Here is a 72,089-nt window from a genome sequence, read left to right on the forward strand (position 1 = left end):
TCACATATGTAATGGACTGTCTGGATTTGAAATGGAATATTTTGACCATTCTGGACATGTTTCAAAATGAAAAAAACTTCTAATTTATAGCTGCTTCCATATCCAGATTTTTGTAGAAACAGACAATCCTGAGATAAGAAAAATAAGACCCAAATACTCATTAATGTTAGAAAACTATTGGATTCATTCAACATACTAAAGAAATCACATTATAGCATAGCGTGACGTGTGAATCAATTGTTTGGGTTGTAAAAATGGATTATTTAGTTTGCTATACCATAACCATACTTAAACAAAATGTATCTTGAAGCATGAAAAAGTAGAGGTCATTTGTAGCCTTCAGCATCCAGTTTATGGCTCTAAGAATAGGAGGGATCAACATTTTAGTCCCTTTTGACCCACTTTTCAAGTTTGGGGAGAATGAAGGGACAAAATATATAAGTTAATTATTGCAGAATCTCAGAACCAACCTAAAATGGATCTTATCTGCCTATTTTTAGAGTAGGGTCTTCCATATACCATATAAACCTGATCTGAAACCAATATAAATTGTGCATTTCCTACTTCATGTGATATGTGAATCAGCCTAAAGCTTGATTCAGACTTGTCCACAACTGCATGTAGGCACCAACACATACCTACGATGCAAAGGGGTTGATGGGTTAGGTGAAGGTTGCAAATGGTTACAGACCAACATGCACACCTCACCAAATTTCAACTACATGTTATGCAGAGATGCATGTCCTGCATGTTGATTAGTGATATGACTTTGTCTTGATGCTTTGTTGTCTGATAACTCCCTAGCCAGAACATTAACATTAGCAGAAATATTAAGGCAACAGGTATGCAACCATCTCCAAATAACAGCTACAATATATACCCTGAGATACAATGACATGGAAATCTAATGCAGTCATATTTTAGGGATTTGCTATCTAGTCAATCACAACATAATTGTAAAGTCTTTTGATGTAATTGAAGAATGGAACTTCTATTGAGCACCACTACAAATACTTCTTTATTATAATGTAGTATAAAAAGAAATCTAAATAGGTCACACTTTTCTTCCCTAGGTAGTGTTGAATCAGATACAATGCCATGACTAGTAATGTCAAACGTACTTAAGAGGTCAAAGAAAATGACAGTGTTAAATCAACTACAATGCCATGACTAGTAATGTCAAAAGTTCTTAAGAGACCACAGAGAATCAACAAAAACTATTTTTGACCAGAGAATGCATCAACTGAGACTGAGAACAAAATGAAAGTGTAATACCACTTTCCCCACCCATGCCAGTACTATTACAATAACAAGGCAGCAAGGCAACATTGAAATACATTTAAAAACTTTTTGACAGAATTTCTGGAGCTGTCCAGCCAATACTTTTTAAAAGACAGAGAAAAAGTCAATAGTTTTTAACTTTTTAAAGGAGAAGATACACCACAGTCACTCTTAAACCTATTAACATCTTATTCTCCCTCAAGAAAGCCTTACCTGCTGTCTGAACTCAAACCTTTCTCTCATACAACTGATCATTAAAAGCCATAGTAACTTACGTGCATAATCAGCTGACCCTTTCCAAGAATCTTTACATAACGAAGCTGCAATAACAGGAAAAAATATGAATTGATCCAACTTTGAAATTTCAATGAAATTACCAGAAGTAGTTTTAAGTTCTGAGTAGACATATGCAACATTGACTAATCTTTAAATATCTTGCAAATTTATCACAACCGCCTTCATGGAACTCTAGCACCTGAGAGACAAAGGGGAGGCATGGAAATATATGCTCTAGTCCCAAAGGTGCTTTTTCAAGAGGCAACTGGACTTTCTGGCTTTTCTTTGAAGACGTTTTGCTTTTCATCCAAGAAGCATCTTGAGCTGAAGAAACTTTCTTGGATGAGAAGCAAAATATCTTCAAAGAAAATCCAGAAAATCCAGTTGCTTCTTGAAAAAGCACCTTTAGGACAACCATGACCTGGGTGACTGACACATGTATGCTCTATTATTTTATCTCACTCATTCCAAATTTATGCCATTTGTACCTATAGCTATTGCTTTTACCATATTTATCAAAATTATAAAGTGACTAGTCCCCCATACCACTAGATAAAGAGGCAAATAGTTTCATAGTTTCCCAGTAACATAGAAAACTACTTAAACAGAAAGCAAAGGCCACCTAACCAATTTCCACTGAAGCTGTAGATATTTTTTACAAAATAAATACATTTTGATCTGATTCACCAAGGCACTTAAGTGAAAGTGCATAAGAGTACTGCTATTTCTAAATATATTTTATTTATGGCTTGTCTATTAATAAAGTCTTGTGTATTAAACAAAAACATTCTGGGTGGTCAAATTTTCCTGCTGACAGAACTGTTTCTGCAAATGAATCCAAGAATTGTAACTTTCTATCTCCCTGAAGTCTCCAAAATATCCTCAAACACTGAAAGACTCTAGAGACAATCTAGAAGTAGAGATGCAAAAATTTACTTCTTTTATACAAGGCCCCAACTAGTGTACCTTTGGATTCCAGCAGTGCTAGTCCCAAAGTTTTTATTTTTAAAAAATGTATTTTTATGGTTGATGGCAGTCAGTCAGACGTTTAGGCTGGATCTGTCATTTTTATCCACACATTGAGTGCTTTCCAAGGACTATTATTACTATTATTACTATTATTACTATTATTACTATTATTATTACATACTTTATTCATTAAACATGAAACTCAGTCAACTGAACATTTAAAAATGCATTACAAATACCAGTGACTGGTGCTAATGGCTGATATGGTTTGCTGTCAGCGTCCTAGGTATCAACCAAGTACCTTCTTAAAATATAAGATGTTCCGAGTAGCACAGTTTTTTGCAGTTCCACTGGTGTTATTGCAGGAAGCTGCAATTTGTTGATGTATCTTATAAAATTTTTGGACATGATTCCAAGTGCCCCGATGACAATGAGTATCACTGTTACATGCTTCATCCATTGCCGTGTAGTTTTGATCTAGATCACGGTATTTCATTATTTTTTCTAGTTATTTTTCTTCGATGCTGGCATCTTCTGGAATAGCGTTATCAATAAACTATACACTTTGGCCCTCTACAACCGTGATATCTGGCGTGTTGTGCTCCAAATGACGATCTGTTTGTATTTGAAAGTCTTCACCTTCTCATTCTTGATAACTTTTTCCACTTTATGTTCCCGTGACTTTCTGGATACAGGTAAATCATATTTTTAACATAATGACCAGTGGATTAATTTAGCAACTTGGTCATGTCTAGCTTTGTAATCAGTTTGTACGATTTTGCTGCATTCAAATATTAAATGTGAAACAGTTCCAACTTTGTTATTGCAAAGTCGGCAGTTTGGGTTGTCAGTGGATTTTTGTATCTTTGCTTTCATGGCAATAGTTTGTAGTGCTTGTTCTTGAGCAGCCAGTATTAAACCTTCCGTTTCTTTCTTGATAGTTCTCATCTATAGCCATGTCCATGTCAAGTTGTCATCACTTTTTCTTTCAATATTTTTCAAGTGCTGTCCATGCAAAGCTTTGGTTTTCCATCTATTTAATCTGTCATCCAGCTGTTGTTGTTTTTTTATATTCTGCCTTTGATTCTGTTGTTTTTATGCTGTTCTCTGTTTTCACAGCCTGCAGCAATTTTTCTGTACTTTGGTTCACGTAACCATTCAAACTTCGTTTTTCTTCTTCTTCTTCTATAGTTTGATGGATTTGCAATAGCCCCCTGCCCCCTATTTTTCTTGGTAGGTACAATCTGTCGATGTCACTTCGTGGATGTAAAGCTTGGTACATATTCAAAAGTTTGCGTGTTTTCCAGTTCAGCCAAAGTACAGTTGATGATTCCAGCTGATAGTGTATCACTGGAACTGCCTACGTATTAATGGTTTTAATTATGTTTCCGGCATTCAGCTTTGATTTTAATATTTGGCGGACCCTCCTGATGTATTTATTTTGCGTTGACTATTTGACTTTTCCATTCAAGATATCTGCTTCCAGTATGCCTAGGTACTTGTAACCATCATCCTTTGCTAATGCTTTCATCATCATCATCATCATCATCATCATCATCATCATCATCATCATCATCATTATTATTATTATACAATTGTATCACAGCAGCCAGTTGTTTCGCCGGATTTGGCATTGGTTACTAGTCGGGCCCCACCCAGGGGCCTAGGACGTTGTAACATATTTTCGTAATATGCGTGCAGATCCAAGCAGTGCGGCTTTTTGCATTTGACTGATGGTGATTTTGTCAATTTTTAACTGTTTTAAATGTAATTCCAGTGCTTTTGGAATAGCACCCAGTGTGCCAATTACCACTGGAATTACCACTGCTGGTTTGTGCCATAGTCGTTGAATTTCAATTTTTAAGTCCTGGTATTTTGCGATTTTTTCATGTTCCTTCTCAGCGACCCTGCTATCACCTGGTATTGCGATGTCTATGATTGTGATCTTATTTTTCTCAACCAGTGTGATGTCTGGTGTATTATGCGCCAGTATTTTGTCTGTTTGTATGCGAAAATCCCACAAGATCTTGACCATCTGATTTTCGGTGACTTTTTCAGGCTGATGTTCCCACCAGTTTGTTGCTGTTTTAATATTATAATTTTTGCACAAATTCCAATGGATCATTTGTGCTACTGAATTGTGCCGCAATTTATAATCAGTCTGCGCAATTTTTTTACAGCAGCTGAGTATGTGATCAACAGTTTCATCAGCTTCTTTGCAAAGTCTGCATTTGGCATCATCAGAGGATTTTTCAATTTTGGCCTTAATGGCATTTGTGCGGATAGCTTGTTCTTGCGCAGCCAGGATTAGTGACTCTGTTTCTTTCTTTAATGTACCTGTTGTTAACCATAACCAAGTTTGTTCACTGTCCACTTTATCTTTTATTTTTTCCAGAAATTGGCCATGCAGTGCTTTGTTCTGCCAACTCTCCATTCTTGATTTTATCACATCTTTTCTGTATTCTTGTTTCGTCTGTTGGGCCTTCAGTAGATTTTTGTTCTTTACTTCGATTAATAGATGTTCTTGACTTTAAATAATCAGCCAGTGCATGTTTTTCTTCTTCAACTGTTTGCTTCACTTGTAATAATCCTCTGCCACCTGATTTTTGGGGCAGGTATAGTCTATCAGTATCACCACGTGGATGTAAACTGTAGTGCATTGTCATTAGTTTCCTGGTTTTTCGGTCCAAAAGGTCCAAATCAGCTTGTGTCCAGTTAACTATACCAGCTGTGTATCTTATAACTGGTATTGCCCAGGTATTTATGGCCTTGATTGTATTTCCACCATTCAATTTAGATTTCAAAATTTTCCTAACTCTGTTGGTGTACTCTCGCCTGACAATAGTTTTTACTTCTCCATGCTTGATGTTATCCAACTGCAGAATGCCTAAGTATTTGTAGGCTTCATTTTCATTGCATTTAATTAGTTGGCCATTGGGCATTTCAATTCCGTCACATGCAGTGATTTTGCCTCTTTTTATGGATACAGTGGTGCATTTTTCCATGCCAAACTGCATTGAAATATCGGTGCTGAATACTCGGACTATGTTTGTCAATGATTGGATTTCTATTTCTGACTTTCCATAGAGTTTCAAATCATCCATATATAGTAAATGTGATTTTTTTTCAGCTTCTTTGGCTGTTTGGTAGCCTAATTTCATTTTTTTTAAGATTACTGATAGTGGGATCATTGCGATGATGAAGAGAAGAGGTGAAAGTGAATCACCCTGGAAAATTCCTCACTTGATATTAACTATTCCGTAGATCTCATTCCCAACTCAGTTCTCCATTGTTTCATCGCCTTTTCAGTAAAGGATGTAATATTTTTGCTAATGCCAGTTGTTTCTAAGCATTTTATGATCCAACTATGTGGCAGTGAGTCAAATGCCTTTTTGTAATCAATCCAGACCATATTCAAGTTCGTTTTTCTGTTCTTACAATTTTCTAATATCATCTTATCAATTAGGAGCTGATCTTTTGTGTCCCTGCTCCTTCTTTTGTTGCCTTTTTGCTCTACTGGCAAGATGTTGTTTGTTTCCAAATAATCCATCATGTTATCTGCAATAATGCCTGTGAGTAATTTGAAGGTTGTTGGCAAGCATGTTATTGGTCTGTAGTTTTCAGGTGTTGTTCCTTTAGTTGCATCTTTCTGAATCAAGTATGTTTTTCCAGTTGTCAACCATTCATCAATTTGGCCCTTTTGTAAAATTTCATTCAGTTGCCTGGCCAATATTGCATGTAAACTGGTCAGATATTTGAGCCAGAAACCATGTAATTGGTCCTTTCCAGGTGATGTCCAATTCTTTACCTTTTTTACTCGATTTTTGACCATCTCAGTTGTTATTTCTAATACTTGCATTTGTTTGTTGCCAATGCTTTTCTCAAAGTCATGTATCCACTTTGCTTCCTTATTGTAGTCCTTTGCATTTTCCCACACTTCTTTCCAGAATTCAACTGTGGCCTGCTTTTCTGGTTTTTCACTTTTGGTGTCACCATTCACATTAAGACTTTGATAAAAAATTATTATTATAATTATAATTATTATTATTATTATGATGTTCACAACAATGTGAAGTCACAATTGCCAGTTCTTTAGCTGTTGGCCTTCATACACATTGAGTTTTTCCCAACAATCTAGGATATGGTAATGTTTGGCATAGTATATGTGCAAATCTACACATTATGGCCTTTTGCAACTGACAGATGGAAATGCTGTCAATGCACAAATTTTCTAAGTTCCCTTCACAATTTTGGTATGGCACCCACTGTGCCAAAAACCACTGAGAGCACTACAGCCAGTTTATAATCTTTTAACTTCTATTTTCAGATCTTGAGACTTTGTAATCTTCGGTTCTTCGTCTTCTATTCTACTATCCCCTAGTATTGCCAAATCAATTATCCACACTTCCTTCTTTTCTATCTGAAGTTTTGTAATCCAAACTTTACTTTTCTTTTTCAATCCGAATTGTCCAGTTTAGTTTGTGTCTAGTTAACAATTTCAGCAGTATACCATATCACAGCTATCAGTATGGCTCAAATATAGATGGCTTTGATAGTATTTCCACCATTCTATTGTGTCTTTAACCATTTTCTCACTATTGGATGTATTCCTCACTATGCTTTGCATAATTCCCGACCTCCGGTCCTTCCAGCACACCCTAAAAAGTTGGCTTTTCCAGCAAGCCGGCCTGGCCTGAATAAAATAAATTATTAACTTTAATTGTTAATTTTAATTTAATTTCTAAATCTTACTGTAAATGTCTATTGGGTTTTTTGGATATTCTATCTAATCTTTCTTTTAACTTTTGTAATATGTGTTTTTATGTTGTATGCCACCCTGAGTCCTTTGGGAGAAGGGCGGCATATAAGTCCAATAAACCTAAACCTAATCACATCAAGTCTAGAACTTGTAATTTCCTGATTTATAGCCAGTACTTTTGCTACTACCACACTGCCTCTTGTATTGCCATTGTATAGCCAAACCTATAGCTATTGATTCATTTACTGTAACTCAATGACTGGTGTAGAATAAATAAATGAGGCCCAATAGTCAAGCCGAACTTTTCAATAAACTTTTAAAATACTTTGTGCACAGTCCATTAGATTCTGAATGGTTTAATATAAAACTCCTTAGCAACTGTTGAGAAAATAAAATTAAGAAAACTGAAAGTTCATTCACAATAGCATAAAATAATGGGAGGAACAGAAGATATAATCAGAAGCTATTCTATCAGTTATTAGCATGTAATATAATATTTATATAGTAAAATAATACTTTAGAACAAAGTAGCATAGTTTCCATTTCCTTGTGTAATGATAACTAAGGAAACCAAAGGGCTCTGAAGTCAGTGGGATCATATGTTTTAAGTTCAATATACCTAGAAAAATCATGTAGTATATTCTATCAATTGTTTAAGTTATCTTTTATATGAAATCTAAGTTACATTAATAAATAAAAGTCAGCAGAATACATGTTATATACAATGTTAATAAAAGATGATTCAGGAGAATGACATACATTATTCATTATTCCCATTTCATATTTGTTGCAAACAAAAACAAAACTAGTGGAATATCTATGCATACATTCTCCCATTGCATTCTACTAATTTTTCATTAAGTTGTCCATTCTTCTAGATGCTGTTAATGGTAAGTGCATACCAATATGAAAAGGATGTCCACAAATTAAATTCAAATCTGTGTTCTTCCAAGATCTCCCCCAAGAAATTTTCAGAGCACTCAGTAGTTTCTACATAGTGCTACATCCTAATATCAACCAGAACCATTTCTGCTAGCTTCCAAGATCAACCAAGTACTACTAGATGCTGCCACCTGCTGAGAACAAACCATAAGGCAATGCCCATTCCACACAAAGAAAGTGTGTCTTGTAATTATAAAAATGCTGCCCCTACTGTATAAGAAAGGAAGCATGAGTATCACCTATTTTGATAATAACAAAGCAGGCAACGATATTTCACATCTGAAAAACCTTGCCAAGAAAATAGCAAAGACTTGTCCAGGCAGTTTCTAAGAATTGATCATGGCTGAATAGAAGAAAAATAAAACATTTGTATATTGATACCTTATTGATTAAATAAAAATGAGTCACATAAAATCCACTAAACACATCATTTACAACAAAAAACAAGGAAATATGCTGACAAACCCAATGTATATACTATTATATATTCTTTATTTTTTAGAACAGTTGACTTATTGGAACTTCTGAAATATTTAAGATTAACATATTTCAAATTATTAGCATCTTTTTTCTTTTTCTGAAAAAATACATGCGTATGAATGGGAACAAGAGTAGCTTTTATATCTGGTTAATGGATAATGTGCTTATTTAAATTTCTTGTTCCTATTAGACATGAATACACCAGTGTTAACCTATTTCAGTTTCATAGAAATATTGCACTATCACCGAAAAGATACACACATACTGATAATAAAAGTAACAATTTATTCAAGAAACTCTTTCTAGTCACTGTTATTGCATACTGAGTTCTCACAAACCACATAGACAAAATATCTCAATCCTGCTGCAAGTTCATTAAAGCAATAACAATTAAGACTAAACAGCTTCATGAAAATGAAAACAATAAAGCTATAAGCTGTACACGATTTATACTACTGTGTTCAAAAACTTGTGTTATGATATTGCCATATAAATTACTATATACTAAGATACAATATTTTAGCAAATTGACAGTGTCCAAGATCAGATTATCATATTGTTTTTATTGTGAAAGGTATTACCTTTGATTTTGATTTAAGCTTTTACTTTTCTATTTACTTTTAGAATGGAATTGAAAAACAACCCAGCCAAAATGACAATCATGTTTTAAAAATATTTTCTTTTTCTCTATAGCATGCAACATTGTCTTCCGAGTAAAATTTCAAAAGTTAGAATATGCTTTACCAGAAGTATTGTAATTCAAATAAACAATTCAAGATCTAATATTCAAAGATCATTGAGTCAAAACAAAAGTATATGTATACCATCTCAGATTCTATAAACCCAAGCATAAATCCAAGATTCTATAAACCCAAGCATAAATATATATTCAAATATATATTATGTGATATGTGAATATATATAAAATATTTTATTTTATTACATTGTTATCAGGTTTTTTCATGTTTTTAAAAAAAGGAATTTTAATGTAAAAAGCAATCTTAACATTATTTAAAAGCACTCAAAACCAATGTTAAATCTTCACACCTAGTGTCTATAAAATTATGTCAAATATCATAAAGTACAATCTGGAAGAGCTGTAGTAAGTTGAAAGCAGTTAAGACTGTTATGACACAATTATTTCAGCCACAAGTAAGATTCCAGGGGAGAAGGTTTGGATCTTACAATTTCTGTATAACATACAGGGCTGGATAACTCATTCACTGCCATGTGACTACCCCATCCAAAGATACGTTTCAGGCTTTAAAGAGAAATTAGCTTAATTCAAAAAGAGTTATGATATTTCATAGCCTATTGAAACACAATCATTTATGCTTAAAGATAAATAGCCAGTTGTGTCCCTCCTTACCTCTATGTTTGAGTCAAGAGCTCTATAACCCTGAACCTGTTCCACACACTGCTTTACATAGCTTTATACAAAACAAGGATATATAAAGTCCTCCATATCTTTATTGCATTCTGTGGTATTCTGGCCCATATCCAGCGCATCACACACTCAAACACTCAACAAATGTCCCTTCATATTTCCACTAATGCGTTAAGTGGAAAACACACACAAGTACGCTGCTCCAATTACCCTGAAACAAATATTCCAACCTCGTTTCGTATCATTTAAAGTACATTCATCGGATTTATGTTTTTCCACGCCATTCCGAAGTCCGCCTCGATCAAAGGGGACCGGGAAAGAAAAGGCTCCTTATGCTTTTCAAACCACCCACCTACCCACCCCATCCATCCGATGTGGGAAAGAGGCGAGAGTTTAAGTTCGCACCGAGCCATCTGAGCATGCGATCAGAAACGAATCCCGGATTAACCGGCTCGATCAGCCACGAAATAAGACTACATACCCAGCTTTAAATAAAGATTGCCGCGTATTGGCGGAAGACTCAAGCAGAGAAGGAGCGAGCAACCCCCCACAACCCCCCAAAGACGCATTTCAGGTACATCTGAGGAGGAGACCCTTCACCGCAGCCTCGCCTTTTTTTTCTCATCTTGGGGGCGGGAGGGGGGCAGCGGAGAAAAATCGCCAACCGGAAGCGCCCGCGTGCCCCAATCTGAGGCCGCAGGACTGAGGGGGGAGGGGGGTGCAGCTACTAACACTGACCTCCCCCTTCCCTCGCCTTCCCGTTCTCTTTAACCCAGCACGGGAGATGGCTGGCTGGCCGGCCAGCAGCAGGCAAGGTGGGAGGCGTGACCCCTCTCCGCGTGGAATGACCGAGTGGGAATATCTCACCTCGGCGAGCGGGGAAGCAGCGGGCAAGTGGAAGAAAAAGGGGGCGGCGGCGGGAGGGAGAAGAGGGAGCACTGCAGAGAATACAGGACCGCAGCAGGCAGAAACTCACCGCGTCTTCTTGCTGAGGGAATCCCGGCTCCTGGACCGCGTCTCGGCGTTAACCACCAGCACCGACGTTCTCCCACCCCCACCCCGTTTTTTTTACATCTTCCCACAGCCGCCTCCCCCCACCCCCCACACGTCGGTTCCTTTCCCTTTCTGAGTCGGGGGGGGGAGCTCGCGCCCACCGGGTCCTTTGGGCTTGGAAGTTCGATCGCGCGCGCCGCGATGGAGCCCCCACCCTTGGCCGACGATTGTCTGCGAAAGTCCTGGGGGTGGGGGTAGGGTGCGCTGAGACGGAGGTGAAGGAGAAGTGGAGGGGGGCGAAAGAAGAGAAGGAGAAAGCGCGGAGCTTCCTCGGCACAAAGCTTCACAATAGACACGGCGCGAGAGAACGGCGCGCGCGCCTGTGTGTCTGTGTATGTGTGTGTGTGCCTGTGTGTCGGCGCGAGTGTGCTGAAGGCGGGGCCTTCTTGGCCGGCTCCCGCACTCTCTCCCGGAACAGAGGGGTGGCGCGACCACTGAAGGGGAGAGGCCGGCGAAGGTGTTGTTTGCGCAGCCACCTGAACCGTCAAGCCCCTCACCGCGCGGCTCTTCGGCCTCGGGAGGAAAGGAGGCGGACGTTTGGAGTTTTTTTTCTGATGCCAGTCGCGCGCGCACCCCCGCACCCTCGGTCGGGTGGTACAGGCTAGCTTTATTCTCTTGAAGGGGTTGAGAGCGAGGGGCGGCGGCGGCAGGGTTTTATTGCGGCTTTCCCTAAACCGGCTTCTCGCAGCCAATTAGAAGAAAGAAGAGGAGGAGTTGCCGTTAGATCCAAAGGCAGTCGGACCGAGAAGAAGGAGAACGGCGGTCCGGGAGAGCTACCTTAAAATACAGGTCGGCGCAGGCTAAGCGTTCGTGAGGCTTACCTATTTCTTGGGAGCCTTGCTCCATTTTCCCGATGGAGCAAATGTTTGGTTAGAAAAGGAAAGCATTGAAACGCTGTAGTTTGAATGCTGCATTCATTCTGCCATTATACAATTGTGCTAGGAATATACAATACAGTGTCCAATTGCCGGACAAACCGCGCTGAACTCGGTAGGATTTGCATCTCAGTAATTGGCAAGATTGTACTGTGAAACTTCACAGGACTCCACTAATTGCGGAAGGAAGTCTGCAGGATTACCCTAGCCTCAATTCACTTTCTAATATAGTCGGACAACGTGGGTTGCTGAGCATTCAGCCACCACTTTTAATAATTTAGTAGTATTGAATTTCTAGCAAGGCTACAAATAATATCAACACTTGCCTATACTTATTGAAATAAATGGTATCGGACCGAAAACCAACTGCATTTATAAGTACTCTGATACTTATATGTCCCACTGATTTTTAAAAAATTATGATTTGTGAAGCATGTATAAAATAACAGATATAAGTATAAACATGATTATGAATACATGAAATGGATATGAATAAATGGGGACATTAGGACAGGGACGGTAGGCACTTTGGTGCGCTTATGCACGCCCCTTACAGACCTCTAATGAATTATCCTGTAATTAATAATTATATATTTCATTATAATAACCAACTGAGCCTTACAATGCCTAAGATTTATGCTCGGAAATTTTACATGTCAGTTTATTTTCAACGAAAATATGAAGCTTTTGGAACTCATTCGTGCTTTCTGAATGATCACAAGAATGAACCAATGAATTCCTGCAGTCATTGGGTGCTATTCTTTCTACCACATTTCAAACTGCACCCTAATGCAGTTACGTTAGGCCTGTTGCCAAAACGGAACCGACATTATCAGTAGGTAACTTGCAATTAACATTGCAAGAATTATTTGGTGTTTAGACACATGGGAATTGAAGGCGGGAGGACATTGACGCCTATTTACATTGCTGCATTTCAGAACTGAAAACACTTGATAAAAAGACGCACTTTGTTTGCAAGTGAGGAATATCGATACGTTCTTGCCCTCTTATTTTGGAATAAAAGAGAAGGGGTCCATTATTATTTTGGGATAAAAAGAAGATCGAGATTTGGTTAGTTCTAAGGACGTCACAAATCTTATTTTTTTTCTTCATCCAATGTATTAGCAACTATGGTGCTTAGTCTCTCTTATTACGTGTATCTGGAGTAATCCCGAGAAGATTGATGCAAAATAATGTGCATTTAAATTACCGTTCCCCATCGATAACTATTTTAGAAGCAAGTCTCAAATTGCGCTACACTCCTCCCTCCGCAGCAATCGAAGGTATGCTGGGATTTGTGTACTAGTTGAAAGTCCTAATGCCCTGAACCTTAAACAGCGTAACGCTTCACGACTCCCGTCACAATTGTAGTTGGACAGAAGGCTAAATATATATTTATATATATTGCGTCCCTAGATATGTTCAGTTCAGCCCAAACTGAGGAGAGTCCGGAGAAAAAGAGAATTGTTTTACGCAGCTGCCAGGACCCTTCAGGCTTTTCCCGCGCCCCGCCTCCTTGCCCGAGGAGGGCTACTTCCGTTCGGGTAAGATGTCGGCCGCCATCGCTGCCCTCGCGTCATACGGGGGCTCGGATTCCGATTCCGACTCGGGCTCGGATGCTGAAGGAACGCCCGGCCTTTCCGCTCAGGTCGCCGGGGCTGACGCTGTGCTTCACTTGGCGGCCCCGCCGCCCTCTGCGCAACAGGTGCTGCTGCCGGTAGTGGACTCGGCCCCAGCCGTGTCGGTCAAGGTAAGAGCTGGCCGGCGACGGCCGAAATCCCCACCTAAAAGGTCGGAGCCGTTCGGCTACGAGCCCCGCCGACTCCAGTAGGAAAGGCCAACCTTTTCCAGACTTTGATGGGAGACTTGGCATTCCCAGCGACTACCGATTTTTTTGTTGTTGTTGTGAGCCGGGGGGGGGGGACGCCGTGGGTGTTTTCGTGTGCAAGCTTCCTCCAGAAAGCGTGAGTGTGTTATAGAGAGTCCGTAGGGAAAGCTTATCATCACTTTTTTGAGACTTTGTTGGTCGTGGGAAAGGGGTGGTGCCAGCCATGCACGCTCAGAAATATGTCGATGTTTAAAAACATTACACAGGTAGTAGTCCTCAACTTACAACAGTCCACTTGGTGACAGTTCGGAGTTAAAACAGCACTGAAAAAAAGTGACTTGTGATCATTTTTCACTCTTACGACTGTTGCAGCATCCCCACCATCATGTGATTTACATTTGGATGCTTGATGACTGACTCACATTTATGACGGTTGCAGCGTTCCAGGATCATGTGATCACCTTCTGCAACCTTCTGACAAGTAAAACCAATAGGGAAACCAGATTCACTTAACAATTGTATTACTAATTTAACAACTACAGGGATTCACTTAACAAATGTGGCAAGAAAAGTCATAAAATGGGGCAAAACTCACTTAACAAATTTCTCATTTAGCAACATAAAATTTTGGGTTCAATTGTCTTTGTAATTTAAGAACTACCTGCAATTTTAGCTTCAGCAATCACTGGGAAGGGAGAGAGGGTAAATTTAACTTTACAGACCAGCTCTGATCTTCACAATCTGTTTCTTTCATGTCTTTGTGTCTAGGGCATAGCATTGCAAATGAAATCAAAGAGTTCTTTTGAGTTATGGAACAAGATCTGTTTCTTCTTCTGTATTCTCCAAAGTGGCATCTTCTCTCCTATCATGTGATGTTATTTTGTTGATAACTAGGACTGAGGGCTATTGGAAAAACTTACCTGTATAGAGTCACAATAACTTTCTTTGTAAAGACCTGTTGTGAAGACATTGACAAAAGACCGTGCATGCTAAGTATTAAACAGATCAGTAATTCTTTGTGTCAATTGTATTACTGGCATGAAGCTTTCCACACAATCTATATACCAGTAAAACGCTTGTGTCTGTTTGATTTTTTTTGTAACATTCAATTGGGCAAAATGAAGCATAATAGAGTAACAGTTTTTGAACCAAATACATCAAATAGGGCTAACTTAAGAATGCATCCAAATTCCACAACCCATGGCTCCTGTGAGATTGGAATTTGAAAAGTTGTGGCCGCTTCATTGCTCCCCTGTTATTGTACTCAGCTTTAGTCCCCTGATCATCATTTCTAACCCTCCCAGACAGTTTCCTATAAGGTAAATCTATGGGGAAATTGGAAAGAAGTTAGAAGTCACTCCCACTGCTTCTTTGCCTAACCTTGGCGATTCTGTTTCTCAGCTTAGGTAAGGAAATATCTCTGAAATGATCCAACATGTCACAGGTTGCCTGCTGTTCATGAATTTAAGATTATCATCTTCTATCCTCATATTTATCCATGCATTTTCTGTTTACCTGCTTTGCTTTGGAAGATGGGTAGAACTATTTTTATGCCACAGGTGTAGGTTAATTGAAATATCAATACCCCTGACTCATGGTTTTTACTTAAATAATTTATTGGGCGTTTTTTCTTAGTTCAGCCATCTGCATGTTTAAATGTTTAATTTACAGTCTTAATATGTAAATATCAGTGAATATCCTATTTGCAATTGAATTTCCAGGTCTTTATCAGAATATTCATAGACCAATTTCAGAATTTTCTTTTTTCATAAATTTGGAAGTATGACTACGACTCATCTTACTTAGATAGATTTAGTTCTTGGGGAAGTTGAAATATACCAGTTAGTATCTGATGCTAATACGTATTAGTTGGCATCTCCTGGCATTAGTTTGCATCATTAATAACGCTGTATTATATGCTAAACAGCGAAGGTGAATTTCTGAAATCTACTGTAGGAAATCGTTATTTATGTAGTAATGTTGCTTGAAACCCCATTTGTAAAGGTTATAAATAGCCATGAATGGTTCTTGCTGTCCAGCATTGATTCTGTTTAGGGTGTCCTATAAATAAGTAAAAAACAAACATGGCTTCACTAATAGATTTTTTTTTAACATTTCTAGTAGTTCAGATGTACTGTTAGAAATTAACATATGGCTTGCATTAGTACTGTAACTTGCTCTTTTTTTAATTTAGTGTGTGTCTTGAGTCATCTTAAGATAAACTAAAGGTTGATGTATGTATGAATCCAGTGGTGTTTATTAATTATGATGTATAGTTTAGTCTGTTATGTAAGGTAGCCAACTGTAGCTAATTCAGTAGTTCATTCAAATAAAGTAAAATATTGTTTAATATGGAAGCTTATTGGAAGATAGTACAGCAACCAGTACAGTTGTTCCTGTAAAACAAATGCATATTTCACATTTTTATTAGCTGCAACTTTTGAGTTGCCTTCTAGGTTAGTTCCATATATGGATTTTAGTAATTGAAATTATGTTCTGCTGATTTTCCATTTAACATAGTTAGGTTGTATAGCTGCTCACTGACTCTGAAAAAAAGTCTTTATAATTGAATGGATTCAACTAAATGTCATCATATTCTAGAAACTAATGCTCTACAATGTTAGTGTAATTATTAGAAAAATGGAAGCTGAAAATAAGTTGATGTCAGTCAGCAATCTAAAACATAGCTCAAAATCATCCGTGAAATACTTTCAGAAAAGAAAGAGAAATGACTTTGAAATGGACTTCATAATCTTCAGATTTTAATATTATAAAACTGGAGAGACATGTCAAAGATACATCCATGCATGGAGTCCTAACAATATTTTTTGAGCTAGAAGAGTTCTACAAAAAAGAACAATCTAAAATCAAGAATAGAAAGATTCTTAGCTAGCTATGGGAAATGTCTGCAAGTTATTTCTGCAAAAGGAAAGGTTACAGAGTACTAACTGAAAAGATATTCAAACTTCTGAATATGTCATATTCGCTACTTTTTAAATTTGAATCTGTAAATAACTGCACAAAAATAATATACATTCTAATTTTCAAAAGAAAATCTTGCTTTACCATATATCATGTAAAGGTGTCAGCTTTTATTCCTAATTGTGTAAACGTTTATATATAATATACATATTCTGTATATATCATCCTTAACATGCTATATTAGTGAGACATGCTCATTATGTTCATTTGCTAATCCCAGATTAGTTGATGTTTTATGGAAAGAAGCTTACTGAATTGCTGATAACTTCTGTCCTTTATAATCCTTTTATTAAAGAATCAAAAGAGGACACTCATTTGAACTCCCAACTTTTTCCTTTAATGCATATAGAGTAAATTAAGGAATATAATTTTCATTATCATCAATCATCCCCTGCATAAATTGTTTTTACATATAAATGCTTTTCTACTGTTGTTGTTTTAAACACCAGACAAGGTTTTTATTGGAAAAAAAGTATTTGTCAGGACTTTAATGTCATTTTTTTTAACCAGACATAATTTTGAATGCTTCCTGTTTCAAATTTAATTTTAAAGAAATAATGCACTCTATAATCCTTAAAAAGTAATGTTTTTCTCTATAGTAACAGAATTCTGCACAAAAATACCTACATCCTAAATATCCAGAGCACTTGTCTTAATGGACAGTGCTGAGTTTTATAAGAAGATGCAACTAGTGCAGTGTAATTATTATAGAATATTGGACAAATTTCAACTCTGGTTTATTCTGAGTGGGACACGTCTGGTTAAAACTTGGTTGTCTTGGGTTTCTTTCTCTGGTTTATTCCAAGAGTAGGAAAAATGGGTCTTTAATCCGTAAGCCACATTCAACAAATGAAGGACGCAGCCATTATGATTTAGCATGACTTACTAACCAATTGCAAGTTTGTTTACTACAGCTTGATGATAGATCTATACAATGTATCATTAAAGCTTTTTTCTGCAGCATTCTAATATAAGGATAATAAAACAGACATATCTGAACATTATGACTATTTGGAGCAGAATTAATTATCTCTTTGCACATTTGGCACTGTAACCAGAATTAAAACATTGCATCTGATTATAATTTCCTATTATGTTCATGGTGACAGTAACATCAATTACTGATTAAATTCTTCAGAAACAACATAGTTAAATTGCAAGCTGTATTCTAGGGGGTGCTTTAAAATTATTCAAGAGCTTTTATGTGGACATCAGTTCAAAACTTTGTATATCTTTCTTTCTAAGCCCTTTTTAAAAATGTTTCAAATTTCAGAACCTGTTTGTCATGCAATATGCAGAAAACTTGTTGCTTCATAGTACTGCACGTGGAAGTAGTCGTGTATTTCCATGGATTATGAGGAAGAAGGTGCTGATGGGGATAAAAATGGAAATGCAGCTTAAAGACTGTGTCTAAGGGCGTCTTTAGCTTCTGCTTTTATTTCACAGGCACATGACAAGCTGCTAGTTTTTCCAAGGTAGTTCAGGATAAAATTAAAGGAGTTGGCTGCTTACAAAAGTCAAAATCCTATTTGAGTGAGTTAAGCTCAATTTAATCTCACATCCTAGCTATATTATGTTCCCCAAACCAGGGAGTGCCAACCAGTGTTATGCAAGTGGATTGCACTAATACAATAGGACTTCACTTTGCTTTCTTATCTTTAGCTTTCTGCAATATTACAGTGATCTGGAGATGTGCAGAGGTGGAGGATAGATATTCTATTGTTATTGACCATCCCACCAGCAATAAGTACTTGCTCCAATAGCTGCTTTAGGCTGACAATTTGTAAAGACATTTAATAAAGAAGAGGGTAGGTTTTCTATCTAATTGCAGAAGGTAGCATTTATTTTCAATGGCAGCCCCTTGGCCATAATGCATTTTTGGTTCAGAGGGTGTAGGAAGTTATCACTCAAGGAAAGAAGCTAAAGAATTTCCATTCATTAATGGAAACATTTATGATGCACTTTGGCATCCAATGGTTTAAAACCACAAGATTGTGTAATGTTGATCCTCAAGAAATACATGCAGTAGCTAAATAAGCTGTCTCAGGTGGTTGTGGAATTTATTTTCTCTGATGTGTTTTTAGGGAAAATATTTTCATTAAACATTGATGTAAACAGATTGTTTTGTCTATAATGTTAATAATTTGAGCCAAATTACAGAATTATTCAGGTACAAGAAACAGGCATGTAGATAAATTATTTTTATTGTATAATTATCTTGAAAGTAAATACTCAGTTTGGGGGTGGCGAGAGAAGGGTAAAAGTAGGCTGCTCAGATAGATCATTTTGGCCACCCTGCACTCTACTATCCCCAACTGACTGACAGCTGACCTTTCTGTCTTCTTCCTTTTGTTGCTGACAACACACATCCAGCTGAGGTAACTGCTGACCTTTTCCAAGGCCTCCCTATGCTAAATGAAGGCCTTGCAAGGGTCTCACACAGCATCATGGATGCCTAACAAAAGTCTAGACGTAATCAGGTAGGACCTCATCACAGCAGAGAAAGAAGACAACAAAGATCGGCAGGGGGAGGTAACAGCAGCCAAAAGGACAAAGATGGGGGGAGATAAGAGAATGGGAGAAGGTGAAGTGAAGGTGAGCATAGCAGGACTAAGGAAACATGAGATGCTCCTCAAAAAACAGCATAATCCTTGCTTAATAACTGCAATGTGGTCTACCAAAACTGCTGTCTCTAAATTGTGTGGTCATGTGATGTTTCATCTAGTGGTGAAAATTCTAGTCCTAGTTAGGGTTGTTAAGTGAGGATCACCTGTACCTCCACTTTTATTCTTTTGATATTCTTTCTTCACAATAGAGCCCCATACTACCCTACTGCTTTTTTGCTAGCATTTCCACCTCTTAAATGTTTTTCTATCCATTTTCCCATCTTTTCACAAATTTTTCATTGTGTGTCTCTTCCAATCATCCACTCAATTTTCTTGTCCACTATGAAGCCAAGTAGGGGAGATAGAATGTTTATGAAAAATAATTATCTAAGTAGATATTCCCCTTCTGGGAAAGGTATATAACTTATAGCTTTCTTTTGTTAATTGAATATCGAATTGAATCTGAGAGATGATTTTTATCCTTACTCTGCTTCCTAAATTCGTTTATGTTGAATGGAATGAATTGTTTCATAATATTATATTCTGTTTCTAGTTTTATTGATGTACAAATGGACTTCATTGTAGAATAACCTGGTGAGCTGAATAACCTTTATAAAATTATTTATGAACTAATGAGTTCATAAAGCCATTCCATTCTGATATATTAAATTATCACTGGTTCAGTTATTTTCAAAATAGTACATCTAGATGCAGAAAACACTTAGTAAACAGTCTGAGATTTTGCTGCTTGTCCAAAGTAAAGAAAGATGTAGAATTCGACATTTATTTACTAGGGCCATATCTAAACAATATCAACTTTCTATATTACTGTTTTTTAAAACCCCACAGGTTATGAACTTGTAGCATGGGAGGGACGCTATTAAGACCAAAAAGGAACTCTGTGGATTTCTTAGTGATGGGTGTTAATGCTTGGTTTCTTTATAGTTGTATAAACTGAAATAATATAACATATAATATTATTTATCTATTTTATATGCCACCTTTATTATTTTTTATAAACTACTCAAGACATCAAACAGGTTCATCGACAAAAGGGCGAATGACAAAACCACGCCCAACTAAACCACGGTGACAAAACTGCGTGTTCTAAAGCGCTCCGACGAATGAGCGCTGAATCGCGCCGACAACAGCACGGCGACAGAAGCGCTCTGTAAAACTAAACCTAACCCTAAACGTAACCCTAAACCTAACCCTAAATCTAACCCTTACCTTAAGTTAAATCGGCTTTCTGTCGACGTGATGTTGTAAAGCACCCTTCTGTCTCCGCGCTGTTGTTGCTGCACTGTTGTCGGCGCATTGATGACGTCGCGGTTTTGTCTGCACGCTTTTGTCGGGTCACGCATCAAACATAGTCCTTCCTCCTCCTATTTTCCCTATAACAATAACCCTATGAGATCAATTGGGTAGACAGAGAGTGATGGACCCAAGGTCACCCAGCCAGCATTCATGGCTAAAGTGGGTTTAGAATGCAGACGTCCCAGTTTCTAACCTGGTGCCTTAACTACTAACTAGACAGTGTTGATACAATAAATGTTATTTGTGACTAATTAAATCCATTTATTGCTTTATGTTACATTTTGATTATAGATGTGTTATTTTATTTTTGTCTTGTGAGCTGTCCTTGTGGTGTTTAAATTGGAAAAAAATAAACTTCCGTTAGACCTTGGTTAGTAAACTTTGGATGCAGCTGAGAAATTTTGTCCATACTCTGTAAGCTTCTGTGCATACATAAAAACTGATTCATAATTAAAGGGCAATTTTGCTTTAAAACACATTTTTAATTAAATTCCTTAAATCAAGAGTTTGCCTTAAAATATAAGTTGATTGCATAATTCTGCTTTCCTTGGTACTGAATCTCTGGTTTAGTATTAGATAAATGCAGCCCTAGTTGGAACTGGCCTTTTTTTTAACTAAGGTTAAATTTTCATCACAAGAATAGGAGCTGTTTGTCAAGGATTCTATTAGTTTTTGAAGAAATTAAATGATGTTTAAGGCAAATGGTAAATGTTTTTGATAATAAGATCCAAGTCTTTCTTTTTTAAGATAAGGCAAAACATACATGAATTTATTAACATGTCACCTAAAATAAAAATAAAAAACAGTAAAATATGAATGTTAAAAGGATCTGTATTCAGATACCAATGTCTAGGCTATTAACCATTGAGACGCAGCATCGTTTATCTGAAAAAAGTCAAATACTGGACCAGTATATGCTCTCAGCTTAGAACCAGTCATGATGTGATCTACAATTTTGATGTGGAACCTCATGGTCGCCCTGAGGGGAGGATTCTATATTCCATTTATACAGTAAATCCCGGCAGACACCATGTGAGGTATAAATCCTGTTCAGAGGCAGTCATGCTGGTGAGGTAGTTCAAAACTTCGCATCTTTTGCATTGGATCATCTACATGTCTTTCTGTGTCTGGGCGTTCAGTAACCCATTTGGCTTTCCACTGGAAATAGATGTTAAAGTTGTTTTTAAGCAGATGTGTAAATGCCAGTGGGGCCTTCTTAGATTTATGCCTTCCAATTTATAAATAGGGAAAGTCAGTGTGTACTAGTTGGAGTAAGTTGTTCATAATTTTTCTGTATTTTCTCACAAGTGCTTCTTCATAGAGTTGGCAATGCTATGTGGCCTTAACTAATATTTCTTTGGTCTTTGATACTGATATTTGCTTTAATTCTAAAACGTTGAAGTTCCCTGCTTGGGCCTTCTGTATTGGTTTAATTGGTTTATATAGGGGACAGCCTCCTGTAGGACTTAAGAGAATTATGTTTGCCAACCACACTGTGGAATTGCTGGTTCTCTGAGCTTGGTTGTTTGGTTGAAGATGTTTCATTATTCAACTAGATTATATCTTCAATATTAGAAAGGAATGATTTTTGCTTTCTGTTTTTATACAGTAGTTTGCCCTGTCCCTGTTGGTGGGAGCATTGTTTTCTCCTTGATAATTCTTTGATCAGGAAGTTTACTGCTTGATTATTTGTTTGGTGTTAATCTGGGTATTAATCTCTCCTTATCTGGGTATTAATTGCTGGTGAGGAGATGTTCTGGTCTTTCTGATTATTTTTAGCTTTTTATTGTCTCTTTTGAATAGATGTCTGTAGAGATTATCAGTCATCCAGGTCATGGTTGTCCCAAAGGTGCTTTTTCAAGAGGCAACTGGACTTTCTGGTTTTTCTTTTAAGATGTTTCACTTCCCATCCAATAAGCTTCAGATGAGAAGCGAAATGTCTTCTTTTGAATGGAGTTAAATATTATTTCACTACGTACCTGTTGATGGGGCCCTAAGGTTCCAGAAAATTTGGATTAAATTTGCTCTCGGATGCTTACAGTTTCCCAATTAAAACTATGGTTAAGTTAGTTATAGTTAAGTATGATAAAGTTATGTTATGGTTCAGTTAAGTATGGTAAGTTCAGAGAGCAGCACTAAAGACTCCACAATTCAATCTTGAGCAAATATATTCTATTGGCAGGTAGACTATGGTGAATACATCCTAACCTAGGAAAGTCCTACTGGGGAAAAAAAGATTTTTCAGATGCCAGTTTTATAGGAAGTTTATATAAAAGTTGCTCTGATGATGTCATATCCCAAAGTAACGTAAGATCTTAGGGAACTTGAAATAGAATTTTCTAATCAAGCTAATATAGAAGATTTACTGTTTGGGAAGTATGTCCATTACAACTATGTTTAATTTTCCAGGAAGATGTGGAAACAGGGGTTCATCTTGATCCAACCACCAAAGAAGTTCAATATAACCCAAAATATGACACCATGTTTGCACCAGAGGTAAGTAAATTAGCTTTTTAATCTGAATTGCTTTCAATTTATCACAAAATCATAGATGTAAAGGTTAGAAGATGGTCTGGAGATCATCTAGTCAAACTCGTGGTCCATAGGCCGGATGCGTCACATGCTAGCTACGCACAAGCCCGGTTTAGTGAAGGGGGGGAAAGTTGCACACAAGTTTGACACCCCTGATCTAGTCCAATCCTGCCCAGTGAAGGAATTTGCTGTTGCATCCTATTATTCATTTTCATTATTTAAAGGCTCTGACTATTGGCATTTTGTGCGTGTGCATGTGTGTATGTCTAACCAAAATCCACTTCTGTGTAAACCCATTGATCCTTTCCTGGTTTCTGAAGCTACTCTGAACAATTCTGCCCCATCTGCTACATGACAGTTGTTCAAATAATTAAAGACATTATCACCCCCCCCCCCCCCATTCTTCTCTTCTCCATACCCATAGCTCCAACTGTTCTTACAAGTTTTCTTCCCAGCCTCCTTATCACCTATCCTTTGGGCATGCTACAGTTTGTGTCTTTTTTTAAAAAAATGCAGTGGGCAGAATTAGACACAATATTTTAGCTGCAATCTCAGCAACACAGTATAGAGATGAACTATGACTTCTTAAGCTTAATATTATTAGCTGATATTGTTCAATAAGATGTGAAAAACTACTGTTAATTATTAAATAATGTATATACAGTTTTGCAACATCATTTATTGTATTTAAGTATGATGATACCTTCTTCAACTAGAAGGTGGTTGAAGAAAGTATCTACAATTTTAAAATTGAGAGTGGAAATTAGGGCTTGGTTTTATAACTGTTCTGTACACTAAAAGCTACACCAAAATCAATAATAAAAATAATTACTTTTAATAAAGAGTTTAACTATGAAACTGGACAAACTTTCTCTTAAAATATTTTTTTCTAACTAAAAATTCAGTTTTCAGATAATTAGAATAGAAAAATATTTCATAAAAGTATATAGGTAGTTGAAAGGTACCTGAGAAATTATCCAGTCCAAATCCCTGCTTGGTGTAAGATTCTTAAGCACTTTGGACAGCAATCCAGCCTCTGTTTGAAAATCTCCAGTGAAAGAGAACATGCCACATATTCAGGCAACCTATTATACTGTTAGACAGCCTTACTATCAGGAAATTTCTCCCAATATCTAGCTTGAATGTACTTCTCTGCAGTTTCAGTCCATTGGTATTGGTAGTGCCATTTTGGGGCAACAGAGAGCAAGTGTATTCCTTCTATGTATAGCAGACTTTTGAATATCTAAAGATTGCTACCATATCTCCCCCGACACCGTCCTTCTGCAGATTTTATTTGTTTCTTGTTTTGTACAATACAGTTCCTTAAAACTGGAAATAATAACGCTAAATAATGGAGTTCGTGTATATAAAATACATCTGGTCTGTTTATAATACTCTACTTATTTGACTTTTCACTTGGAAATAGTAGGCAAGATGTGGGGGAAAGAATGATCTTATTCATAGCTTTGTAATCTCATAGCCAGATGTTACTTTTACTTCTTTCTTTTGCATTTATGAAATTACATAGTAAGTGGAGTATTGGGGACTCTCTTTTTTATCTTTATCTTTTTATCGATTAAATGCTAGATCTGTACTCTTGAAGAATGCTAATTTTATCAAAAGACGAGAAAGCAGCATTAATTCTCGAGGAGTTTTGGTGTGATCAATTAGGAATTGAATTGAACTGATGCATTGAAGATATGTGTAATACATGTCCATATTTAATGTATATTTGTGAGTTTCATAAATGCCATATTTTTGTAATAATAATATTCTGGCAAAAATAAAAAATAATATTTACTGACAAAAAGCAGCAGTATTCCTTATATTTGCAATTCTTTTTCTTACATCCTAAAAAAAATAAAACAGGCAATTTTTTTAGTTAAATTAAAAGTATTGAAAGAAAATTTGAATACAAATTTCTACTTTATAAAAGCTCTCAAATACCCAGATTATTTTTTTTAAATCATAAAATTGAATATTCTTCAGAAAAATATCTCCTCCAGGAAGAAGCAGCTACTATAATCCTCTTAGTATAGATAATCCTTGATTTATAACCAGTGTCTTAGTGATAGTTTGAAGTTATAGTGAACCCCAAAAAGGTACTTATGAACAGGATTCGAAATGCTGACACCTAGGGTAGCGGTGCAGTTGCATGAGTGCATTTTATGGCCATTTACAGTGTTCTGCAGTCAAATGAATGTGATTTGTGACATTTTATGCCAGAAACCATTGCTTACTTATGGACAATGGGTTTGCTTAACAACCACTGAATTTACTTAATGACCGCCACATAAAAGATCATAAAATTGGACATAGTCATAGAATGATTCACTTAATCACCAGCACAACCTTAATTCTGGTCACCTTATGGCTGTAAGTCAAGACTGTCTGTTTACTATTTCATTTGTCTCAATGTAAACAGCTATCGTTGTGAAAATATGTCAAAACTCAAAATGTCATTTTTTGTACACTTAATGCATTTTTTGTGATATTGGTGATCTGTATTCCCAAGAGTAAACAGTGTGAAAAATGTATATTAATTGTAAAATGTACACAAATTTGCTATGATTTTTGTGGGTTAAGAATATCTGTTATTTGATTAGTTTGATTTTAGATTTAAATATGAGGGAACAGGGGAATGATTCAAGATGCAAAACATGCCTGATCCAGAGGATGAGGAAATAATACATAAATCTCATTAAGTATTGCAGTTTTGACTTTTTTGTCAGATGGCTTAAGATTCATGTAGTGGGCATCTCTGCGGGTAGAATAACAGCCTTATATAACAGCTGTAGTTAATTTATGAGGAATATATACCTTTCATCTGATCAGTGCTTTTGCACTCTATTATTGCCAGCTTTTCTCCCCGAATTCCTCCCTCGAAACAGTGCACAGCTTTAGTACAATGGAATATATTATAACCAGATTCTTATCTGCAGACATATATGCCTGTCTCTGGTGGATAAAGGGCTTTTCAGAATTGATGCACACAATAGGGGTAGGATAGTATGAAGAAGACTGCTATTGCATAAACAGGAAGTAACATTGAATATAGTATCTTAGCTCTGACATGAAGATGATTTGCAATCTAAACATTACAATGCAATCAATTACATATTGAAGTCTGATAGGATTGGATTCAGAATGGTGAAGAGTGGAAATCTTAATTTCTCTCACTCACAGATGAAGGGAATGTGGTGAATTTTGCAGATTCTGCTTCTCTCTTGCAGTGATCTATCACCAACAGGGTTGGAGGCATTGTAAAATGTGTTATGTCTCAGCATGGTTCACAGGGAAAAAAATCAGTTGAAGCTTTCAGGAGAATTTTTAATTTGGCTAGTGTGGGGAAAAAATCATTGTACAGTACAGAAGGCAGCACAGCCATCTTGATTCAGACCATGCTATTGAGGCAAAAATAAGAAACCCATAGAGAATAAAATCTGAGATAGCCCATAGAGGACATACAACTAATTCCTCCCTGGCTCTATAGAAATTATATTCAACTATAAAGTACTCCAATTTGTAGATGTTGAAACATAGTTAGAGAATGTGGGATGTACTAGGAATAATATTTAACAACTCTAATGCTACAAAGTGGTTAAAAATAAATTGGAGGGGGAATTTCTGGTTTTATATGCTTTCAATCCTTGTAACTTTATTTGAGCGAATTGAATACTTTGCATCTATCTGCAGTTTAATTTTCTTGATGCTGCTATTTTGGATAAAAACTCTCAAAATGTGGGGAAAGTCTTATTATTGAACTATGGCTTTTAATATAATTTTGTCATCTATAATTTGCATATTGTACTGTAAGAATTCTGGAACTGAGATTATTGACTCCATTTCCACTTTCATAGTTGATTATTTAGCAGTCATCATTACTGCATAAAACATACCAATCACATGAATATAAATACCCTATTTTTCAGAGTATAAGACGCTCTTAGTTTTGGGGAAGGAAAACAAGAAAAAAAGATTCTGCCTCTGCCTACCAGCATCCATTGGTATTCATCTTGCTAGCATCCTTGCAGCAAACAGCAAACAACCTGGTCAGCATCAGCATGTTATCGCAGCATGAGCAGCTGATTGGCGGTTTGATCGGTCGGAATACCACCAATCAGCTGTTCCAGAGGCAGAAATTATTTGAGTTCAGTAATGCCTGGAAACTGCTCACCCATTGTCTACAAAACTAATTTCAGATTGTGCTGGTATATTCCATTTCAATTGTTCAATTTGAGGTTCAAATGCCCATTTGTGAAGGTTTGATAATGATCTTAGGCAATCATTCTTTCTTCTGACCTAACTATATTGAATTGTTGTGAGGATAGCTGTATGTTGTACATACATGATAGCTGTATCATCTATGCTGAGCTGAGTTTTTTGAGTGAAAGATAAGACACTAATGTAATAAATATTTCAACATGAATATCTTTGTAAATAAAATGCCATATAGGGAGCAAATCTTACTAAACATTTTATTGTACTATTTTTAACGCAGTTTGGGCCAGTCAATCCATTTAGGACTCAACAGATGGCCGCTCCCAGGAACATGCTTTCTGGATATACGGAACCAGCACATATTAATGATTTCATGTTTGAACAACAGAGAAGAACATTTGCAACTTATGGTAATATATGTGTATGTTTCTTTGTACTCGAACCGATTAAAAATTGTTATGCTTATTGATGCCTTGCTCTAATATACCTCCAAACTTCTCAGAACCTCCAAAGCTTTCAAGATAAATTGTGTCTGTATGCCATTGGTCTTTCTGGCAAGTATGGTAGTAAGTGACTGAAGATTTTGTTTTTAATTGGAAAATGTTCAGAAAACATCTAGGTTTGAATTGTTTAGTTAATTGAATTTCCTATTCAACTTTTTTATTAAAGTTTTTATTATATTAATATCAGTTATACAATTCCTGAAAGAGTAAAGTAGTTGATCGATATTGAAATACTGCTGGCAATATATACAGCTCTGCAACATATCTGTAATAATCTTCATTGTGTAGAAAATATTATGATGAAATAAACATAACATTTTTGGTTGGATGTAATTGTTCATTTTTTGTACCACTTGAACAAACAACTGTATTACAGTGCATCGTTTCCATCCAACTTTCATCATAACTTGAAAGTAACCAGGATCATAGTTAGTACCGTAGTAGGGATGTATATAGTTAGTACATCCCTATCTTAATAATGACTTCAATAATGAACCTCCTATCAATCAGTCCGAAACCTCTGATTCGGGGGGGTGGGGATGGAGTGCTCTTGTTCTATCGTCTGTCAACAGAAATCTTACTAACTGAATTTCCTCAACAAATATCAGCTTCCTGTCTTTGAAATAGCAAATACAAGCAATTTTATTTGCTATCCCAATATCTTCTTGCAGTGGCTTAGAATAATTTCTGTCTGAATACATAATTGTCATATTAAAATAACAATAAACAACATAATAATTTATACCAACTGCATTTAAACTTTGTTTAAATATACTATTGAAAATCCAGTCTTTCAGAAGACTAATTTCTTCAGTTCAACAGGGAGTACAATACAGATCAAGTACAGAGAAAGTTTGACTCCCGTGCATTTTGAGGGAGTTTAAAAAAAAAACCTCTGCAAATCGGATGTTTCCATAATGATATATATAAGAGTCCCTGCTCTGAAAAGTCATTGTCCTTATTTTTGGGGGAGGAGCGCGGCAATATTTATAGCCATTCCATGAGACTAATGTCTCTGATCATTTTTATGGAATAGTTAATAAATACAATTTTTAAAAAGTGTCATAAGGAATGAAAAATTCTGTACCACAAATGAAAAGAATCCCTCTTTATTTTGGAAAATATCTTGTAGAATTCATGGCCCGCCTTCTAGGTTCAGGGTCAATCCATAGCATTGCCTGGAAGTAGGGAGAAAGGCCCATTCTCTGAAACCTATGAGATCAATTGAGAAAATATATTGGAAGCTCAAATATTTTTGGAAAATAAAGATGCCTAATTCATTTTGGAGAATTTCCTTTTCCTCCTTCGGGTTAGTTTTAGTATCCTATATAATAAAGTAAATAAATCAACACAAGTTGATTATCTGTGAAGCTTGAAATATTTTAGTATTCCTTTTAATGTGATGTTTGTAAATGAAAGAAAAAGAACAGCAGGTTGTGTAGAATGTGTGTATTCTATCTGTATATTTTTAAATGTTTCTCATATATTTACATACTACTTACGTTAACATTTATATTTTCTGGAGGTAAACAGTTGAATATTACTCTGGAAACAAACTAAGCAATAGTCTAGCAATTTGTTTTCACAGTTTTCAGCAGTAGCAAAGAATGTCTCCATGTACACTGACAATAAAAGAATTTGCCAAATGCTAGGAGTTAGAGAAGGCATCTCCTCTGTCTCCAAGAATCCAAGCTTCTCTACACAGGAATGTGCTCCTACCTAAATGTTGCAAGAATTGGACAAAGGCATCATTGTTCAGTTACATCAAGCTAATAAAATAAACTAGAATGTTGGCCGCAAGAAACAGCAGGAACTAATACATTTGATTCACCCAAATCCTGGGCTGTCTTCCCAGCCTATCTTCGTGGAGCACTATTGATTGTAAAATAAATATTGTAGATTGTAGACAGAGAAGGAGAAGAGATCTGAGCTTCAGTCTCCCCCTCTTTTTTTGCACTTTGCTTTTTGTGAGTAAGTTGATTTATCTCAGAGAGCATCAGAGCATGCTTTGACAATTATGTATTCAGACATAAATTATTTTAAGCCCCTGAAAGAAGATACAGGATAGCAAAAAAATAGCTTGTATTTGCTATTCCAAAGATAGGAAGGTGATATTTGTTGAGGAAATTAAGTTCGTAAGATTTCAGCTGACAGATGATGATAGAGCAAGAACAGGCCATTTTATTTTTTCCAGAATCAGAGGTTTCAGTTTTGGCCTGATTGATAGGAGGTTTATTACTGAAGTCACTAATGTGGTAAGGATGTCAGAGGAAGAAGCAAGGCTGCATTTTATCCCATTGTTAATTGTGGGTGAATTAAGGAGGATATAAGAATGAGAAACATCTAAGAAGCAAACCATTCTAATTTCTATCCTTAAAATCTTGAAATCAACTTACCAACATGCCCATATTTCACTGGAGACCATTTGAGGAGATGCGAATTGAAGTAGTTTTCAATCATCTTTTTTTCAATTATCCCACGTGCATGTATCTCATGATTAGTAAGTCAATTAATGTAGAATGGATATAATGACAGTTAAATGGATAGTTAGCTTGAAAATCATTCAAAGAGTGCTCATCCAACTGTATAAGGGGTATGAAGTGGAATGCCAAAAGATTCAGTCTTGATTTCATGTTCACCGTGATTCATACTCTGAAGCAATACCTAATCACTGAAAATGGTATTTCTGTTTAAATGTGTGCTGACAGGAGGGGGAAGGTACATCAATCTGGTGGCATGATCCCTTTTGATTAATGTTACAATTCACACTCTGCAGTGTGAATAGATGAGTGTGATTGGAATCCTGCCATAATTTTTTTTGTTATTTGTAAGCATTTTTAAGACAATCATGCAATACCAGTGATATTGATTCTATTTTTTTCTTTCAATCATTCAATCACCATGGAAATACCCTTATTTTTGGAACATTTGAAGTGCAAAAAATATCACAGAATCCTAGGGACCTATCTGTCATCTATCATCTTAAATAAAAAGGTCTCTAGAATATTATAGAGTCTTAACAGTAAAAGATTACAAAACTTATCATAAATAGCATTTTTAAGCATAGTTATTCTGTCTGCTTTTGTTAGTTACAAACCCTAATTTAATCTTGAAATAAAGCTTACAGGTGCGGTTAAATCACTAAAAATAAAAATAAAAGAATTACATATATTGAAGTGTATATAATTAAATATATACATTGTCAATAAATGATGAAATTGTGTTTTTTTCAAATACAATCAGTGGTTTTATGGACTTTTTGAATTATCTAGGTTGATTTGAAGCTTTCTGTTGCAGTGGCCATATGATGTAAAAGACTGAATATATAGATTACTCATATATAAATAAAGACAGTTATATATGGTTCTGCATTTATGGAAAGTCATTATAATTGTCCTTGTTTAAAGCATTATAGCAACAAAAGCTTTGAAAATTCTTAAGATCTGTTGATAATTTATAATGATTTTTGTTAAAAATGTGTGTCGGACGTGAGCCAAGGACAAACATTTTTTGTGAGCTTGATAATATAAATTAAAATTGTGACAATAAAAATACTTTACAAAGAATAACTTTAAAATGATTTGATCCTGCAGGATATGCACTAGATCCTTCCATAGACAATTATGAAGTGTCTACTAAATATATTGGATCTGTAGAAGAAGCAGAAAAAAATCAAGGTAAAGGAACACCAAATATGATTTTCATTCTTGATTTCATTATTATCTTTTGTTCTGTATTCTTGCATTCACAAACTAACAATTAAGCATTGTATGAACCATCACTGTTTGATGGATGAGAAAACATGTTGACGACAGAGAGTTGCTACTTGAGTGTTTCAGATATGTTTAAAAATTTTGAAGAACATCATGAGCGGCCTCAAAAAGTATTTTGGGATGGGGATTAACTGTCACCTCTAGCACTTCTTCCTATTGCTGTAGCTTATCTTTATTTTCTGGGCAAGAAAACAAAGATAAAACTATTCTATTCTATTCTAAATGATAACATTTCTAATGTAAATATTGGGTTACAGGTAGTTATCACCATTTTTATTTTCTAAGAATCTTTATTCAGTTATCTCTTAATGTTACAAATGTGCTACAAGGAGAAAACTAATATGGAACCTAATCATAGCAGAGCTTGGCAGTAGTGTATGCTATAAACTTCATTGTCACAAACCTTGGCAAAACTATTTGGAATTTTATTGGCTATGTAGGAGAATGAAATAGGGATTATCGTGAACGTGTTGTCCACAAATCAAGCTTGATTTTGTGTGAAACCATTAATTGTTATTTCAGGAGGCAGAAGACAATTCTGTCATCTTTAAAGTAAGAGTTGCGTTCAAATCCAGACATAATCTTTTGCTATTGTGCCATAGGTTTAACAGTGTTTGAAACAGGACAAAAGAAAACAGAGAAAAGGAAAAAATTCAAAGAGAATGATGCATCTAATATAGATGGCTTCTTGGGACCTTGGGCAAAATATGTTGACGAAAAGGAGGTTGCAAAACCTTCTGAAGTGAGTACCCTTCATTTTTTTATTATTTTCAAGTATAAAGAATGGGATGAGCAAGTCCCACATTCTGTTTATGACATTTGTTTATATATGCTGTAGTATTCCTATTCATATGTTTTGAATGGGAGAGTAGCTATAATTCTGTATAGCACCTTGGTGCTGTGCAACTGTTTTGAATTACATGTCCCGCAGTTCATTTGCTTGCCATTGGCCAGCAGATGGAAGTTAGTCTAAAATATTTGAATAGTACTATGTTTCCTAATCACTGATTTTTAAAAAGTGTTTATTCATTATAGAATATGCTACTCTGGAATCCTGGAATCAGGAAAAAAAACAGCTTACATGGTATAAATCATGCAGATGGGTTTTGAAAAGCAATTTCTTAAATTACAGAGCATCAAAATGTCACTTACAAAAACAGACAGCTCCACTCAGACTACTGACATTACTTTAAACCATAGTTGCTAGTTTGACATTGATATACAAAGTCTCTATATACACTATATTGCCAAAAGTATTCGCTCACCCATCCACATAATCAGACTCAGTTGTGAGCGAATACTTTTGGCAATATAGTGCATCTGTATTGTAATTGAAATCTTGAGCTATATAGCTAGGACACAAGTAGCAAAACATAGAAAATATATAATCAAATAAATTTCTAAATCTTCCAATTTTTTGCTGAAAATGCAACACAAAAATGTTGCTTGCTGTAACATTACATGAAAGACAACTTACATAGTCAGCCACACAAAGGTATCTGATGCTGTTCTTCAGAATGTTTTAAGGTTGATATTTTTGACAAACACCCTTTCCAATTTCCACAAAGCATTATTATCCACTCTCTGTAGTGCAACTGCTATCAAAGACACAAAGTGAGGAGGGAAGGAGCATACCTGTGAGCATAACTGACCACATTTTCTTTATGGTTCCTGTGCATCATACAAGGGGGTAAAAACAAGCATTTTTACCAAGGAAAATGGGTTCATCTCAAAGTAATAAGCAGAAGGTAGCATATCTAAAGTCTGAGAAGTCTAGATATTAATCAGTAAGACATCAAGAACAGATCTTGTCAAAAATGGTATGCAGGCTAAGCTAAATCTTCTAATGGGGGAGAGAATTTCCAAGGAATCCGAATCTGATTACAGAGGGGAGGGGAATGTGTATTTTATTAAATACTCTTATAAAATCAGTCCATTTTTTATCTGGACCATGTGTGAAGTGACCCTATCGATGGCTAGTACTGAAGTATGTGCACATACACGTGCACAAATATAAAGACAGTGTGTGGGGGGGGTATATATGTAAAATCCACTTGTTCGCAATGTAATTTCCTGAATTGTACTTAAAGCCCTTTACTTCAGATATCATTCTTTGTTTTATTAGAACTCATTGAAGATAAATAATTCTATACCTTGCTGTAGAAGTAAGGATTGTAATTCTTAATATTTTGGCAATTTAGGAAGAACAGAGGGAACTGGATGAAATAACTGCAAAAAGGCAGAAGAAAGGCAAACATGAAGATGATAAACCTGGAGAAGAAAAGACAGTTTTGCATGGTAAGTGATACTGTTAGCAATTCATCTGCATTTCTGTCATAACTTTCCACTCTATCGCTATTAAACATAATCCCATATCTGTATTTCATTGAATTATTACATCATAACTAGAAGTCAGCACAGGGTGGTTGCTTGTTTTTATGTGTGTATGTGTAATCAATAAGAAAGAAGCTTAAAAATTGTTTTTTGTTTGTGGTAACAAAGTAAAAAAAATGAACTTGCAGTTAAACTTAAGACAAGGGTAGATTGAACTATTGGGAATATTGCGGTAAAGTCATTTGCTTGGATACTCCTCTCAAATATCAGCTCTTTGGTTTTTAATTTGCAAACTTCTTTTGATATAGTCTGCTGCCTAGTAGCTGTTCCAGGCTGCAAGGATTGCCACCGCCCATTGGTGCTGCTTCCTATCACCATTTCTGCATGCCCCATTTTCGACCTCCACATATCCCATTTTCAGTCTCCACACGCCCCATTTTCAGCCTGTTCCTGCAGCCTGGCCAATGCACTTCATTTTAATCACAGCCACTCCAACATTGAATTAGTCTATTATTTCTCTGACAGTGTGAATTTTCTATTCATTCATTCATATTTCTTTTTCTTTCAGTCAAAGAAATGTATGACTATCAAGGGAGGTCTTACCTTCATGTTCCTCAGGATGTTGGTGTTAACCTACGTTCAACAGTACCCCCTGAAAAATGTTACCTTCCTAAGAAACAAATCCATGTATGGTCAGGTCATACAAAGGTAAGGAACACCTAAAAAATTATATTTTTCTCTTTTGTGTCTTTGCAGTCCTTTCATGATTATAATTAAATTAAGCCCATTCCAAATTTACCAGAATTTCAAAATGTTGAGAAAAAAATTGCACAGGATATTTATTATTAGACAAGTTTTATTACTGTATATCAATTTTATTCCCAATTTTTAGCCTATCTCTGCTAGTTATCACTACTTTTCCATATAAGTTGCTTTTAAAATACAGTTATTATTTTACATTTAAAATAAGTTGTTTCAACCATTCTGGAAGTAATTTGAGCTTGAAACAGTTATGTTTCGAATTGGAAACAGATGTTTTAATCTCAAAACACTTCCAGAATAATCAAAACAAGCTATTTTTAACTCAAAGCAGCTGTTTCAGACTCAAAAACAAACCACTTCAGAATCAAAGTATTTTTCACATCTATATTTTAAAACCATTGGCTTTAGAGATCTAGTCTTGAGCTCATTCATGGAAACCAGTGGTACCTGTTAATAAGATGAAGACTTGGGGGGAAATGCCAGGCGTTATAAAGTCTTTTCTGTGCTTATGGAAGGATTTTGATGATTTCACAGCAAGTTTGAAGATATACATTCCAAACCTAACTTATCCCAGTATTTTCTGTGGCTCAAAAATCTTCCATTTTTGCTTGAAGAATCTCCCATTTTTACATGGCCACGTTTATAGGAAGTATGGAAGTCTCAAAATAATGTAATAACTAGGTCAGGTAGTAGTAGTAGTATGGTAGGCCAGCCATTTGATAGACCAGCAAACCTCTTTCCCTAGCTGAAGGGAAGACATCTGTTCATGGAGACATAGCTGCTTTTGAATTACAGTTTTTCCTGTAGTTTCAGCGGGAGGGGCTACAACTGGTTTTAGTCACAGCCTGATTGGTCCAGAGACTGAGGGATTTTTCGTAAGTATCCTCCTTTCCCTCTAGGCTCCCAGTTTCCCTCAGTCTTTGGTCCAAGCACTAGTTGTAGCTCCAGTGAGGTACTTATTGAGATTATAATTATTAATTTGGTTGATTGGATATTCTAAATTTATTATACAAAAAAAGAAAGACTCAAGATTGCTGGCCAAGGAGACTGTCCTCAGTCTCATCAGGGTAGGGAGAGCCTGGCCTTCTACCCTGGGCCGGATAAGGGGCTTGCCCGATTCCTGGGGGTGCAGGGGTGGCAGGCTCCTATCGCAGTCTTGGCGTATTACAGGCTTGGCGGGCGGCTTCGTTTTTTACATGGCCATGTTTATAGGAAGTATGGAAGTCTCAAAATAATGTAATAACTAGGTCAAGTAGTAGTAGTAGTAGTAGTAGTTTGGTAGGTCAGCCATTTGATAGACCAGCAAACCTCTTTCCCTAGCTGAAGAGATCTCTTCATGGAGCCATAGCTGCTTTTGAATTACAGTATCTCAATGCTCATCTTAAGTATTAGCATCTTTCACTGCATATTAATATTAGTTTGTTAATGGTGTGGGAAACTACTATATTCAGATTAAATTGTCTAAGTAGACTGTCAAGCTTTTTCCATGAAATGTGACCATATACATATCTGGCATTAATTCTTCTTTTTGTAGAATTAAAAGTATTGTTGTGATTTGAATTCATGTACATTTTGTGTTTTAATAGGAGCTATTACTTTGTTAACCTTGAGTAACTACAGTTTCCCAACATGTTAGAAAAGGGGCTTATCCAAAACTGGCCAAACTTTAGAATATACCGCAGTCATAATATATTGGCCTTGAAAATTAGAAGATAAAGCCAACTCAAAGCCTAGTCATTGGTGCATCTTGGGAGATGTAGAACTGTTGCTGTGCTTTAGGCACAAAAACCTAATAGTACTACTGTAGAAGCAAATGATGTATTGTACTGAAATACATATTTTGGAATGGAAAATGCATACATATTCATAGTTATGTTCTTGTTTAAGGGAGTCAGTGCCGTCAGGCTGTTTCCTCTTTCTGGCCATCTGCTCTTATCTTGCTCCATGGACTGTAAAATTAAGGTAAATGGATTCAAAGCATATACTATCTCTGCTTTAATTTTGTTGTGACTACATTTGCTCTTTAATTCTTTCATTAATGTAAACTCAGTAGCAATTGTCATGTTTTTGCCAGGACCATCCAGGATTATAACTTTTAAGGGCTGTTAAGTGCTTATTTAGCAAGAAACACATTCATTTAAAACAGTTAACATACCCATAGTTGTGGAGACTTGCTGAATTGCAATTCCCAATATCCTTCATAGTTGGCCATGCTAATTTAGGATTCTTGAAAATAGCCTATAATTCAATACGTGGAGAGTCAGGGTTTCTCCACATCTTAATAGCTAATTAAATGTTTTGAACAGATCTTGTAACTGGTAAAGCAAAACCATTACAGCCAATGTTAAAAGATGAGAATATTGATTAGGCATAACAGGATCTTGCGGTATAAAAACGATTGTATTGATCCTCTGTACTAATCCACAATGCCCGTATTTCTGAAAAATATTTTGGATTTTTAAAATACTAACCATTACTTCCTTTTGAATATTTTTGCAGCTATCTTTTTCTCTCTATGCCCATTATATAATATTTTTCTCTCATCACATTTTGTGGAACCCCTCTCACTTCATTCTGCCAAGTATTCTTTTTCGTGCTTCCCAGTAACTTGGCACAATTTTATGGTTCTTTGTAACATAATTTCACCCCATTCTTAACAGCTTCTACCTATAATCTTTTCTTATGCCCATTTTTATTCATTTTGTTGTGAGACACATACTTTTCCTGCATTCATTCTATTTTCACTTTAATTCCCTTCGTTTTCTTCTGTGTCCATTTCCCCTGATTCTGCTTACAATTTTATTAAAAAAAATATGTGTGGGTCATCAGTCTTACATTCTTCACTAATTTTTTTAATTGTTCAGCATAAGCAATCTATGCAATAATGCTTTCATCGACACCCCAGGAGACTAGACAGAAGATGCCCAAATTCCTGGAGTCCAAGAATGGTCTCTCAGGGGGGTGAGGCACCACCTCTGTCAAGGCTGGTGGAATCATTCCTTCCCACAAAGAGACATTAGTCACTACTTGGATCACCACATGCCACCTCCCAGGAACTCTTTAACTAATCTGGAAGCACATGGATGCCATGGATGCAGGCCATAGGTGGCAGAACTCATAGTAGTAAAGATTCTCAGATTGACTAACTCAAACTCCTCCCTCACAATCAAGTTAGGATGTGCCTTGATCACTTCCCCTATACTTTTGTATTTATATGTATGTACATAAATAGGGACACGGTGGCTCAGTGGCTAAGACACTGAGCTTGTCAATCAGAAAGGTTGGCAATTCGGCAGTTTGAAACCCTAGCGCCCATAATGGTGTGAGTTCCTGTTACTTATCCCAGCTTCTGTCAGCCTAGCAGTTCGAAAGCATGTAAAAATGCAGTTAGAAAAATAGGAACCACCTTTGGTGGGAAGGTAATAGCGTTCCATGCGCCTTCATGCTGGCCACATGACCACAGAGACGTCTTTGGACAGCACTGGCTGTTCGGCTTTGAAATGGAGATGAGCACCCTCCCCTAGAGTCGGGAACAAATAGCACATATGAGTGAGGACAACCTTTACCTTTACTTTACATACAAAGTATACATCTGTGGTATGCAGTATACACTGTACTACTAGTGGGGAGAAAACCTGTGTTTAACAAAGCATGTATTATGTATAATGCCCAGTTTCTCCTTTTCTTTATCTGAGCTGCAAAGATTTCACTAAGGGGATTTGATGCTTTTAATTTTCCTATGTTTGAATATGCAAACTGTATAATAGTTTATGTTTGAAGATGGGTTGGTTTTAAAAATGAAGTCTTTACATGTATAACAGTTATGTGTGATTCTATTTAAATTTGTATTTTCCTCCACCCTAAAGCTCTGGGAAGTGTATGGTGAACGAAGATGTTTGAGAACATTCATTGGTAATATTATTTATTTTTTATTCTATTTTAAATTACTGTATATGTGCAAGACTGAGATGTGTATGCTTTATGTAAGCCAAAGTTTCCCAAATTTTGGAAGTTGGAGATATTCATGAGCTTAAATAAAAGTCAAACAAGATTTGAGCGCAAAAACACAAATTTACTCTTTCTGAACCTGGCATCTGCTGCTTCAACTTATCATGTTGACCAAGGAACAATAAATATAAGACAGGTGTTAATGAAAGCCTTGATATTTGGATGATTTTCAGATAAGATACGTATTTCAGTTTTGTAAAGCTGATTTTGACTTTAAATGGATATTGTTATTTTAAAAGTGGTTTTAATTATTTATTATCAACCACTCCTGCTAATAGCAACAGAATAAAAAATACATAAGTGAATATTGTTAGGGCTAGAGCTAATCATCAAATAACTAGTCTTCATCTTAACAAGAGTTATGAAAAGATTTCTTCAGGAAACACTTACTTAAAAAGAACACTCATATTTTTCTACACATAATTTTAGAGAGTGTTGTGAGATATTTTTAAATATGGGAACTACTTTGTTCTCCTTGCTATGTTCTCCAAATGGAAATGCTTCAAAAGGAAATGAAAACCATGTTAACTCTATAGGCCGTATATATCCTCTCACTTCATCCTCTGCCATCTGTGTCTGGACACAGAGAACCTACAGAACAGGTTAACTGCTAATTGAGATAGACCTCCTGCTTCATTTCTTTGTAATTATATTTTGAAAAGTTAGATTCATGACAAGAAGTCTAATAGATCCCCTAAGTTATTGAGGGCCATGGAAAAGTGCCATGGTGGCGCAGTGGTTAAATGCAGCACTGCAGGCTACTGCTAGATCAGCAGTTCAGCGGTTCAAATCTCACCGGCTCAGGGTTGACTCAGCCTTCCATCCTTCCGAGGTGGGTAAAATGAGGACCCAGATTGTTGGGGGCAATATGCTGACTCTCTGTAAACCGCTTAGAGAGGGCTGAAAGCCCTATGAAGCGGTATATAAGTCTACTGCTATTGCTAAAGTGGATGCTTGCCTTCATATTTACTGTTAATCTGAGAACTGTATTTATGCAAACTGGCATATGTAGTTACCAGTTTGTAGTTCTTTGTAGTGCTAGTCTCTACACTATGCTAGCCAGAGGTCTCTAATCTACAAATAAGAGAAAGAAGGAATAAATAAAGCCGTAGCCTGAATCCAGCCTCCATGTTCTGCCACGTCATTGGAGGCTGTGTTGCATTATACATCAGGCTGATGTTCTGTTTAGAGGTTTAAATTCTGGTTCTCTTCCAATTCTAATGTCATGATTTCCATCTTGTAGGACACAGTAAAGCTGTTAGGGATATATGCTTTAACAATGCTGGGACCCAATTCCTCAGTGCTGCATATGACCGCTATCTCAAACTGTGGGACACTGAAACAGGTATTTGTATGCGTGGAAAGATTGCTAATGTAATGTGCATTTTTCAAAGGATAAACTTCAAGCAGTATACATCATTGCCCAATGTACTTTTAGGATACATTAAAGGATGGCTCCATAATATAAAAACATGTCAGTCATATATGCATGTGCTGAGATGGAAAGAGCAAACTTACAGCTCAGTAAAAGAGCAGATACTCCATTTTGTGAGGTCCTTGTTTAGTATGTTCAAGAAAGGCTAGGAAAGATTCCTTCACAAACTCTGCAGAGTCCATTGTTAATTGTTGCAGGCTAGACTGACTAATGGTTTGTATAAATATATAAGCTTGCTTCCTCTATATTCCTATTGATTGGTTGGCTTATTTTTGTCCTCTGCCTTAATTTTTTATTAACACATATAAGCATGAGCGCATTGGTGAGGTTATCTAGTTTGGATAATGAAACATCTGCAAGAATACAACCAGGTTCGCAGAGCACCATGACCCCTCATTTCAACCCTGAGTTTCAAATATTCATCTTCATTAATAACACATAAGCCGTGGTGGCGCAGTGATCAGAATGCAGCACTGCAGGCTATTCTGCTGACTGACTGCTGCCAGCAGTTCGGCAGTTTAAATCTCACCGACTCAAGGTTGACTCCACCTTCCATCCTTCCAAGGTTGGTAAAATAAGGCCCAGATTTTTATTGAGGCCAATATGCTGATCCTGTAAACTGCTTAGAGAGGGCTGTAAAAGCACTATGAAGTGGCATATAAGTCTAAGTGCTTTTGCTATTCAGGGCAAGAATATTTATCTGTCGACTTCTGTCAGTTCTTAGAATAAGTTAGTCCAACATTGCCAAATGATTTATAAATTACTACTCTATATATAGTTACAGTTCCCCGAAGCCTTGCCTTCTCTAAACACTGTAATCACCCCCACAAATTGACTCTTTTTACTTTGATAAAACCCCTTTCCCTCTCCTGGTTTTCAGGAAGTCTTAGACCAGCAGGTCCCTCCAGTCAGCTGTCTTAAAACCAAACTTTAAAAGCTAAAGTTGTGAACATCGATTCCTGTTCAACTGTTTTCACTCTAGGACAGTGTATTTCAAGATTCACCAACAGGAAAGTTCCTTACTGTGTCAAATTCAATCCCGATGAAGATAAGCAGAATCTTTTTGTAGCAGGAATGTCGGATAAGAAAATTGTACAGGTAAGCCAAAAATCTTCATAATTTATTTAGAACAGTATAGTTTCAACTCAGCTTGCACATCTTCATTTGAATGGCTTCCTCGCAGTTGCAAATACACTATTTCCCTTTAAAGTTCTTTTTAAAGTTGAATTATGTTTTCTATATATTTTAGAATATTTCCATAAAATTATCATTCCCTTCAAATTTTTGAAAAAAAAAGAATTCACGCTTGTCTTCCCCTGCAGTGGGATAGTCGAAGTGGAGAAATTGTTCAGGAATATGATAGACATTTGGGGGCTGTCAACACCATTGTTTTTGTGGATGAGAACCGAAGATTTGTGAGTACGTCAGATGACAAGAGTTTAAGAGTCTGGGAATGGTAAGTTGAAATGTGATTGCATTTGACAGTAACAGCACAACACCAAAAAATAATGGCAGCAGTGAAATGCATTGTTTTCGCTATACGTTTCCATTAGTCTATTCACAATCCCAGGTTCTTATATTTACGCTGCTGCTCAAAACTTTGGGAACCATTTTGAATGGTCAATATTTCTTCATAAACATGACATACACTATATTGCCAAAAGTATTCACTCACCCATCCAAATAATCAGATTTAGTTGTGAGCGAATACTTTTGGCAATATAGTGTATCTGTTCTCCGTGTAAGTCCTGAAACTAGAGAAAGAGTACTCAAGTAAAACAAATGAATCAAAAGCATCATAGTTGTTCATTTATTTCCTGAGAAAAACCATAGAATCGTAAGGCTGGAAGGGACCTTGAGCATCTTCTAGTCCAACCCCCTGTCCAAAGCAGGAATCCTTATGCCGTCCTGGACAAGGGGTTGTCCTGTCTTTTCTATGAAAACCTCCAATGATGGAGCACCCCCACAACTCCAGAAAGCAAGCTGTGATCCAGTGAGCTTCCAAGTTTGGATTGTCTTTCTTCTCTGACAGATAGTTGAAGAGAGAGACATTAATGAAGTCCATATCAGGTCTCAAAGTCTGATTCTTGATTTTTTTTAAAAATAATCTGCTATGCCTATATTGGTGCTAAAATAAAACTAGTGAGATTGCTGTTCACTAAAAGTGAAAAAAAATGCAAATACAAAAGAAATGCAAAAGCAAGTAGTGGAAAGTGACTGCAAATAAGGTATTTTCTAGTGTAACATTAAATCTGAGATTTTAAAATGGTGATTCAGTCAGCAAAGAGTTTTAACTTCAAATGAAAATGTGAATCAAGGCAAATATTTGGTGACTGGATTTTCTTTGGGAGAGAGGGAGTTTTTTTTTAAATTTGGTCCTTAATTAGCTATTGACTTTAATGAAAGAGCACCACCTGCTGGTTCTTCAGTACCACTTAATGATACTAATGAGGCACCCCCCAGCCCTGTTAAGCTGTTTCAATAATACACAAAATGTATAAAGAATGAATGTGTTGTAGTGGCAGGTAAGTTTTTATTAGATAGTCACTACCTGAAGCTCCTGAATAACAGGCCAGATATAAATGAAAGAATAGCAAAATACTTGGTGCTCAACAAAGTGTCTAGTGAATGCAGATAATCTGGGTTCAACTGATATGGGTGGTAAAAGAAAATAATATCTGCTGTTTCCAACATGGTTTGGATTGGTTTAAAGGTGTGCGGTATATAAAAGCCTACCGTCAAATCAAACTTTTTTATTTTATTTTTTGGGCATAATTAAAGGAAAAGATTTTTCTGTTACATATCATCCTATTTGCCTTTTTAAAAGTGCAAGTGCTTTTCTGGTTGTACTGTAGGTCAAAGCATTTGTTTTTATTTTATATGGTTCTGTGGCAAAATTACTGCAATTAATCTTTCTGAGATCATGTACATGCCAAATAATTCATCATTAATGTGCTGCACGAAAATATTATGAAGGTTAATATGGCTGTGCATTTTTTCATTGTGAGATCTCTGTTGGCTATAGCAGATTCTCCGAAGAGCTTCCAGAGGATATTTAGTTAATGAAAATAAAACAGCCTTAGATGCTACAAGAAGATTCAAAAAATGAAATTTACTAAAGTCTAATAAGAAATATCTTATTCCTTTAATATACACATTGATGGCAGAAGTGTTATAAGCCATCCTTTGTAGGGAAGTTAATCCACATTTAAGATTGTTAAAATAACCACAACATAATGTAGAACATAGGTAGCTCAGACAAATGTGTTTCGGAGTGTGTTTGTATATGTGTGTGTATCTAAACAGGTTTATATGTGTGCATTTGTACACTGTGTGTGCGTGTGTTGTTTAATTGGCTAGAATCTGTTAAATGCTCTTAATAGATGCTCTTATCTCCATATGTAGAATGTAACCTCTTAATAGCAATAGCACTTAGATTTATATATAGCACTCTCTAGGTGGTTTATAGAGTCAGCATATAAAGATTAGAGAAGGGAAATTCTTCCTAACTGTTGGTGTTTAACCTGTATCAAAACTAACAAATATTTAGATCACAGCTGACAAACTCCCGGCTCATAGGCCAGATGCCCACGCTCGGTTTAGCAAAGTGGGGGGGGGGGTCCCGATACATCACATGACGCCGCCATGACGACGTGTGTTTGACACCCCTCATCTAGATACTCTTCATTTTTGAAACTCGTACTGATTCAAACATTATCTTTACATTATTATGGTAAAAAAAGTATAGTAAGAATTCCTGAGCTCCATATACCCAGTGTAGAAATACAGCTTTAGGGCTTAATGTCATCTTTCATGACTAATATCAGATCCAGAGTTAAGGGGAACTATATTTTCTTCTCTCCAAATCATTTTGTGTAACTGTATAAATGTTCCAAATTTACTGAGAGGGAAGGGGGAGAGGGAAGGGAGGAGAGATAACCCTTTAGAGCTCAGCCTCTTCTACATCCCATCAGTCCTAGAAAATGCTGAGTATCAAGTATTAACTATTTCATTATTTTAATTCATACAAGCCACTTAACATTCATGGGAAATCATTCAGCTTTTATTTAGTTTTATTTTAAGATGATCCCTGTTCATTTTGTATCTGATAGGCACTAAATAATTGAACTGTGACATTAGACATAAAAATATTTGTAGATTATAACCCAGGCATAGAAGCCAGTAATGCTAATAGTGATGTCAGGTGTAAGTAAAAGTGTACTTCAGAATTATAGGTTCATATCGGAATGCTGTAACCTACACTTCTCCTTTCATATAAGGACATTTTATTTGCAGGAGCCTTCATCCATATATTTTACTTTTGTAGGGACATTCCGGTAGATTTTAAGTACATAGCAGAACCAAGTATGCACTCAATGCCAGCAGTGACTTTATCTCCAAATGGTAAGCTTAAATTTCTATCTTATGTAGGATTTTTTTAATTTTAAAAGGTGTAATGATGTTTAGCATTTTTTATTTAACATCCAAGATTTCAGAAATGGATTATCTGGGTTTTGGAGCTGTAAATGTTGCAGGGGATAATAACAGAATAACAGAGTTGGAAGGGACCTTGTATGTCATCTAATCCAACCCCCTGCCCAAAGAGGAGACCCTACACCATTTCTGACAGATGGCAGTTCAGTCTCTTCTTGAAAGCTTCCAGTGATGAAGCTCCCACAACTTCTGAAAGCAAGCTGTTTCATTGGTTGATTGTTCTCACTATCAGAAAATTTCTCCTTATTTCAAGGGTGAATCTCTCCTTGGATCAGTTTCCATCCATTAATCCTTGTCTGGCCTTCAGGTGCTTTGGAAAATAGGTAGCCCCCCTCCTCTCTGTGACAGCCCTTCAAGTATTTGAACACTTCTATAACATCTGACAAAAGCAAAAAAAATACATTTCGAGGCAAAATAGAAGCTAGCTTTCTTGGTTCGTTACTTTAAATGCTGGTAATCCTGCACTCATTATCAGACTTATTTCCATATTTCCCTTGTTTGATTTTTGCTCTGACAGCTATTTTTCTTGTATCAGTGTTGACTTTTTCCTTGTATTTCAAGTTATTCACCTTTGCTATATGGTCCGTATCTTCTTTGGATGTCAATTTGCAAGTTGAATTCTTGACAATTACACTGTATGTTAAACCAGCAATGTCAGAAATCCTAGTAAATCTAATGTTGGGATCAAGCTGGTAAAATTGCAGGGGTTTGCCCTTGGCAAACAATTTCTTAGGTATCTGTAGCTTACATTTTTATATGTTATAAGAACGTTTGATTCTTAAAATCCATGAGAAGTAGGAGATTCATGTGTGCATTAATGTTTTATCTCAACAGGAAAATGGCTTGCCTGTCAATCAATGGACAATCAGATTTTGATTTTTGGAGCTCAAAACAGATTCAGGCTAAACAAAAAGAAAATCTTCAAAGGTCATATGGTGGCAGGTTACGCTTGCCAAGTAGATTTTTCACCTGATATGAGGTATATATTCTACTGTTTCTATATACATAATATGGATTACATATTACTTTTGTTTTTATTTTCAAGTTTGGCTCCACAGGTAGAGAGATATATTCATATAAACCTGCCATATATTTGTCAAATGTTTTCTGTATGTAGAAGTCCTTAAGATAATTGTTGATCAGAATATAATACATATTATTGGGCTACTACATATACCCTAGGGATGCGGCAGCTCAGTGGCTAAGACGCTGAGCTTGTCGATCAGAAAGGTCGACAGTTTGGCAGTTCGAAACCCTAGCCCCACGTAACGGAGTGAGCTCCCGTTACTTCTCCCAGCATTTGCCAACCTAGCAGTTCAAAAGCACGTAAAAAATGCAAGTAGAAAAATAGGAACCACCTTTGGTGGGAAGGTAATAGCGTTTTGTGTGCCTTTGGTGTTGAATCATGCCGGCCACATCACCACGGAGATGTCTTCAGACAATGCTGGCTCTTCGTCTTTGAAATGGAGATGAGCACCACCCCCTAGAGTTGAGAACGACTAGCACATATGTGTGAGGGAAATCTTTATCTTTACATATACCTTAATTAGTGAACTTGAGATTTGGTCTTTGGGCTACAGCAGCTTATCAAACTGTGTACTATATGGATATCCTGCAGAATTTGGACAGCTTTTTTTGGCCCATGGGCTAATTTCAGACATTCCTGTGATGACCAAAATATCCATCTGAATTTACTATGAGAAATACAGAGGGAAAGAAGGGGGTATTTATTTATTAAATTTATACAGCCATCCACCTTAACAAATAACTTTAGGCAGCTAGTAAAACTTTCTGGCCACAGCCACTGAGGGAAAAAGTCATAGCCCTCCAGAAAGCCAGCAAGATTGGGCATCCAAATCTCAGGATGGAGCTGTTCCATAGAACAGGGAAGGTGTGACACACACCCCCCCCCAGCCTGAACAAGTTGGCATTGCTTGATAGACAGAATCTGGAGCATACTCAGCCTGTCAGTATACTACGGTGTGTCCAACAGTGCGTGCATTGCAGCATTCAGAATTGTAGCTGTAATTTCTAGATGCTTTCCAAGGGCAGCCCCACGTAGGCCTCATTGCAGTAATCCAAGTGGGAAGTAACCATGACATGAGTGACTGAGGGGCAGAGACTCTTGATCCAGGAATGGGCACATTTGGCACACAGGATGGATTTCTGTAGAGGCCTTCTGACCATGGCAACAAACTTCCTTGAATGTATCAGCTCTGTCTAGGGGCATAATACTATCCCATCCCATTAAAGATGGAAATTCAGGATAGGCTACTCTAAAACCATATCTACTCAGCCTTATTTAGGTTGAGTCGAAGCCTGATTTTCCCTATACAGTCCTTAGGAAAGACTTTAAATGGTATCACTTGGAATAGTTGGGGCGGAGATGTATAATGGCGTATCATCAGCATATGATCTACATAGACCCATAATGACAAATGACCTCATTCAGTGGCTTTATAGGAGTCAGAAGAGAGTCAAGCCTTGAGGCACAGAGCTGTTGTGTTATTCCACTCCAAGAAGGCCTTTCAAGCAGTAATTGAAAATCCATATCAGACAAAATCCCACCAGTATGCATTTACTCGGAGGTGGTATCAGAAAGTTAAAAATACAAGCCTCCCATTTTTATTATGGCTTAGAAATAAAATTGGGCATCGCAAAATCATTATGTATGATTTTGCATTCCACAGTCAGAACTACACCTGGTTTTCAGTATAATTTAAACCCTCCATACAGAGCTGAATAGGTTGCTTTGTTGTGTACATTTTTGCCAAAATAGATCATCTGATGTTACGGATTAGGTGACTATCCTGCCTTTCTGTTTATTTGAGAAGACTCTGATTAAGTGTCCTACATTTTTGAAGCAGCTGCATTGTCGTGTTTTCCCATTTTAACAATATACATTGGGACATCAAAGCAGCTAAGAGTAGTAGAAAATCTACAGACTATAAAACTATAGGAAAGGTCTATCTGTTCTCCATTAAAATGTATGCTATTGTTCTGAATTGATTATGTTTAAAAATTATTTTGTAAATTACGTCCATGCATAATTTTTTCTTTCTTTCTTTCTTTTTTTTTGAAATAGCTATGTGACCTCAGGTGATGCAGATGGAAAGTTAAATATCTGGGACTGGAAGACAACAAAACTCTACAGTAGATTAAAAGCCCATGACAAAGTCTGCATTGGGGCAGTGTGGCACCCACATGAAACATCCAAAGTGATCACTTGTGGATGGGATGGCCTCATTAAACTGTGGGACTGAAGGCTGAACTATAGACGTTTTTCTCTCTAATCAGACAATTAATATATGATACTTCAGGATCCATATGCTACAACAAATAAGGTCTGAAATAAGGACATTGATATGGCTGATTCAAGTACTTCAGTATTAGAATGTGCACCGAGCACATTGGAAAAAATCAGACATTTGAAATTTTGCCATATTGCAAATCACTGCACAAATTGACTAAATATGCTAGTCCTTCCAGCTATTAAAACAATTAAAATGGAGAGATGTTCCTACAACTTTTTTTGTGAATCTGAAGCATCACAAGCTTCACTCTGCTTTCCAAATGCACAATTTCGAAGGGAAATATTTTCACATTACCATAATATTAATGTATTAGGAAGGTTTTTCTTAACCTGTTCCGAATCATAACACAGTTGCTAAATACAATAGGATATTGTTTCCATGTATATTTTATAGCAATTGCTACCCAATTTTGGCAGGGGGATTAGATAAAAAGTGTTAGTCATATGGAAATATCTAAAGGTGTAAATAAATTGCAGCCCCAGTCTTTCAGCATAGATACAGAACCCACCCAGATGCAGAGCATCTGTCTGATTGTATCTGAGGAACCCCTTTTCATAATCCCATAGAAGAAAATGTTGTGTTTGCCGATGCATTAGTTTCAAATACATGGTCAGACATTTTATCTATATTGATCATTACTTCTTTTCTGTTTTGTTTTGTTCTCTTCTGTTCTGATTTGTATCATTTAATCCTGATAAGAAGTCAGACTATCGTTCTCATTCAAGGTTTTAAATTTTATAATACAGAAATTCAAAGAACACAGTACAAGTATATAAAATGTTTAAGAAGTACTTTACCAAATGTTATTCCAGGCATTTTATCAGAAACCCAGTCAGTCAATGGAATTAGTGCAATGGCAGCCATTAGCGACAGATTCATGATAGTATTCCAATTACAGTCTTGTAAATAGGCTTTTTAATATGTTTATTATTTTTGTTTGTTTATTTTACAAAACATGTTTCTTTTGTGCTCAACTACTGTACAGATATCTTGATTCTTATTTTTTACAAACTTATTTTTAATAAATGCTTTATATAAAAATGCAGATTTTAACTTGGCACACCATCTGAAGCATTGTGCATTTTAAAATGTTTATTTGGTATAGATATAATTGAGGCATGAATCGGTTTTACCTGAACTTACGGTATTGGAAGCTTATGAAAGAACAACTTTTGGTAGTGCACATCTTTGGTATCAAAAGTAGAGTGTATGGCAGGTATATGTTGTTTCACATTAGACTTGTGTGCAGTGCTGCCATTCAGTAGGCAGAATGCATCTATCTAAACGATGAACTCTTCACAACTTGTCTACACATATTCTGTGTGTGTACTTTCCCAAATATCATATCTCCAAATTTGTTTTGGAGAGAAAGGATTCTTTCATTGCTTCATGTTGAGTATGGATAGAAAATAGAGCAAGTGGCATAAACTGGTTGTATGAACTATGAAAGTATCCTGATCACTGCATGTGCATTTATCTGAAAGTAACTATGTACAAGTTTCTCAAATACCATCAAATAGCATCAGGCCTACTACAGAACGATGGGTGTGGTAATAGAGTGGCTTGGGAAACAGTATTAGCTTTCTCATGAATTTCACTTTGTATTCAAAAAACACTATGAATGCTCTTGTTTTTTTACATATTTATATCAAGGAGTTAATAATTGTATTTCTTGTATAATTGATGTATCATTATTCTTCTGCCACAAGTCAAGTTTGTATGCAAGGGAAAATATATTTAATAGTGAAAAGGGCAGAAAATAGCCAAAATTAAACTTTTACTGCAATCTGGCTCACATATAAAAATTGTTCTTAACTTGTGTCTGCTTATGCTACAAAGATAATTTACACCAGCTGGAAATGAAATTTATATAAGCATGCTGTTCTAAACTTACGGGCTTAGGTAGATGATCAGGTGCCATCTTTAATAAAAGTTCAGTTAATTCCAGCTTTCACTACAGTTGAATTAATTTATCTTAATTGGGCTCTGAGTTTCATCCCTAAGTACATGTCCTCAATAGGTTGGGGTTGGTTTTTGGGGGGAGAGGGGGTTGTGGAAGCAAAATATGGTTGGGATTATCCCAGTTGAAGAGTAAGAGCATGGTAATAGATGTGGGTTGCAAGTGTATGTTGCGTGTAAGTACCATGGGTCACTTTTTCAGAATTGCTCGACTAAGTTGTCATGGAACTTGCAGGCTAAGGATAGCTGGAGAGGATCAAATGAGGCAAAGATGTAAGTAGGTTGGATTCCTCATCATCTATATTCAGAGCCTGCCCGATCAGTTTGTCAACAAGGAAATGAGGGAAGGGTAGTTGTAACTCTGCCATATTGGCATAAAGAGAATCTTTATGACACTTCTTGTACTATTGCTTGTTTTATTTCTGTAGGGATACTTGAAAAATGCAGCACTTGTAACTTTTTTTTTCAGCCAAAAGATTTATTACTCGCATTTCATGCACACATGCATAATGTACCTAACTCAAAGTCTGTTGAGCCAAGTTAGAGTTCCAGAAGAAACTTGTTCTGTAGGAAAATTCTAAAAACAGTATATTTCCTGTCCATTTTTATTCATGGCTAGGCGTGGCTAGTTACAGTTTGGTACCTCTCTCACACTTCCAGGTGTTTTTACATTTGCATGCTATCTCAAACCATATCATACAGGAATCATCTTATTCTGAGAAGCGCTTTGTGTTTTGAGAGTCACTTCTTGTATCTTAGAAATTTTTATCCTGGTACTTTTCCACTTGCTCCACAAGCTGAAATTTTCCATAAGAAAATCATCTTGCTTTGAGCAGGTCTCATTCACTCCTTCCTCATTTCTATCAATGCATGAGTGCACAGCACTAGATAATACATATGTGCATTTTTAATATAAGTACTAAGCTACAAATCAATATGCATAATAAGTGATAAATGATGTTTTAAAAGTAGGGGATAAGAATATTTTAAAGGGAAGGATAGTGACTAACTTAAGCGTTGCTAAATCATCATTTCAGCAGAGTTCACCACTGGCCACGCTGACTGAAGCTGTTAGAAGCTCAAGTTCACAACCTCTAGTATTTCACAAGTTCCCAACAAGTAAGTGATCACATCATTCTATTGAATGCAGCTAACTTTTTCTGTTAAAAAAAAAAAAAAACAGAAGAAAAACGTGTCAGGATGATTAAGGTTTTTTCCCTGCCCAAACCGGGCAACAAAATAAGACAATAGCAGAATTGCGGTGCTGGTATTAAGGTTCTTGGAGGTTTTTTTAATTAATGACAGTGAATACATCTACAGGATCAGAAAAGTTTTGTACTATACTTGTTTATCCATGAAAATGGTTTCCCTACAACTCTGCCATTTAATATTTATTTCTTTGACTTGTATGGCTGCCCTTCTCAGCAAGTAAGCATAGATTGCAAATTATGTTTATGATCTTAAAAACGTGCTTTTTGGAGATACAAACATTTAAATACAAAAAAATACCAGAACTAATGGTTGTTGACAAAGAGACAAGACCTATAACACCCTCAGTGCCCCAGCCCTTCAGTGCCTTATGAAAGGCTAACAGGTTATTTGGTATTCTATGAAGGGAGAATGTTCTAGAGCAGGGGTGTTGTCATGTCTGTGTCATGTGATATATCGGGACTTCCCCCCCCCCCCTTTGCTAATCTGGCTGGGGGCAGAGCCAACACATAACACATTCAGCCTACGGGCTGCGAGTTTGACACCCCTATTCTATAGAGTGAGTGCTAATACAGAAAAATCATGACTCTTTAGGCATGAGCCAGCATTCCCTGATCAACAGTACCTGGAACATGCCCAGCCTGCCTGACCAGATTGGATGAGTAGAAACAGGCGAAACAATCCCTCAGATAGCCAGACTCCAAGCAATGAAGGGCTTTAAAGGAGACAACTGGCACTTTGAATTGCTCCCGGAAGCACACTGGTGACCAGTGCAGCTCAGGTAGTGGCATTAGTAACCGACACTATTTCCTGCCTATGCCGCTGCATTTCGCTTCCAAATTCTCTTCAAGTGAAGCCCATGTAGAGCAATTGCAGTAGTCCAGATTGGCGGGGTGGGTCATGAATGATAGTGAACAGGGACCATATGATGGGGTAAATTGATCAGGTGTAGACCGAGCCTGTAGTAGTAGAATGTGAGAATGACCTGGGGATGGGAGAAGAGAAACTGCCTAGGGAAGAATCAGATAAAGGGGAAGGAGCCTACAACAGTAATGAGCAGAGAAAAAACCTTTAGAAAGGAGCTGTCCTAATTTACCAGTTGGTAAAATAAGACAGCATGTACTTTCCGACATGCAAGATTCTGTGAATGTACCCTTAAAGTAGTTCATCTTGTGTTTTCTACTTGAGAGGCTGACAGAACCAGAATAACATTCATAGGTAAAGAAAATATACAGGATTGTTTTTTTTTAAGGGACAGACAATGCTGAATGATTTTTTTTCTATTCAGTATGTTTTCCATTAATATTTTCCATCAGCATGCCTCTCAAATTATCAAATGGAACATAAAAGGACATGTTTCACACTTCCATTTTGTGTCTCATGCTTTGTATTTGCCTAGTGCAGAATGAACTAATTTCCAATAGAAGATTTTCCTTTTCAAACACATCTATGGGATTTTTTTTAAAGTGTGAAAAGGCTGGAGTCCTATTTGTTCTTCAAGGAGACTATTACCACCACCACCTCACAATATTGACGCTAACTTGAAAGAAGATTGCAAAGAAATGTTGTATTATCTATTTTATACTATGCCCCAGAATCAGATTTTCAAAATTCTTCACTGTACAGTTTCCTAATCTGCTTTGAGACTACCATGCCAAAATATTTAAAAAGTAATTAAATTTGAGACAATGTGTTCCAAAAAGATTTCTTTAAAATGGTCAAGCAAATGTAGTTGTATGCATCAGAAGTCATGGTTGAATAAATGGACCATAAGAACAACTCAGCAGGAAAATTAACCATGCAATTTCCACATTGGGAGGAAGAGCTGACATCACAATGACACCGTGCGATCTTGGAGCTCCAAGATCGCAGTCGATACTTTTGCCACTGGACGGTCCTTTTGGACCTAAACTGTCCCGAAGAGACGGTGATAGGGAAGAGTACGTCCTACTGATCTCAGGGACACTGCAAAGTCCCTAATTGATCCAGGAGAATCTCTTTTTGCCGGAGACAGAAGCACAGCCATTGAAGGTGCTGAAGTTGGGACAGCTCCAGAACGGGAGAAAAACAGAAAGAGAACGTGTGTTCATCTGGTGAGGAAATCTTATTATTATAAAAGAGACTACCTCCCAAAAAATTAAAGCTAAATTAAATTTGAAAACAAGAGAACAAGTGGCGAAATTAAGCTACATTAGATAGTGTGTTATCCTTTTTTTAAAAAAATTCTTTTACAGATGGAACTTTTGCAAATGTTTCCTATTCTTTAAATTGAACAGATTAGTTTTTCTTCTACTTTTTATATTCTTTTTTTTTATACCTATGGATTAAAATCTTTTTCCTTATTTTTATAATGCTGGGTTGGATGGTTTTTTTCTTTTGCTCCATTTAAGAATTTTGTTTTCTTTAAGCCTGGAATATAAAGAAGATATAAAAGGAATACAAAGAGGCTGTATAACAGAGGGAAAGGAAGTAACACTGCAACTTGGAGGCTGGAGGCTTGGAAATATTGTCTATTCTTTTTTCTCTTTGATCATTTGATTTTGCATTTCAAGGTTCCTCAGCTTGTTTAAAGAGAGTGATAGTGAGAAGAGCACAGGTTGTTTATACAGGTGTTCTTCGGGAGCTTCATTGGCAGCTGGAGTGGAGTGAAAATAAAGCCTTGTCTTGAAAGATTATAAGTGAACTTGCTTTAAATTTAATAAAAAGTTTTGAATGCCAAAGTGGCAGTATTTACAAGTTGGAAGAATGACGCAACATGAAAAAGAAACTTTAACATTGCAAAAGATTATGTTTGAAATTCAAAAATTATTAGAAGTAACAGAGAGAATTGAGAAGAGATTGGAGAACATAGATCTTAGAACAGTAAATTTTGATGGAAAAATTGAGGATGTTCATCAAATAAAGAAAGTGGAGGTCAGAGTTCTAAAAACTGAAGGAAAAAATAAACAAAGAGACAAGAAAATTGTTGATATTGACAGAGCATGGTTGGAAATGGAAAGAGTGGAATATGGAAAGGGGAGATAGATGGACTGGAGCTCTACCCCAGATCTCAAAGTATAGAAGAAGAAAAGAGAGAAGAATTGATGGAACTAGGGAGAGAAATTTTGTCAAACACTAGTGATAACCAAAGGTAAGCTGATCGAAGAAGCAGATGGAGGGTTTTGAGCTTATACAAGATATGCAATAAGCAATAAGTTGTGAAGAGAAGTCCATACAAAACTTACTAGGGAAATAACCAGAATACTGATGCCACAAATGGCAAGAGACATAAGACTGCACTATTCCTGGACACAGGTTGATGTAATGAAAGCTTATAATAAAAAAATAAATCAATTTAGTTAAATTTAGAGCATCATGTATAAAATGAAGTGATAATGGATACTGTTAAATTATATATTGATAATGATTATATATATATGTATGTATGTATATATGTATGTATATATATATGTATATATGTTTGATAAGTGGAAATTTGATATAAATTGCAAATGGTGACTACAAAAGGAGGTTTAGACACTGTTGTTAAATATAACCAATTTTTATATAGAACATGTTATAAAGATGTAATGTTACTGGATGATATTGGGGAGAGCTAATAGAATGCCATTATGTGGTCTTGCTTTAAATTTGGAATATTTTATATAAAAGGATGTAAAAACAATTATAGTCAAATGAAGGTTGAGGTGTGATGATAGTAATATGTATAAATATACTTGATTTAAAATATATGATTTGATATGAATTGTAGGTGGTGACACTGGAAGGGATGCACGGAAGTTTTTGTAACCAATCGACACACTTTCTACAATTTGTAATGGAAGATGGTTTTGTGGTTTGTGTGTGTGTGTGTTTTGTCTATTTGTGTTTATTCAAAAATTTTAAAAATTCTTTATAAAAAAAAAAGAATTTCCACATCAGTATATTCAGTTTGAACAAAGTCCTTGATGGTAGAAAGTGAGAATTCTCAGTAAAAGCCGCAAGGGAGTAACAATGAAATGGTGCTTTAGGATAGTGACTTTGATAATTCAGTGGCTGTTAAATGAACTACTGCTATATTTTCATACTGAAACCATGCAGGGAATTTTTTCAAAGACTAATATGATTTTAGAGAGCTTTGACAAGTAATACCGTACTAGAACAGTACTGTCAAGCAGCTGCAAGGCATTCATCTGTTCTAAGAAAGAAATACAAGCCAGGCTTGCAAAGGATGTGATGTCTGCTGAAATGAATTATTGTGAGATAATTGTTGCAGATACCAGCATTGGACAAACATCCATCAGAAATTTTCTGGCTACATTTTGCTGGGGGAAGTTTTATAGCCATTTCCTTGCAAGAGCGCAAAGCAGCATTTTAGATATCTCATTTGCATTCATGCTGGACATTACAGTCTTCACACATTTCCACAGCTGTCAGTTTATCCCTGCCAAAGGGGAAGCAAAAAGCTAATCTTGGATGTTAAAGAAAGCATGTGTGGTATGGATGGCATGGCTCTGTATATGCCATCCCAATTTTCTATATGTGTAAGCTTGTCTGTGTAAAAGAGGGAATGTGTATGGATTACTGTATGGCATTTCCGTGGGATTGAACAGGTACTTAATCCCCTTCCTCCAGTTTGAAGTTATAATGGTGTTGAACAAGAAGGACATACGATGGGTCCTCATACTTGTGGCCATCGCAGTGTTCCTGAGCTCACATGATTGCAGTTCAGGTATTGGGCAATTAGCTCACCTTTATGATTTTGCAGCATTCTGCAGTCATATGATCGCCATTTGTGACCTTCACTGCCGCTTCTGACAAGCAAAGTCAATGGGAAAGCTGACAGGAGGTCGCAAATAGCAATCATATGACTGTGGGACTTTATGACAGTGCAGGATTCACCTGGGACTGCTACAATTGCTGTTGGTGTGATCACCTGACATTGCTTAGCGATGGAGTTTCTGGTCCAAATGATGTTGATAAGCAAGGACCACCAGTATCAGTTTCTGCTACACCGGGGGTGTCAAACTGGTAGCCCGCAGGCCACATGTGTCACATGCAGGCCACACTCATCCCACCTCCACAAAGGGGGAAAACGTGATATGTCATGTGATGGCAATGTGACACCGCGAGTTTGACACCCAAGTGCTACACTTTAACAAAAATTCTGGTGCACACAAAAAAAATGATAAACCTTTCTGGATAATAAACTACTGGATTTCTGTGCAGAGGCTTATATTATTATTACTTATTATCATTGTTGTTAGTTGCACAGTAAGATAATTAGGTTGGATTTGGCATTTAGGGGACTTGAGATAGGCAGACATTCTTTGATAGTGTTAAAGGTATCACAGAATGTACGCTGTTCCAAGGAAAGCTGACTTTTGCAATTGATTGATGGTGATTTTGTCAATGTTATGGTGTTCAAAGGGTGCTATTTTTCCTTCCTTCCTTTTTTCTTGTCTAGAAAATGTCACAAATCTCTAGTTAATCGGCTGCTAAAAAAGCATTCCAAGGTTGCTGCCTCCAATAGAAGCTCAGAGACTGTTGTAAAAGAATTAAGTCTTTCTCAGTCCAGATTGGGCTGCCTTATACAGCAAACCTTGTACCTTAAACAGAAATAAAGCAGAAAATAGAAAAAGATAAATAAAAAAAGCTATCAAGAGAACAAACAATAAAACTCAATTTTACAACTACCATGACATTGATTACTTTAGATAAAAAAATACTTGTTTTATGCAGTGAATTAATCTCTGACCCTATGGAATCGTTATCCTATCTCTCCTTTGCATTGATCAGTAGCCATTTCAAAGGCTCAGCTATCTGGGACACAGGTGTCTCTCTAGGAACACATAATGATCTTGTTGGTAATAGTCCAACCAACATAGTAAGTTCAAGTTCCTTCATAGAGAAAATCCACAGTTTTGGAATATAACTTAGCAACACATCAACATATTTCACAAAATCCTTCATCTTTATAAAAAAAATGATTGGATGGAACAAACATGAAATGTTTGCCCACAGGCCTCAGTTCACCCAAGCGAGTGACTTGGAGAGCAGGAGGAGGAGGAGTACAGAAGACATGGGCTTTTAACATCAGGATGCAGATTTGCAGTCCGTGTAGAACCTAAAATTATGACTAGAATTCCAGGAGAAATGTTACAGATTCAGCTCATTGGAATTAAACATTGGCATTTGATGCCAACAGCTGCTAGTTGGTATGGCAGATTCAAAAGAAACAAAATTATCAGAACTTTTGCAAAGTGCTTACAATGAATTTGTAATGCATGTGACTGAAGAAGATGCCCTTGAATCATTTTTGCAGTCACTGTGTTTGTGCACTGACACTACCCAGCAGGTTGAACTGTTACCATGACAAGCAAAAGGGAAGAATAAATTATGCAAAACAATCACAGTGGAGTCCTGTGACATTTATTCATTTTGCACAAAGCGTCGGCATCCTTGGCATTAGTCACATTCATAAAATTAAGCAAAGGGGTGGTTTTTCCTGCATCCCGGTGTCCATTCTATCTCTTGTAGGAGAACAGCCTCCTCCTATCTCTCAGGAGCCACCTGGGATGTCCTTCAACATAACAGTGTTGAGGCAATGCCTTTTCCAGAGGTGAGAGGTAGAACTAAGAAGCTTTCAAAATGGACAAGGGACAGATGAGAGGATAGAATGCTATTTCAAGAAAGCTTTTGGGCCATGCATTTATCTTAGAAGCTCCTTTTAAAAAGAACAAGATGGAGCAAGGTTGCAGGAACACTGTTCATGCTATACAAACCAGCAAGTCTCAATTCCCTTCCATTAAAGGTGGGTGGGAATGAAATTCTTGAAGGAGATAATTCCATAATATGAGCCGGGGAACTAAAGGCTTAAAGATGGAACAATATCCATTAATAAGGTTGTGAAGACTGTAGCCTGGAGGCCACACACAACTAACCAACAGCTCTTTGTGGTCTCAAGCCCAAACAAGGGAAGCCTAAAAGGATGGAATTGGGTGTTTTCTTTAATTCTGCATTTTCATTAGAATGTGCAGGAGTTGTCAGGATTCTGGGCACTTATTCCATCCCTTAAAACGCCCACGTTCCCATATTTAAGATCAGGTATGGTTAAATAGGTGCTGTCATCTTCGGTAGTAAAAGGATTTAATGTGTGTTCCCACTGCTGCCAACAGAATTTAGAAAATGTTTGGGGGGGGAGGGAAGAGAACTGTCTCCCAACTGTTTCCAAATGAAACAGATTGCTCTAGCTCAGTATTTCTCAAACTTGGCAACTTTAACAAGTGTGGACTTCAACTCCCAGAATTGCCCAGCCAGCCACATTGAAGTTGCCAAGTGTAAGAAACACTGCTCTAGCTGAAAAGAACTGGTGGGGAGACAAGCCTCAGAAAACTGCTAAACCAATCTGAAGCCAAACATCAGTTTTTGAATGATAGGCATAAGATGACCCCTTGATCTTGATTTCCAGCAATTTGCTAACTACCCCTTGTAAATGATTGGAGGGAAATACGTTTTACAGATCTCCACTTTAAAAACACAAATAAAAGTGCAACATTTCATAAAAGAACATCTCCAAATTTGTGAGGTCTGGCTCTGGGAACATTCTTGTGACACAGGAGGAGGAAGAACAACAGTTGCAACAGTTAAGTGAGAGGCATCCCAGCCCACGGAAGGAATTGGATCATGGAAAGCATCTTAGAAGGGACTCTCTTTAGTTCCTTGGAAAGTTAAGACAGGAGGCTGGGGTGGGGAGAGAGAGAAATGCTTTCAGACTTGCAAGATTCTTTTACTTAACCTTACAATAAAGGTAGTATTCATGGTTTCTTGTTTGCCCTACCTCAAAGGGTTGACAGTTTGGGATGGTCTGTAAAAACCAACAGACAAGGTCTCTGTCCTGCAGATAATCAGGCTACTGTATATGCACATCTGCAATCCTGGCTCACTGCCCTTGAATGTTTAGGAAAAAGAGCAGGATGCTTTCAAAACACCATTCATACAACAAATTTCATGCAGTTCATTTTGACTTATGCTGAGACAAACGTGGCTGGAAAACTATAACAATGGCTCCAAACTTCACCTGCAAACCATGTGCTACAAGTAAGCTTTTTGGAAGAAAAAAAAACCCCTTCAGACCAATAGAAGATTTCAAAAGCCTAGCTGCAAAATGGGGATCTTGTGGGTAGATGAAGCAGCTACATGGACTGCACTGTCTCCAAGCTGATACTTTCCCATCTACTGTATGTGTTAGAAAAGTCAACACATTGCACAGCCTCTTTCTTGTTTCTTTTCTTCCACCACACAAATCTCTTACTGCACAGCTGCCCATAAAAATGTAGAAGTGATCCAAAAACATCACCATCTATTTAATATCCACCAGGTCTTTTCTATACTTTTTAAAAGGTTTGTTTTCAGGGTCAGTAAAAGGGGGAGCACCTAGTTCATTGTTGGAGCACCAAAATGGGATAACCTACTCTAGTCAGCTAAATTCCAGGCCATTAAATGTAATTTAAAACAGAATGTGTCCCACAGTATTTAATTTAGCAGATTCTGTTAAATTAATTTCATTCATGTATTGGAACACCTAGCCCCATAATCCAGGTTTTAGATTTCACCTTCCAAAATTCTCTGGAATTTTCCGGAATTCCAAGAATTGAAGTCTGCATCTCTTGAAACAATCCTATATCAGGAAATGCTGAACTTAATAAATTTGGTTTTCAAACTGCCAGCATTTACTGGCTTATACACATTTCTGTTTCCCCTTTTGATTTAAGGCTGTGGCATCACAGTTTCAATACCTTTCCAGGTCTTCCTAAGCGAATGCAACAATCAAGTCAACATCTGGAATCATGTAGATATGATTCTTCACTAATGCTCAGCAGGCATTAAGTGAATGATGTACAGCATCTGCAGAACTGATCACAAAGGTGGCTCACCTCTTATGACTAATCCCTTCAAGATAGATGGAGCTGCCAAAAAGGAGAAAGAGAGTCTGCTTCCTCTCCAGCACGATGAGGCAACTCACTATTATAGACCTCAGTTAGCAGAAGTACAGGAATCTTCTATACCCTATACCAGTGGTCACCAACTGGTGGCCTGTGAACCACTGGTGGTCCGTGAGAAAATTTTGGTGGTCCACAGAAAAATTATTTGCATTTTTTATATTGCACCAAATACTATTTATCTTTTTTAAAAATTCAAATTGATGGTCCGTGGGATTTAAAATTATGAATTTAGTGGTCCCTGAGGTCCAAAAGGTTGTCGACCCCTGCCCTACACCAATGGTTATCCTGACGGTTAGGTTAATTTTAAAAAAAAGTTTGCAGAAATGCAAATAACCTTAATTAAAAACCTGAATTACCATCCATCTCTTAACATTAGCTTACTTTCCAGATATAAACATTTGGCACTAGTGAATCGCATCTATCATAGACAGAAAGAGAAATAGACTAGAAATCGACAGAATAGAAAGAAAACTTCAGCCTACCACCAGTCAGAACATACTTTGTCCATTAAGAGTCCTCCATGGAATAAAGATACCTTACCCCACTAGGGTCTATGTTGGGGTTCCAAATAGCATCTCACATTAAATCTGAGTCCAAGGCAAAGTGTTGCTCAATCCAATTTATTAAGAGAGCCATGTTGGCACATCTGGGAAAACCAAAATCTGAAAGCTTCCTGGTTTTCCCCACCAGTTGAAAGTTCAAGATCTTGCCCCCACACCCACCAATCTTCTACTGCCATGCTGGCAGTTTCACCCCTACAATTCCGGTCAGGTGCAGAAGTGCAGAGACAAAGGATGACCTTGGCTTTCTAGAAAGTAATTTTGTTTGGGCTACAGAGCCAAGGTGGCGCAGTGGTTAAATGCAGCACTGCAGGCTACTGCTAGATCAGCAGTTCAGCAGTTCAAATCTCACCGGCTCAGGGTTGACTCAGCCTTCCATCCTTCCGAGGTGGGTAAAATGAGGACCCAGATTGTTGGGGGCAATATGCTGACTCTCTGTAAACCGCTTAGAGAGGCCTGAAAGGCCTATGAAGCGGTATATAAGTCTACTGCTATTGCTATTACATAGCATCTAACTCCACACCATCCCCCCTCCCATTTTCCCACAATAGAAAAGGCATAATAGAATAATAGAAAGTGTGGCAGGCCAAAGATCCAAAAGGAATATGGCTGCAGGCCTAACAGTCTGTTTCTTACACCCAAAGCAGAGAGAATACTAAGCTTATCAGCACATTATAGATATTACTTCTGCAATTGACCCAGGAGTGACAGGGGGGGAAATGCCACATTCTGCTTCCTACATAATCTGTTTTTCCTAATGTTGTATGTCAGTTTTTCATGCACTGGTGTCAAAAATAGGAGATTAGCACAAAAGCAACATAAAATTATGTTTCACTGCAGTCAGATAATTGGCAGGATCTGCCCTTTGCCTCACCCTGTGCTTACTTGCTACAAACATGAGGGGAAAACGCCAAAGCTAACTCACATCAAAGCCTTGAATTGGTAGCAGCAATCGCCCAGATCCAATTTCCTTCATGTTAAAAAAAAGAAAGAAAGTTGTATTCCCTGAATTCATTCACAGATGGGAAGACAGAAGCGCAGCCTGCCAACTGGGCTTATAGGTAGACAAATATGCATTTAATATCAGCTGCGGTAAGGTTAATGAGATTTCTTGGATCTGTCTGATGGTGGCCTGTGAGTCATTTAAAGCTCCCCACAGAGACCAATCTGTTGTGAGAAAGTACCTGAAAGAAGCCATTTGTCACTGTTATTCCAGTACTTGCGCAACAGTGTGTGATAAAACTACCACGGAAGGGGGGGGGGGGAACCAAAACAAATTGCAACTCATCACACTCCATTCTGTTTCCTTGTATCTCTGCATGTACTGATCTCTCCAGCATTGCAGGTTAAAAACATTTGGTTATTTTAGCTAGGATTTTGAAATTCAGCACTGTCTTTTTTTTTAATCTTCCCCCGGGGTAGAGAGATGAGAAGAAGAGGAGGTAAACTTTCCCCAATCCCAATCTTGTTCTATTATAAAACAACTACTTGGTATATTCATTTATTCGATTTCTACCCATCACAGTTGAGGTATTCAGTAGCTTATAAAATGCACATAGTATGCATTAAAGCAGTGTTTCTCAACCTTGGCAACTTGAAGATGTCTGGACTTCAACTCCCAGAATTCCCCAGCCAGCGAATGCTGGCTGGGGAATTCTGGGAGTTGGAGTCCAGACGTCTTCAAGTAGCCAAGGTTGAGAAACACTGCATTAAAGCATCCATATTATCACAATCAAAAGAAACAGATGCATCATAATACACAAAACAATTACAGCAATCATCAACAAAAAACGAAAGTAGAATTTCTGCCCAGCATGTAAACTAAAAGAAAAGAAAAGCACAGGTGGTCCTCGATGTGTGACCACAACTGACCCCAACGTTTCTGTTGCTAAATGAAATAATTGTTGTGAATTTTGCCCCATTTCATGACCTTTCTTGCCACAGTTGTTAAGTGAATCACTGCAACGGTTAAGTTAGTAAGATGGTTTTTAGGTGAATTTGGCTTCCCCGTTGATTTTACTTGCTAGGAGGTTCCAAAAGTGATCATGTGAATTTGGGACACTGCAATTGTCATAAATATGAACCAGTTGCCTTTAACATGCTTAATTTTATCCAGATCCAGTACTTGTAATGGTGATCCGAAGTTCCTCTTACTTCAAAGCAAACAAAAGAAATGCTCTGAGTTTTTCTATATTGTAGTTCCCAGTCCTATGCATTCCTTGCTCTAGCTGCACAATATTCAGCTGTGTTGTATTAAGTTCTTCCTTCTAGATCAGTAGCATAAGGGTTTCCATATGGTCTCTTTATAGAAAGACAGATGTTCTACTGTTTACTATGCCTTCTACTGTAAGGATTATAAGTCATCAAGGGCTTGGAATCTGTTGAAACTGTGATGCTACAAAGAAAGTAAAGAAATAAGTAGCCTGCAAAAGTTCTGGATAGATAGCAATGGGTATTAATTTCTGTGACCCGACAAAAGCGCGCACGACAAAACCGCATCGCTAAAGCCGCATCGCTAAAACCGTGATGTCATCACCGCGACATCATCACCACGGCAACAACAGTGCGGCAACAGAAGGGTGCTTTACAACAGCGCGGCGACAGAAAGCCGATTTAAGTTAAGGTAAGGGTTAGGGTTAGGGTTAGGTTTAGGGCTAGGTTTAGGGTTAGGGTTAGGTTTAGGGCTAGGTTTAGGGTTAGGGTTAGGTTTAGGGTCAGGTTTAGGGTTAAGTTTAGGGTTAGGGTTAGGGTTAGGGTTAGGTTTTGAATGCTAGTAAAAGCGCTTCGGAGGGCGCGGATTTGCCCTCTGCGGTTATGTCGGGGCAGAAAAGGGCTCCGCGGTTTTGTCGGTGAACCATTAATTTCCATATTTCTTTGCTGCCATCCAGTGGCCATCTGGATCTTCACAATTCTGGTAAGTTAGCTTTAAGGAGACAGACAAGATCAAGTTGTCAGCACCTGTTTTCTTATTTTACTCACCTATTGATACTGGTGGCCTATTATCAGAATTGTGCCATTCTCAAATGCAGCTTTGAAATGTAGGACAAGACAATGAAAACAAGACTACAGCAAAACACAAATGAAATCCAAAATGCTGAACTTCAGTAGTATTACTTAAAAGATCGGAGTCATTGAAAAAGTGTTTAGCTAATTCCAGACAGTCCATAAATATGGTAACAGGTAGGCATTCACTCTACCACATTCAGATCAAGAACTAAAATACAGCTTGTAAGAAAGATCTTTTTAATGTACAAATATTGATCATTTGGACCCAAGCCAGGTAGAGCATTAAAAGTTAAAACCCGCAATGGTTAAGGGTCAAAACTATTATTAAATGACCTTGAAGCACACAGGAATCAAGAGAGGTGACAAAGCATTAACCCAGCTTGGTCCTAAATCTTAACCTGTGCTAGTAGCAGTAGCCATTTTAAATATACAAATTGATAGCAAAGTGTAGGAAAAATCCTTGGGTGGTGGAGGGCAAAGAAAGCAAAACTAGACCCTAGACATGTGACAGAGGAGGTTTCCTAAAACACAAGACTCTTTGCTGGCTGAGGAATTCTGGGAATTGAAGTCCCCCCATCTGAAAGTTGCCAGGTTTGAGAAACACTCATCTAAAGCAACCTTTTCCAATCTGTGGCTTCCAAATCTATTGGATTTCAGAGCCCACAACTCTCAGACAGAAATTGCCTTGCTGGCTTCTAATTCTTCAAATTGGAGGGCATCCAGTTGCAGAAAATCATTTCAGAGCCAAAAGTCTGCGATAGAGAGGTGTAATTTAAATTAATGAATATTTCATTGTCTGACTTCTGAAATAGAGAAATGCAACTCATCCTCTCTGCTCTCTTGATGCAATATGCCAGATAGGGTTGGATCGCTCACCTTCCCAGATGTTCACATCAACAAACCCATAATTTTCATTATGCCTCTTTCTTAAAGAATAAATATTTGCCACCTGTTTATGTTGTTCTATTTTTAAGCAAAGAGGTACTTCAGCAATGTATAACCACTTTAAGTAATAACTACATTTCCTTCTCTCTGTCTATGTCTCTCTTGCCTTTATTGCCTCTTGCCTTCACTTTTATTTGAACAAAAAGAAATGCAAGGGTTTATTCTCAAGAACAGGAAGAAAGCTAAGCATTTGTGGTGTTTCTCTGTTTGTTTACAACTGCAAAAATTATCACAGCAAGAAGAAATTGGAAGGTGGCTCAGTGGTTAAGACACTGAGCTTGTCGATCAGAAAGGTTGGCAGTTCAGTGGTTCAAATCCCTAGTGCCGCATAACAGATTGAGCTCCTGTTACTTGTCCTAGCTTCTGCCAACCTAGCAGTTAGAAAGCATGTAAAAATGCAAGTAGAGAAGTAGGAACCACCTTTGGTGGGAAGGTAACAGCATTCTGTGCACCTTTGGCGTTTAGTCATGCCGGCCACATGACCACGGAGACATCTTCGTACAGCGCTGGCTCTTCGGCTTTGAAATGGAGATGAGCACCGTCCTCTAGAGTTGGGAATGGCTAGCACGTATGTGTGAGGGGAACCTTTAACTTTACTGGTATTGTCACAGTAACTCATGATCCTAAATGTACACTCTACGTCTTCAAAAATCTTTTGCTAGCCAAGTTAGCCAACTCAAACATATTTTTAAAAAGTTCTTATTGACCATATATTTTAAAACTCCAGCCATCTGTATTAACATCTTAAGAGTGACCATCTTTACTATTATTGTTATATACCATGGCGTTTCATTACAGGCTACAAAAATGAGGCTTGGCTCACTCTCATCTTGGGAGCTTTCAGAGTTAGTCATGGCTTCCTTCTGGACTGCCTGATCAAGATGTGATTTAGAGGAGCGGTTTTACATTGATCCTGGTTCATTGTGGAATGCAGATTCAGAAGACAATATTAGGAGATATGACTGACTCCATGCCTCCATGCCAACACTGTCCCATATAATTCCATCTTCTCCCATGTTATAGAATATACATTATACATGAAAATTTTGGGGAAGATGTAAATGATATGTTACTAATATCCGAATAATCCTTCCGTTCCATCTTATTTTAGCCTGGCTCCTATACAAATACAACTTCAGTCTGTAGGAGTTTTGTCTCCCTATCCAAGAAGTGTTGTTCATATCTGACATAGATATTTAAGGTTTGATAAGTCTTGAAGTGCACAAAGAACTTTGGAAATGTGTTATAGCAATAATGAGGGACAGGAGAAAGAAGAATGTTATCTATATCCCACTGTACCTTTTCAACCTCTGTCTTTCTGGATGGTCTTAACTTTACCTTATTGGGTGAATCATGTGAAGACAGAAGGACATTTTGTGACAAGGTATTTGTGGTCCAATCAGCCTACCTCATTTATAGATTTCTCCCTCTCGTGAAGCCGCTGGCTGCCTGAAGCCGAAGAGCCTTTGCGAAGGGGAGGCTTCTTCTTCAGACGCTGAGAGAGCATCTACCGTTCCTCACGGGAGGCACCGCCGTATCTGAGAGGCTCTTCGCCAGAAGGGAGCAAAAAAATAACAACGGATTTCTCCCTCTCGTGAAGGGGGGAGGAATCTGGTGCTTTCTCTGCTCCTTTGTTATTTTTTTGCTCAGCAAAAAGGGCCGGGAGATATTTGGGCAGCTCTCGTTTCAGTTCTACGGGTGAGGAGATGGGGGAATCGGGAAGGTTTTCACGAAGGCGTCCCGAAACCCAAGCAGGAAAAGGGAGAAAAGCAGGCTTCCTCCTCCGTTTCTTTAGCCCCCACCGATCTCAGCTGTTTCCCTTCTGCGTTCCTCCAACTCCCCCCCCCCCGCGTGAGCAGGCTTCCTCCTCCGTTTCTTTAGCGCGCCCCCCCCCCCGATCTCAGCTGTGTTTTTTTTTTAAACCAAAATGCTTCGGCAGTGAAGCCCTTTCACAGAGCAAAGCAGAAGAAGAAGCCGCACCGCCGCCTGCTCCCCTTCCCTTCCTGCCGGACTTCCAAGCCCAGAGAAGGCGAGGGGCTGCAGAATCCGGGCTTCCTCCCACCTCCTGCTTCTTCCTGGTCGCTTCGCCCATAGCCAGGGGTGGGGTTTTCACGAAGGCGTCCCGAAACCCAAGCAGGAAAAGGGAGAAAAGCAGGCTTCCTCCTCCGTTTCTTTAGCCCCCACCGATCTCAGCTGTTTCCCTTCTGCGTTCCTCCAACTCCCCCCCCCCTGCGTGAGCAGGCTTCCTCCTCCGTTTCTTTAGCGCGCCCCCCCCCCCCCCGATCTCAGCTGTGTTTTTTTTTAAACCAAAATGCTTCGGCAGTGAAGCCCTTTCACAGAGCAAAGCAGAAGAAGGGAGGGGTGTGTGTGTGTGTGTGTGAAAACGGAGCCACAGCCGCGCCCCCGCCTCCTCCCCTTCCCTTCCTGCCGTTTCTTTCCCCCCCCCCATCTCAGCTGTTCCTTCTCCCGTAATCGTCGCGGGTTATATGCGTGGGCGGGGTATACGGAAAATATTTTACACGATCCTGAAAACCTGCGGGTTATTCGCGTGGGCGGGTTATTTGCGTGGGCGGGTTATATGGGTGAAAATACGGTAATCAGTGGAACAACTAGCCTCCAGAAGTTGTGAATGCTCCAACACTGGATGTTTTAAAGAAGATGTTGGCTATCCATTTGTCTGAAGTGGTGTAGGTTTCCTGCCTAAGCAGGGGGTTGGACTAGAAGACCTCCAAGGTCCCATCCAACTCTGTTATTCTATGAATTTGACATGGCTTACTAAAAGAATCTGACAACCTTTTGTTTTCAGAAAGAAATTTCCAGCCACCAGGCAGAATGAATTATTTCTTTAATCTTTTGTAAAGATTCCTTAGGGTGAATTTCATTGTACCCAATGCAAGTTACTTCTGGGTAGACATGCAGAGAATTGCACCACTAGCATTTACTTTAAAGTACTCTCAATAAAAGCAGCTCCTGAGAGTACCTCAGCAATAGGTAAGCCGGCGATAAATGGCATGCCTAATTTCTCCAGGCATCCCCCAAGACCAGACATGACTGTCATGTAAACTGATAGTTATGCTGATCAAAAGCAAAATGGGCTTAATTCTCTCTCATTTAAAACTCAAGCTCACCCATACAAAATGTCCTGTAAGAATATTAGGGTCATCACGAAAATAATGCTGCATTCACTTAATAGCTTTCCATCTCTATGGTTATGGTACTTGAAGGACCATTATAGATCAAAAGCAAAAAAAAAAAAAAAACCCTCCAGAAGAATTGCTTTGATGGGGGGGGGACCCAACTTCACCCTAGCTACTCATAAACAGGATAAGTTTATGATTTAAATGTAAAGTAATTTCATAGAGAAATTCAAGTATGCACATGTATAAAGAGGCAGCCCTGAAGGATGCTGGGGTTGTTGGTACTCAAGGCTGCTAAGAGGTCTCACAGGACTGCGATGATTGCACTGTCATCATCCGTGCCTCTTCCGAAGCCATCAATGGAAATGAGCAAGGCAGCTTAAGAGCTCTCAAAAGCCACCTCCTATTCTAGGAGTAGGAGAATAATTCTAGGAGGAGTAGAATCTTCTTTTTTTATTGTTGTTGTTTTACAATAGTGTCATAATGGAATTAAAGTGTTTTTCCTTTATGGAGAAATCAAATGTTACTAGCCTAAAAGATAGCACATTGTGCTTTAAATTGATGTTTTCTTTTTGCTGCCATGGTTTTATAAGCCCTGGTTGTGTTTGTCTCTTGTAGGTCCGTTCCAAACCATAGAAAATGCTATAAACTCAGAAATCTATACAGATTAATTCATTTCTGCAGGCACTCACAAAGTTTAAAGTCTGCTAGCAAAAAATAAAATGAGATTCTTGAAGAATGCCCTGGCAAAACGTCAGTAGAATCCTTCTGCTGGATTTTCAATACTCAACAAGGAAACCAAGCATTTCAAGCTAGAAGGCTTTTGCTAATGGTGTCACAGAGTGGAATGTACTGCAGTAACTTCTGAATATAAACATTTCCTTTATGATTGCCTTTTGTTCCAATTATAGTTGAAAATTTCTCCTGTCTTTATAAGTTCTTCCTTGGAGAAGATCCTTATACTTACCTGGTTTTTGCTAATTCTCAACTGTAGAGAAAAAGAATAGTTGAAAATGGCACAGAAGATATTATTTGTAAGTGAGCTTAAAGGGAGAAAAAGAAAATTTGATCAGTAGAGGTTTAAAATAAAAGGAGAAGGGGTTCAAATAGTTCTAATTCACTTTTTCATTCCCCTTTTGAACCCCTCCAAGAATTTCAAGTACTGTATATCTAATAGAAATTTACACCTATCCAAAAAACGGGCTAATGTAACACTCTTTTAGCATATCTCAATTATTTAAGCTTTTGGCTATAAAGATAGAAAGATCGCTTATATAAAAGGTTGTGTAAATATTAGCTCTAAGTACCAAGAATTATAGCACATTTTTCTGCCTTTTTCACACAAAGCTGCATGGAGAGTAAATTAATTTTTCTCATATGGAATCTTAAAGCCAATTTCTTGATGTTGGCATGAAGCTATAAAAAGCAACCTTTGGGCTGGGAACTCATCAGTCAGTAGAGAAGCAGTAGCAACAAATGCATTGCCCTCCTGAATAATGCCAGTTAGATTGAAAGGTCAAGGCAGTGCATTTAATAATATCCAATATTGGCCATGCAGATCTCAGATGGATTGTGCTCACTGCCCAGATTTATTAAAGCAAACAGAACAAGAAATCTTGTAATTTAAGAACTTGGCCACTGCATTAAAAATCCTTTTTCAAGTTCATTGATTGTTCAAAGAATGTTTTTAAAATATTGGCTGTCATACTTTTAATGCTGGAGATGTAGTAAACGGTATATCTGTTGGCTAGTTATTATAATTATTATTGTTACTTCCTACTGATTAGATGTTATTACTATTATCAGTACAAATTACATTTTTGGAAGGACGCTATGGGTTAACAATGGTAATGAGTGTTCAATTATATTCAACAAATTTGGAAACAGTCTACAGAGATATTTAAATATATCATATATATTCACCAACTCCTTGTTTAAGCAACCAAATTTATTTCCAACAACCAGGTTGTTAAGTGAAATAGTTGGTAAGTGAACATAAGACTGAGAGAGATAGAGAAATGTTGTGAGAATCACTAGTTGCTGCCGCCTCATTCAGATAAAGTTCTCTCTTACAGCTACACCAGTGTTACTCTCACAGTAATGTACGTTGTTGTCAGGAGTACAGGCTATTTCTGCTGCCTGCTGGCTGCCTGCAATTTGGCGGTTCAAATCTCACCGGCTCAAGGTTGACTCAGTCTTCCATCCTTCTGAGGTCAGTAAAATGAGGACCCAAATTGTTGGGGACAATATGCTGACTCTGTAAACTACTTAGAGAGGGCTGTAAAGCATTGTAAAGCAGTATATAAGTCTAAGTCATTACTATTACTATTAATATTAATGGCTTAATTTGGACCGTTATATATGGTACAATGTTTGTATAACTTATTAAGTAACTTAGCAGATGTTTTTGTTTGATGATATTAGAAGTATTGTCATGGATGTAACCTGTTCCAAGTAAAACTACCTTTTGAAATTGATTGTTGTGTTATCAATGCCAATGGTGTTCAAGTGATATTTTGGGATGGCATCCAAGGTGCCTATTACTGTTGGTACTATATTTGCTTTCTTTTACTGCAGTCATTCTACTTCTATTTGCAGGTATTTGCAATTTGTTCTCCAGTTCTTTCTCTCCTCTCCCTCTCCTCTCCATGTCTTCATCCCCTATATATATATATATATATATATATATATATATATATATATATATATATATATATATATGTGTGTGTGTGTGTGTGTGTGTGTGTGTGTGTGTGTGTGTGTTAGTTATTTGTGCTGATAAATAAATATATATATTGTACACAACAATATGAAATCATCACTCCCAGGTCTTCAGCTGGTGTTGGCCTTCATATGCATTGAGTTCTTTCTAAAAACTAAAGGTGTTGAGAGATGACAGATGAGATACTTTATTTGTATGCCGCCCTTTTCCCTGGGGGGGACTCAGGGCGGCTCACAACTCAAGGGGAGGGAGGACAAACAAGTCACAGACATAAAAACGATACATCATTAAAAACACAACAGTCATACAATTCGAGTGGGGTTGAAATCTTTAGCCCCAGGCCTGTTGGGACAGCCAGGACTTAAGGGCTACGCGGAAGGTCTGGAGGGTGGTGAGCAGGGGTGGGTTTCAACCGGTTCGCGGCGGTCCCCGCGATCCGGTTGGTCGCCGAACCTGGAAGTAAGTAACTTCCGGGAACAGCGAAGGGCCCCCCTGCGCCCGCGCGCACGCGCACGCCTGCACCCGCACCCGCTCCTTACCCGGTTTTGCCGAATTCTGCACTTCCACGCATGCGCAGGACGCATACAGCGCCTGCGCGATCCTCCAGGAGCAGCTGGAGCATCGCACAGACGCTAGTACGCATGCGCGAGGACGCTGCCGGCCTCGTTCCAACTGAACCGGTTGGAACGGGGCGAGAAACCCACCCCTGGTGGTGAGGGTACGAATCTCCACGGGGAGTTCGTTCCAGAGGGTCGGAGCAGCCACCGAGAAGGCTCTCCTCCGGGTAGTTGCCAGCCGACATTGGCCGGCTGATGGAATTCGGAGGAGGCCTAATCTATGGGATCGTATCGGCCTAGTGGAGGTAATTGGCAGGAGGCGGTCTCTCAAGTACCCAGATCCAATACCATGCAGGGCTTTGTAGGTGACAAGTAGCACCTTGAAGCGCACTCGGAGATCAACAGGCAGCCAGTGCAGCTCGCGGAGGATAGGTGTTACGTGGGTGAAACGGGGTGCACCCACGATCGCTCGCGCGGCCGCATTCTGGACCAGCTGAAGTCGCCGAATACTCTTCAAGGGCAGTCCCATGTAGAGCACATTGCAGTATTCCAGCCTAGAGGTCACAAGGGCACGAGTGACTGTTGTGAGAGCCTCCCAGTTCAGGTAGGGACGCAACTGGTGCACCAGGCGAACCTGGGCAAATGCCCCCCTGGTCACAGCCGACAAATGGTGTTCAAAAGTCAGCTGTGGGTCCAGGAGGACTCCCAAGTTGCGGACCCTATCTGAGGGGCGTAGTATTTGACCCCCCAGCCTGAGAGATGGAACACTTGACCAATTAGTGGGAGGGAAGCACAGCAGCCACTCGGTTTTATCTGGGTTGAGTACAAGCTTGTTAACCCCCATCCAGTCTCTAACGGCTTCAAGGCCCTGGCTCATCA

General features: G+C 37.6%; 1 protein-coding gene across 1 annotated transcript; it reads left to right on the forward strand.

The window, feature by feature from the left end:
• The first annotated feature begins 11,830 nt into the window (after positions 1–11,830).
• On the forward strand, positions 11,831–50,078 carry CDC40 (cell division cycle 40). The gene is made up of 16 exons (XM_032216287.1): positions 11,831–11,936; positions 13,439–13,772; positions 23,165–23,251; positions 27,789–27,918; positions 31,605–31,688; positions 32,387–32,526; positions 33,986–34,082; positions 34,687–34,826; positions 36,768–36,842; positions 38,747–38,792; positions 40,132–40,233; positions 41,306–41,421; positions 41,646–41,779; positions 44,651–44,727; positions 45,652–45,796; positions 47,903–50,078. The coding sequence occupies exons 2-16, from the start codon at positions 13,572–13,574 to the stop codon at positions 48,078–48,080; spliced, it is 1,752 nt and encodes a 583-aa protein (XP_032072178.1). The 5' UTR covers positions 11,831–11,936; positions 13,439–13,571; the 3' UTR covers positions 48,081–50,078.
• The last annotated feature ends 22,011 nt before the right edge of the window (positions 50,079–72,089 follow it).

The sequence above is a fragment of the Thamnophis elegans genome, chromosome 4, assembly GCF_009769535.1.
Source record: "Thamnophis elegans isolate rThaEle1 chromosome 4, rThaEle1.pri, whole genome shotgun sequence".
Lineage (NCBI taxonomy): Eukaryota > Metazoa > Chordata > Lepidosauria > Squamata > Colubridae > Thamnophis > Thamnophis elegans.

Coding starts and splice junctions, on each gene's coding strand:
- CDC40 (XM_032216287.1), top strand. CDS start 13,572: ATGTCGGCCGCCATCGCTGCCCTCGCGTCATACGGGGGCTCGGATTCC. Junction 31,689..32,386: donor AGAAGCAGAAAAAAATCAAG/GTAAAGGAACAC, acceptor ATTGTGCCATAG/GTTTAACAGTGTTTGAAACA. Junction 44,728..45,651: donor AGTGACTTTATCTCCAAATG/GTAAGCTTAAAT, acceptor TTATCTCAACAG/GAAAATGGCTTGCCTGTCAA.